Source organism: Lolium rigidum, chromosome 2 (genome assembly GCF_022539505.1).
Source record: "Lolium rigidum isolate FL_2022 chromosome 2, APGP_CSIRO_Lrig_0.1, whole genome shotgun sequence".
NCBI lineage: Eukaryota > Viridiplantae > Streptophyta > Magnoliopsida > Poales > Poaceae > Lolium > Lolium rigidum.
The window spans coordinates 79,486,650-79,558,738 of NC_061509.1; the positions used below are offsets into that span (position 1 = coordinate 79,486,650).

Here is a 72,089-nt window from a genome sequence, read left to right on the forward strand (position 1 = left end):
GGCATCCTTGACATCGTCGGGGCATGTTGTCCCATACGGTGACGCTCTCGAGACCACTGCTCACATCCTCTTCAGGTGCCCTTTCGCCAAGAGGTTGTGGGCTGCCCTTGGCGCCCCGGTTGATGGCACGCGCGGCATTGACAAAGCTGCAAGCTCCCTGATGGCGTGTAGATGACACGTCCGTTGGGAACCCCAAGAGGAAGGTGTGATGCGCACAGCAGCAAGTTTTCCCTCAGTAAGAAACCAAGGTTATCGAACCAGTAGGAGCCAAGAAACACGTTGAAGGTTGATGGCGGCGGAGTGTAGTGCGGCGCAACACCAGGGATTCCGGCGCCAACGTGGAACCTCGCACAACACAATCACGTACTTTGCCCCAACGTAACAGCTGAGGTTGTCAATCTCACCGGCTTGCTCGAAAACAAAGGATTAGATGTATAGTGTGGATGATGATGGTTGTTTGCGAAGAACAAGTAAAGAACAATTGTAGTAGATTGTATTTCAGATGTAAAGAATAGGACCGGGGTCCACGGATCACTAGTGGTGTCTCTCCCATAAGATAGCAGATGTTGGGTGAATAAATTACAGCTTGGGCAATTGACAAATAAAGAAGGCATAACAATGCACATACATATATCATGATGAGTACTATGAGATTTAATCAGTGGCATTACGACAAAGTACATAGACCGCTATCCAGCATGCATCTATGCCTAAAAAGTCCACTTTCAGGTTATCATCCAAACCCCTTCCGGTATTAAGTTGTAAACAACAGACAATTGCATTAAGTATGGTGCGTAATATAATCAACACAAATATCCTTAGACAAAGCATCGATGTTTTATCCCTAGTAGCAACAGCACATCCACAACCTTAGAACTTTCTCGTCACTGTCCCGCATTTAATGGAGGCATGAACCCACTATCGAGCATAAATACTCCCTCTTGGAGTCACAAGTATCAACTTGGTCGAGCCTCTACTAGCAACGGAGAGCATGCAAGAACATAAATAACATATATGATAGATTGATAATCAACTTGACATAGTATTCAATATTCATCGGATCCCAACAAACACAACATGAAGGATTACAAATAGATGATCTTGATCATGATAGGAAGCTCACAAGATCTAACATGATAGCACAATGAGGAGAAGACAACCATCTAGCTACCGCTATGGACCCATAGTCCAGGGGTGAACTACTCACACATCGATCCGGAGGCGATCATGGCGATGAAGAGACCTCCGGGAGATGATTCCCCTCTCCGGCAGGTGCCGGAGGCGATCTCCTGAATCCCCGAGATGGGATTGGCAGCGGCGGCGTCTCTGGAAGGTTTTCCATATCGTGGCTCTCGGTACTGGGGTTTTCGCGACGAAGGCTTTAAGTAGGCGGAAGGGCAGGTCAAGAGGCGACGCGAGGGGCCCACACAACAGGGCCGCGCGGCCAGGAGGTGGGCCGCGCCGCCCGGCGTGTCGCCGCTCGTCGCCCCACTTCGTTTCCCTTTCGGTCTCTCGGAAGCTTCGTGCAAAAATAGGACCCCGGGCGTTGATTTCATCCAATTCCGAGAATATTTCCTTACTAGAATTTCTGAAACCAAAAACAGCGAAAACAAAGAATCGGCTCTTCGGCATCTCGTCAATAGGTTAGTGCCGGAAAATGCATAATAATGACATATAATGTGTATAAAACATGTGAGTATCATCATAAAAGTAGCATGGAACATAAGAAATTATAGATACGTTTTGGACGTATCAAGCATCCCCAAAGCATATGAGATGAATGCAGCGATTCGAAGCAATGATGAAGATAATGAGTAAACAAATGAATCATATAACAAAGACTTTTCATGAATAATACTTTCAAGACAAGCATCAATAAGACTTGCATAAGAGTTACTCATAAAGCAATAAATTCGAAGTAAAGGTATTGAAGCAACACAAAGGAAGATAAAGTTTCAGCAGTTGCTTTCAACTTCAACATGTATATCTCATGGATAATTGTCAACACAAAGCAATATAACAAGTGCAATAGGTAAACATGTAAGAATCAATGCACACAGTTGACACAAGTGTTTGCTTCTGGGATAGAAAGAATAGGTAAACTGACTCAACAATAAAGTAAAAGAATGGCCCTTCGTAGAGGGAAGCATGGATTACTATATTTGTGCAAGAGCTTTTCATTTTGAAAACAAGAAACAATTTTGTCAATGGTAGTAATAAAGCATATGTGTTATGTATAAGATATCTTATAAGTTGCAAGCCTCATGCATAGTATACTAATAGTGCCCGCACCTTGTCCTAATTAGCTTGGATTAACACGGATTATCATTGCATAGCATATGTTTCAACCAAGTGTCACAAAGGGGTACCTCTATGCCGCCTCGTACAAAGGTCTAAGGAGAAAGCTCGCATTGGATTTCTCGCTTTTGATTATTCTCAACTTAGACATCCATACCGGGACAACATAGACAACAGATAATGGACTCCTCTTTAATGCATAAGCATTTAACAACCATACCGGGACAACATAGACAACAGATAATGGATTAGTTGTCCAAACTGAAACTTCCACCATGAATCATGGCTTTAGTTAGCGGCCCAATGTTCTTATCTAACATTATGCATACTCAAACCATTTGATCATGAAAATCTCCCTTACTTCAGACAAGACGAACATGCATAGCAACTCACATGATATTCAACAAAGGTAAAAGTTGATGGCGTCCCCAGAAAACATGGTTACCGCTCAACAAGCAACTTATTAAGAAATAAGACACATAAGTACATATTCTTTACCACAATAGTTTTTAAGCTATTTGTCCCATGAGCTATATATTGCAAAGGCAAATAATAGAAATTTAAAAGGTAGCACTCAAGTAATGTACTTTGAAATGGCGGAGAAATACCATGTAGTAGGTAGGTATGGTGGACACAAATGGCATGGTGGTTGGCTCAAGGATTTGGATGCACGAGAAGAATTCCTCTCAATACAAGGCTAGGCTAGCAAGGTTGTTTGAAGCAAACTCAAGTATAAAGGTGCAGCAAATCTCACATATAAACATATTGTAGCTATTATAAGACTTTACATTGTCTCCTTGTTGTTCAAACACCTTAACCAGAAAATATCTAGACTCTAGAGATCAATCATGCAAACCAAATTTTAACAAGCTCTATGTAGTTATTCATTAATGAGTACAAGGTACATGATGCAAGAGCTTAAACAAGATCTATATGAGCACAACAATTGCCAAGTATCACATTATTCAAGACATTAAACCATTTACCACATGCGGCCCTTCGCGGAGGGAAGCATGGATTACTATATTTGTGCTAGAGCTTTTCATTTTGAAAACATAGAAACAATTTTGTCAACGGTAGTAATAAATCATATGTGTTATGTATAAGATATCCTATAAGTTGCAAGCCTCATGCATAGATTACCAATAGAGCTCGCACCTTGTCCTAATTAGCTTGGATTAACATGGATTATCATTGCATAGCATATGTTTCAACCAAGTGTCACAAAGGGGTACCTCTATGCCGCCTGTACAAACGTCTAAGGAGAAAGCTCGCATTGGATTTCTCGCTTTTGATTATTCTCAACTTAGACATCCATACTCGGGACAACATAGACAACGAGATAATGGACTCCTCTTTAATGCATAAGCATTCAACAACAGATAAAATTCTCATAAGAGATTGAGGATTAATTGTCCAAACTGAAACTTCCACCATGGATCATGGCTTTAGCTAGCGGCCCAATGTTCTTCTCTAATAATATGCATACTCAAACCATTTGATTATGAAAATCGCCCTTACTTCAGACAAGACGAACATGCATAGCAACTCACATGATATTCAACAAAGGTGTAATAGTTGATGGCGTCCCCGTAAGCATGGTTACCGCTCAACAAGCAACTTATTAAGAAATAAGACACATAAGTACATATTCTTCACCACAATAGTTTTTAAGGCTATTTTTCCCATGAGCTATATATTGCAAAGACAAAGGATAGAATTTTAAAGGTAGCACTCAAGTAATTTACTTTGAAATGGCAGAGAAATACCATGTAGTAGGTAGGTATGGTGGACACAAATGACATAGTTTTTGGCTCAAGGATTTGGATGCACGAGAAGAATTCCTCTCAATACAAGGCTAGGCTAGCAAGGTTGTTTGAAGCAAACTCAAGTATAAAACGGTGCAGCAAAGCTCACATATGAACATATTGTAAGTATTATAAGACTTTACATCGTCTCCTTGTTGTTCAAACACCTTAAATAGAAAATATCTAGACTCTAGAGAAACCAATCATGCAAACCAAATTTTAACAAGCTCTATGTAGTTATTCATTAATGGGTGCAAAGTACATGATGCAAGAGCTTAAACATGATCTATATGAGCACAACAATTGCCAAGTATCAAATTATTCAAGACATTATACCAATTACCACATGCAGCATTTTCTGTTTCCAACCATATAACAATGAACGAAGTAGTTCAACCTTCGCAATGAACATTAAGAATAAAGCTAAGAACATATGTGTTCATACGAAACAGCGGAGCATGTCTCTCTCCCAAACAAAGAATGCTAGGATCCAATTTTATTCAAACAAAAACAAAAAATAAAAACAAACAGACGCTCCAAGTAAAGCATATAAGATGTGACAGAATAAAAATATAGTTTCACTAGAGGTGACCTGATAAGTTGTCGATGAAGAAGGGATGCCTTGGGCATCCCCAAGTTTAGATGCTTGAGTCATCTTAAAATATGCAGGGATGAACCACGGGGGCATCCCCAAGCTTAGACTTTTCACTCTTCTTGATCATATTGTATCATCCTCCTCTCTTGACCCTTGAAAACTTCCTCTACACCAAAGTCAAAACAAACTCATTAGAGGGTTAGCGCATAATTGAAAATTCATATATTCAGAGGTGACATAATCATTCTTAACACTTCTGGACATTGCACAAAGCTACTGAAAGTTAATGGAACAAAGAAAACCATCAAACATAGCAAAACAGGCAATGCGAAATAAAAGGCAGAATCTGTCAAAACAGAATAGTTCGTAAATACGAATTTTAAAGTGGCACCAGACTTGCTCAAATGAAACTGCCCAAATTTAATGAAAGTTGCGTACATATCTGAGGATCACGCACGTAAATTGGCAGATTTTTTGATTTTTCTACAAGACTACTGCTCAAATTCGTGACAAGCAAGAAATCTGTTCCTCGCGCAAGTAATCCAAATCTAGTATTGGCTTTACTATAAAAGACTTTACTTGGCGCAACAATGCAATAAAATAAAGATAAGGAGAGGTTGCTACAGTAGTAAACAACTTCCAAGACTCAAATATAAAATAAAGTGCAGAAGTAAAATAATGGGTTGTCTCCCATAAGCGCTTTTCTTTAACGCCTTTCGGCTAGGCGCGTAAAGTGTGTATCAAGTATTATCAAGAGACGAAGCATCAACATCATAATTTGTTCTAATAATAGAATCATAAGGTAACTTCATTCTCTTTCTAGGGAAGTGTTCCATACCTTTCTTGAGAGGAAATTGATATTTAATATTACCTTCCTTCATATCAATGGTAGCACCAACAGATTCAAGAAAAGGTCTTCCCAATATAACGGGACAAGATGCATTGCATTCAATATCCAAGACAACAAAATCAACGGGGACAAGGTTATTGTTAACCATAATACGAACATTATCAATCCTCCCCAAAGGTTTCTTTATAGCATTATCAACAAGATTAACATCCAAATAACAATTTTTCAATGGTGGCAAGTCAAGCATATCATAAATTTTCTTAGGCATAACAGAAATACTTGCACCAAGATCACATAAAGCATTACAATCAAAATCATTGACCCTCATCTTAATGATAGGCTCCCAACCATCTTCCAACTTCCTAGGAATAGAGGTTTCAAGTTTTAGTTTCTCTTCTCTAGCTTTTATGAGAGCATTTGTAATATGTTTTGTAAAGGCCAAATTTATAGCACTAGCATTGGGACTTTTAGCAAGTTTTTGTAAGAACTTTATAACTTCAGAGATGTGACAATCATCAAAGTCTAAACCATTATGATCTACAGCAATGGGATCATTATCCCCAATATTTTGAAAAATTTCAGCAGTTTTATCAATTTCAGCAGTTTTAGCAGTTTCAGGCAATTTTGCACGCTTTGCACTAGGAGTAGTAACATTGCCAACACCAATTATTTTACCATTGATAGTAAGAGGTGTAGCAACATGTGAATCATTAACATTACTAGTGGTGGTAATAGTCCAAACTTTAGCTACATTATTCTCTTTAGCTAGTTTTTCATTTTCTTCTCTTTCCCACCTAGCATGCAATTCGGCCATCAATCTAATATTCTCATTAATTCGAACTTGGATGGCATTTGCTGTAGTAACAATCTTATTATCAATATCCTTATTAGGCATAACTTTCAATTTTAAAAGATCAACATCAGAGGCAAGACTATCAACCTTAGAAGCAAGAATATCAATTTTATCGAGCTATTCCTCAACAGATTTGTTAAAAGCAGTTTGTGTACTAATAAATTCTTTAAGCATGGATTCAAGACCAGGGGTACACTCCTATTATTGTTGTAAGAATTCCCATAAGAATTACCATAACTATTACCATTAGCGAAGGATATGGTCTATAGTTGTTACTGAATTATTCCTATAAGCATTGTTGTTGAAATTATTATTTTTAATGAAGTTCACATCAACATGGTCTTCTTGGGCAACCAATGAAGCTAAAGGAACATTATTAGGATCAACATTAGATCTACCATTCACAAGCATAGACATAATAGCATCAATCTTATCACTCAAGGAAGAGGTTTCTTCAACGAATTTACCTTCTTACCTTGCGGAGCTCTTTTCGTGTGCCATTCGAGTAATTTGTCATCATATCATCAAGAAGCTTTGTTGCCGCCCCCAAAGTGATGGACATAAAGGTACCTCCAGCAGCTGAATCCAATAGGTTCCGCGAAGAAAAATTCAATCCCGCATAAAAGGTTTGGATGATCATCCAAGTAGTCGATCCATGGGTTGGGCAATTCTTTACCAAAGACTTCATTCTCTCCCATGCTTGAGCAACATGTTCATTATCTAATTGCTTAAAATTCATTATGCTACTTCTCAAAGATATAATTTTAGCGGGAGGATAATATCTACCAATAAAAGCATCCTTACATTTAGTCTATGAATCAATACTATTTCTAGGCAGAGATAACAACCAATCTTTAGCTCTTCCTCTTAAGGAGAAAGGAAACAATTTCAATTTTATAATGTCACCATCTACATCCTTATACTTTTGCATTTCACATAGTTCAACAAAACTATTAAGATGGGCAGCAGCATCATCAGAACTAACACCAGAAAATTGCTCTCTCATAACAAGATTCAGTAGTATTCATTTTAGCAGTAGTAAATAAAGCAAAGTAAATAAAGTAAATGCAAGTAACTAATTTTTTTGTGTTTTCGATATAGAGAACAAGACAGTAAATAAAATAAAACTAGCAACTATTTTTTTGTGTTTTTGATATAAGAGCAAACAAAGCAGTAAATAAAGTAAAGTAAAACAAAGCAAGACAAAAACAAAGTAAAGAGATTGGAAGTGGAAGACTCCCCTTGCAGCGTGTCTTGATCTCCCTGGCAACGGCGCCAGAAAAAATGTTGTTGCCGTGGGAGTTGGCAATTTTCGTGGTGTAGCTTTTCTTCAGTTCCCCGGCAACGGCGCCAGAAAAAATGCTTGATGGCGTGTAGAGACACGTCCGTTGGGAACCCCAAGAGGAAGGTGTGATGCGCACAGCAACAAGTTTTCCCTCAGTAAGAAACCAAGGTTATCAAACCAGTAGGAGCCAAGAAGCACGTTGAAGGTTGATGGCGGCGGAGTGTAGTGCGGCGCAACACCAGGGATCCGGCGCCAACATGGAACCTGCACAACACAATCACAGTACTTTGCCCCAACGTAACAGTGAGGTTGTCAATCTCACCGGCTTGCTGAAAACAAAGGATTAGATGTATAGTGTGGATGATGATGGTTATTTGCGAAGAACAGTAAAGAACAATTGCAGTAAATTATATTTCAGATGTAAAGAATAGGACCGGGGTACACAGATCACTAGTGGTGTCTCTCCCATAAGATAGCAGATGTTGGATGAACAAATTACAATTGGGCAATTGACAAATAAAGAAGGCATAACAATGCACATACATATATCATGATGAGTACTATGAGATTTAATCAGGGCATTACGACAAAGTACATAGACCGCTATCCAGCATGCATCTATGCCTAAAAAGTCCACTTTTAGGTTATCATCCGAACCCCTTCCGGTATTAAGTTGTAAACAACAGACAATTGCATTAAGTATGTTGCGTAATGTAATCAACACAAATATTCTTAGATAAAGCATCGATGTTTTATCCCTAGTAGCAACAGCACATCCACAACCTTAGAACTTTCTCGTCACCGTCCCGCATTTAATGGAGGCATGAACCCACTATCGAGCATAAATACTCCCTCTTGGAGTCACAAGTATCAACTTGGCCAGAGCCTCTACTAGCAACGGAGAGCATGCAAGAACATAAATAACATATATGATAGATTGATAATCAACTTGACATAGTATTCAGTATTCATCGGATCCCAACAAACACAACATGAAGGATTACAAATAGATGATCTTGATCATGATAGGCAGCTCACAAGATCTAACATGATAGCACAATGAGGAGAAGACAACCAACTAGCTACTGCTATGGACCCATAGTCCAGGGGTGAACTACTCACACATCGATCCGGAGGCGATCATGGCGATGAAGAGACCTCCGGGAGATGATTCCCCTCCCCGGCAGGGTGCCGGAGGCGATCTCCTGAATCCCCCGAGATGGGATTGGTGGCGGCGGCGTCTCTGGAAGGTTTTCCGTATCGTGGCTCTTGGTACTGGGTTTTTCGCGACGAAGGCTTTAAGTAGGCGGAAGGGCAGGTCAAGAGGCGACGCGAGGGGCCCACACAACAGGGCCGCGCGGCCAGGAGGTGGGCCGCGCCGCCCTGGTGTGTCGCCGCCTCGTCGCCCCACTTCGTTTCCCTTTCAGTCTTCTGGAAGCTTCGTGCAAAAATAGGACCCTGGGCGTTGATTTCGTCCTATTCCGAGAATATTTCCTTACTAGGATTTCTGAAACCAAAAACAGCGAAAACAAAGAATCGGCTCTTCGGCATCTCGTCAATAGGTTAGTGCCGGAAAATGCATAATAATGACATATAATATGTATAAAACATGTGAGTATCATTATAAAAGTAGCATGGAACATAAGAAATTATAGATACGTTTGGGACGTATCACTCCCCCTTGCCCCTATCCTCTACGGCGTGCTCATCTGCGACATTGCGCCTCCTCTACTTCTGGCACCTCTAGAAGCACAAGAATGGAGTTGTGTTCCAACACCTTGAGCATTCCTCGCCGTTGTCTGAAATAATTGCCAGGATGACGCCATCCTCTGGCGTGCTCGCCTCCTGATGGAGTTGCGTGTTGATGTGGACCTCTGGCTCACAAAACTTCTCCCCGTCCGACGGGGGTAGCTTGCCCTTTTGTCGCTGTTCTTGTGTGCTGGTTGCAGCCTTGAGCCCACCCCCTTGAGTTGGGTGCGGTCTCCCTCCCCCTAAGGGCATGTTTGGTTTGAGTAGGGGTTGACATGGATTAAGAGGTATTGACCAGTAATTAAATGTGATTCTCTGTCGTTCCATTAAAATCTCCCCTAGGTAGGGTGTAACTGAACGAGGCCTAAAAATGTATCTCCTCCAGGGGTTTTTACCCATTTTATAACGAAGAAATGGAAATGATTCAGGTGGGGGCCTTTCTGGCTCTCCCGGTGATCGCTCAAACTTTACTTTGCTTAATATTTCTAAAAGTTTTAGGGTGGATGCAGTATTAACTAGTACGGCTGGAAATAGCTAGTGGAACATGAGTGTAGGTGTACTTGGTTATTGAAATTTAAAAAAATGTCATTTAAAAGTTTTAAAAATTGAAATAAATTTTCGCATGTACATATTATCTTGATATTTACTCGTGCCAATGCATGCAGATCCCCTCGCCCCCTCCTGCCCCCATGCGGGCAGCAGGGGGAAACCCTAGCTGCCGCCTACCTCCCTCCGCCACCCACCCTCCCTCCCTCCGCCATCGCCAAAGGGCGCAACTGGGCAAAGCCTTACCGGCGCCGGCGGTGGCGGGGGCCCTCCTAGCTCGTCTCCTTGCACCCTCTCACGCGGATCCGCGGCCGGAGATGCCGGCGGCCGGTCGGCTACAAGGGCTTGGACGTGGTGCTTTTGGGCACCACGGCGCTACCACCTCGACTCCTCGACGACGTCATGGCGGACGGCATCGAATCCTCTTCAGGAAGATCGACGATAGATGGGGCGAAGGCTGGCCGGTGAGAACCAGGTTCCGATTTTTTCGGAGCCAACGAGATGGTGATGTCCTCGGACGTCATCACCTTGTTGAAGGCATCGTTGCCACGGATCCGCCCTCAGCCTCTTGTTCCGGGGGAAACCCAAGATCTGAATTTTTAGATCGGACGATGGCGGCACCACCGGTGTCCTCCCCTCTTGAGGGCATCTTTTTGGAACACGAGATGCTTGTAGGGGGTCATCCGGTGGAGCGGTGTTCCATCTACTGCGTCGACAGTCTCGGTGGCATGGTGCTGCGGGTTATCGACAATGGACGCGGCTAGACGGACTCACGTAGCTTGGTGGCGTTGTCTGGCGTCATGGTGGCGTCAATGGCAAGTTTGACGAAGTGTATGCAGTTTTTTGACTTGAAGATGGCTTGGTGGATCGACGGAGGCGACGATTTGTTCAGCGTGCATCACAAAGGTGTTCATTGAGAGTCTATTGTACCGGATGTGCGCTCCCGTTTCACCTAGAGGGTGGCCTGGGGTATGCGGTAGTTCCCGGTATCTAGCTGATGGGGTTTTCCGTGTTTTCAGGGCACAAGGCTGTGCTGACATGATTTTCTATCATTTCTCTCATTGTCGGGATTGCAGGTGTTGAGTGGTGGCTTCGGGTTATCTTGATGTATGCTCTTTGTACGACTAATAATTTAATAAAGAAGGCCGCATGTGTCTTTTCGATGCAGAGCCTGGGGTCATCCTCCATTTTGAAAAAACAATACTCGTGCCAATTCTCAAGAAAAAAATGTGATTGTACGTGACCTACATAAAAATAGCAAAATATGCAAATAACACTATAATAATTGGATTTGTACTGTTTAAAGAAATACAAGCTTCAATATTCTTTTTTCGTGTGGGCCACATATGGTCATATTTTTATTTGAAAATTGGCACGAGTAAGTATCAAGGTAATATGTACATGCAAAGTTTATTTCGAATTTTTCAATAACTTTTGAATGACATTTTTTGAATTTTTTTTAAATAGTTTGCGCCTACACCCATATCCACCGAATCCGTGTGGCTACTGCGACCATATATATACACGCTACTACCAGGGACAGAACACATGTGGAGTAGAGCGAGGTCTGCAATTCCACCTTCAGCTTCTGCTGCTGATATGCTGTCCTATAACTAATCAATCACCAAGCAAGAAGAACGACCGTAGTGATCGACATAAGCAGATCAATCTATCAGCAGCCCCGGTCGGCCAGCCATGATCCATCTCAAGCAACCCATAGTGCTCTCCGTGCAATGCAACAACGTTGCCTCGCCGCTCTTCGCCACGGCGGCGGCGGCGAGCAGCCAGCATAGGCAAGCCTCTAGCGCTTCACGCCGGCACAGATCGCACAGGATCAGTTGCGGGTCGACCGACGAGGCAGCCGGCGTGTCGACGTCAGTGACGGCCAAAGAGAGGCCGCTGACTGTGACGGCCATCATTAGCGCTGAGGCGCCGAACTCCGTGTACGTCTCCCGGGGCTTCGACGACATCCAGGACCTCTTCGGCAAGACGCTGCTCCTTGAGCTCGTTAGCTCCGAGCTCGACCCCAGTGAGTCTCGCTCTCTCTAAAGTCTCTCTGGATATCTAATAGTAGCATGTGCGCATTTATTTAGTTTTTGGGATTTGCTGGTTCTCTAAAAACTAAGTTTATGCTCAGTTAAGTACTAGATTCGTTCTAGTTATCAGTTGCAACATAAGTTTAATTGAGATTTGATGACAATATCATCTAACTGAGAACGAAGTTAGTTATCAGTCGATCAAAAAATAGCCGCACCTTTAACTTTTAAATTGCTTTCACATGACTGAGGGAAGTTTTTCTTTGGCTGCCTAAGGGACGGGAATGGAAAGGGAGAAAGTGAAGGGGTTCGCGCACATGACGCCGAAAGACGGGACGTACGAGGCCAAGATGTCTGTGCCCGCGTCGTTCGGACCGGTGGGAGCGGTGCTGGTGGAAAACGAGCACCACAGGGAGATATTCATCAAGGACATCAAGCTCATCACCGGCGGCGACGAGAGCAGCGCCGTCACCTTCGACGTCGGCTCGTGGGTGCACTCCAAGTTCGACGAGCCTGAACCGCGCGTCTTCTTCCCCCTCAGGGTAACTAATTAAGCTAGGTCCTAGCAAGGACATGAGTTAACACTCCGTGGATGCATGTCCGGAGAAAATTAACAATGGAAGGGCGCATATATGTTGCAGTCATACCTGCCGTCGCAGACGCCGCCCGGGATCGAGGCGCTGAGGAAGAAGGAGCTGGAGACGCTACGTGGCGACGGGCATGGCGAGCGCAAGATCCACGAGCGCGTCTACGACTACGACACCTACAACGACCTCGGCGACCCCGACAGGAACATCGCCCACAAGCGCCCCGTGCTTGGCACCAAGGAGCGCCCCTACCCTCGCCGGTGTCGCACCGGCCGGCCCATGACCCGTTCCGGTAAGTACGCAGGCGCACACATCGGCCTGCCTACCTTTATTATTCCTAAACTCTAATGGACTGCGGTGGTGGTGTAGACCCGGAGACGGAGAAGAGGAGCTCGCAGGTGTACGTACCACGTGACGAGCAGTTCTCGGACGTCAAGGGGCGGACGTTCAGCGCGACGACGCTACGGTCGGGGTTGCACGCCATCCTGCCGGCGCTGGCGCCGCTGCTCAACAACACACAACACTTCTCGCACTTTCCGGCCATCGACGCTCTCTACAGCGAAGGCATCCCGCTCCCTGTTGACAGTGGCGCCTCCCTCAACGTCATCAACAACGTCATCCCCCGTGTCGTCCAGATGATCGAGGACACCACCGAGCACGTGCTCCGCTTCGAGGTCCCCCAGATGCTTGAGAGTGAGCACCGCCGTCCATGCCTCCACCGGAGCACGTACTCCAGTAGTGTACACGAGCAGTTACACTGAGACCACTTGCATGAGAAAACCCAACTCCACACCTAAGACGTTGCAGATTCGTGCGAATTTTGTCAACTTAACCCATTTACTTCACACCTAGGACCTAGCTATATTACCCGCAAAAGAAAGAAAAAATCAGCTATATCAGACACACCGTCTTATCCATTATACAAAACACACCATTTTAACTAGGTCTCTTTGCAGTCCTTTTGCTTCTCATTTTCCCACCCCTCACACAAATCATGACATTTTAATTATCATGAACATGGGAAAAACAATTTATAGTAATACGAAATTCAAACTTCTAAAGTTTGCAAAAGGCTATGATTCTTTACTCTGTAGTGTGAAGCAAAATTTAACATCATGGAGAAGAAGGCTTTGGAAATGCCTCGGATCGGCTGGCGTTAAAGAAGAGGAAGCTTATGATGAAGATGACTGGGCCGGGAACGCCGGAGGCACGTGGAGACATCAGAGTGAAGCTGTGCGAATGATGGAAAAAAGAAAGCAAAAAGAAAAAGGGGGTTCTGGCCATCTTCGGAAGATAGCAGCTGATGGAGGCTTGATAAGAAACTGTTGTTTTGGTAGCTTTCGTTTCTTTCCTGTTGAAATGTCAAATGCCTGGACGTGTTTTTGGGTTTTGCTTGATGTTAAATGGTAGGAAGGTATCCTCTTGGGAGGTGAGAGGATCTAGTTTTGGATGCACAAACTCAGATATGGAAAAACCCTGACATCTGTAAGTTTCGTTTCAGATGAAATGGAACTGGGCATGTATGCCTGTTATCTAAAAAATTCAGAACCGAATTCCCGCGAGCATTTAAGCAAACTTCTTTACCATTCATTACAATTTAGAGAAAAAATTCATCCAATTCCAATATATTATGAATCAAAATTAGGACCAAGAATTACATCTGGCACATGTAACTACAAAACGTACTTTTTTCGAAAATGAAGATACCAAAGACTATGAATTTCATTAACCAAAGAACATGAAATCCATATCAAACATTAGGTTTGGAACCGACTATCCTAAAATTGGGAGCATGGTTAGAACATGACTTCTTCCAGCAATTCGTGAGTAGAACATGAACAAACCCAAGAACTGTAAGTCAGGAACATGAATAGAACATATTACATGGCTGTATTTCACGTCAAAAAATTGTTGTATGAAGAATAAACATACCAATTTGGGGAACAAATTTGAACAGGTGACACGAGGATTTTCGGTCCTCTTCTCTACCAACAGAGTTATTCTGATCTTTTCTTGTGCATCGTCCTAGTAGAGTATTTGTTCTATGGCAATTACAAGGACTAGTAAAATTTGCAATATATTTCAGATAATAAATTGGAAAATGCTGGGTCAGGTTGTAGTCCTATGCATTTACATCTTTTACTAAATAATATATATGGGCATGGAAAAACTGTGTTGCACTTACATGACATGGCTTTGCAGGGGACAGGTTCTCTTGGTTCAGAGACGAGGAGTTTGCGAGGCAGACACTTGCAGGGCTCAACCCTCTCTGCATCCGTCTCCTAACGGTATTTGTTTTTTGTGGAAATAGAAGCATTTATTGATACTTCGCTGTATATCTTGATTATATAAACACGCAAGAGTTTTAACTCTGCCCTCTGTATCTTACATATGCACAGCCACACACACCCACACACGCGCGTGCCCGCACGCACACACTAAATATGTCAACGTTTAGGTCGCAAAAGATGGAAAAAAAAAACACACTCCTAATGTTTCTGGAAGGTTCAAGATGCCAAAGATACAAAAGATTTCACTCTTACGAAAATTTACTTTGGAACCTCACGGTTGCTCAAATGTAAGATTTTTTTTGCTTTCCCGGTGTCATGACCCATAAGGAGAATGTCATCCGCCTATTATAGAGAATTGGTTGTCCGGTGTCCATGAGTGTGTGTCAGCGCCCCACTAATTAGATCATGTAAGTTAGCTCTCCTGATCATAATGCTAGCATGTCGACTAACTATATTAAAGAATATGGGACAATGGATACACTTGGATGAGGCCTTTCTTTGTTTAAAAATATTCCTCTAGATATTTCAACTTATGTGCCGACACTTTTGCAAGTCATAAAATATTGGACCCACTTACAGATAATAAGAGTGAGAAGCCTTTCATACTGAAGGTCTGCGGAAGAAAATGCCACTTAATGTATACCTTCTCAAAACATATTTTAAAAATTACCCATCCCATGTTTTTCCGGTGGAGCTCATGCACATTCTCATTTATGATTAGGACTCATTTGAAATGTTCCTGCCCTTGCAAAAACACCGTTTGGGTCGACCGGACCACACCCGGTTAATTATATTTGTTGCTAGTTTAGCAAAGATTTGAGACTTACATTTAGGTGAAAGATGTGTCGGTATCAACAGATGGGCATATCCTAATTACATTTTGCAAGCAAGGTAACTGCCCCGAAATTGAGACTATACAAGCTGACAAGAATGGAACAAATCCATCAAATCGTCTTCGATAATATCCCAGAACACCTCATAAAACTCTTCTAGAAAACCAACTGGTCCAGGAGAAATGTTCCATTTTAGATATTATCCCTCTTTTTTTCATAAGAAAGCAAAAAAGGACGTAGTTTTCTTTCGAAGTAGCGCGACGGATATCATCCCGAAAATATTCGTAGGGGCAAAAAAACCTTGGTGGTTTATTATGTGGTCCTCCAACTGAGGTTCACTTAGTATTGAGCCATCATCTCTATACATGGAAAATATGTTGTTTCTGAAGTTTTACATTTGCAATCTTAAAAGTCACATGTGTTGTACAGTTTAAAAAATCACATGTGTTGAACTGCCAGGTCGAATCGACTAATTAATCATTTACAGGTTTTGATCAAGTTAGTTATCCTTCTCTCATTTCTTATTGGTTCGTTAGTTACTAACGAGAGAGCATGGTGCAGGAATTCCCCATCGTGAGCAAGCTCGACCCGGAGGTGTACGGCCCTCCAGAGTCGGCGCTAACCAAGGAGCTCCTCGAGAAAATGATGAACGGTCTGATGACGGTGGAGGAGGCGCTGGAAAACAAGAGGCTGTTCATGCTGGACTACCACGACGTGTTCCTGCCATACGTGCACAAGGTGCGCGAGCTGCCGGACACGACGTTGTATGGGTCTCGCACCGTCTTCTTCCTCACCGACGAGGGCACACTGATGCCTCTGGCCATCGAGCTGGCCCGGCCACAGTCTCCAACGAAGCCGCAGTGGAAGCGCGCCTTCACGAGTGGGTTCGACGCCACAGAATCATGGCTGTGGAAGCTTGCCAAGTCGCACGTGCTCACCCACGACACCGGCTACCACCAGCTCGTCAGCCACTGGCTGCGCACGCACGCCTGCGTCGAGCCGTACATCATCGCCACCAACCGGCAGCTCAGCCGGATGCACCCCGTGTACCGCCTCCTGCACCCACACTTCCGCTACACGATGGAGATCAACGCGCTGGCCAGGGAGGCTTTGATCAACGCCGACGGCATCATCGAGGATGCGTTCTGGCCAGGGAGGTACTCCATCGAGCTCAGCTCCGTCGCCTACGACGCGACCTGGCAGTTCAACACGGAGGCGCTGCCAGAGGACCTCGTCAGCCGGGGACTTGCAGTGCGCAAGGAAGACGGTGAGCTTGAGCTCACCATCAAGGACTACCCCTACGCCAGCGACGGGCTCCTGATTTGGAGCTCTATCAAGCAGTGGGCGTCGGACTACGTAAATGTCTACTATAACTCCGACGAGGAAGTCACCGGTGATGAGGAGCTTCAGGCCTGGTGGGAGGAAGTGCGTACCAAGGGGCACGCAGACAAAAAAGACGAACCGTGGTGGCCGGTGTGCAACTCCAAGAGCAACCTCGTCGAGATCCTAAGTGTCATCATGTGGGTCACATCCGGCCACCACGCCGCCGTCAACTTTGGGCAATATCATTACGCCGGGTACTTCCCCAACCGTCCAACTGTGGTGCGAAAGAACATTCCTGTGGAGGAGAACCGGGACGACGAGATGAAGAAATTCATGGCCAGGCCGGAGGAGGTGCTGCTACAGAGTCTTCCCTCGCAAATACAGGCCATCACGGTGATGGCAACGCTGGACATTCTGTCCTCACACTCGCCCGACGAGGAATACATGGGAGAGTACGCTGAGCCTGCGTGGCTGGCCGAGCCCATGGTGAAGGCGGCATTCGAGAAGTTCAACGGCAGGCTCAAGGAGGTGGAGGGAACCATCGACGAGCGAAACAACAACCCCGATAACAAGAACAGGTGCGGCGCTGGCATTGTTCCATATGAGCTTCTCAAACCATTCTCAGAGCCAGGGGTCACTGGGAGGGGCATCCCAAACAGTATCTCCATCTGATCCCGACTTCAGGATGAGGAGATAACATTTTCTTTATGCATGTAAGATGTACGCCGAGATTATATGAAAGCACCAAATAAGTAAATGAACAATTCCAACATGTTACTCTATTAAGATAAGGAGAATTTTAGACATTGCATGTCATGTCACACCATTTTGCTGAAGTTTCACAAGGAATAATACTTGCAACCATACAAGGCCATTTATTGCAACAGAGGTATTTCAATAGATAGTTGCACAAGACGGCATGTAAACTTTTAGTGATACCCATTTTCTATGTATATAGGCCACTTGTGAACGCATAATGAAAAATCGTAATTCTATGAAAAAAAGTATGTATATATAGAACGTATACAAGCACCGGCATGTAAGTTTTGACAATTAAATACGATCACTTTTCATCTGTAAAAAGTCGTGAAATGCATACCAAGTTAGAAGTTTTAGATTGAAACACGACGATTTGTGATCTTATGAGTTTTGCATCGTTCGCAAATGCGCGTAACTTATTGGGAAAATTTGCAAGAGTAAGTTTCTACCCCACATCTACATACATGATTTTTTTCGTAGTTTTTGGAAGTAATAATTAGCTTTTGGCATACCAAAATCCCCCGTTTTTCTTCGTTACTGTTGAGAACCTGGCCCAAAGAGATCTCACACCAAAGATGAATATATACAGCCAATAATTTGCAAACAAAAAACGGAACCCAAAAGATGTGCGACAGATCATTTCTTGCTAGAGAGCAGACAACTTTTATCAGGAACATGTGCAGTTGCTTTGTTTTTTCCCGATCTCTTGTTCAAGAGAATAGAACAGTAGAATGTGTGATTTCGCAGTGCTGCTACAGGGTAGGGATTATACAGGGGGCAGTAGCCACACATGTGTTCGCTTGCGCTATCACTCACCGCAACCGTGGTGTCAGCAAGGAAACACACCGGGAGGACCGGAGGACTTTGCCTGATATTATGAGCTAACACGTGAGCTGCCGCATTAGCTTCCCAAGGACAATATTCCAAGTTAACTTACTGTCACGATCGTTCGACGAGACATATGTGTCCCCGAAGATTTCCACCGCCGCTTTCTGTCACACCCAAGTTGTAAGAAACACCAACAAACTGCCCCTTATCATCGCTTAGCTCGCAGAGCACACGACTTTCCGCATCATCATAAGCTGCATCAGATTTAATTTGATTTGACCACTGGCAGAAGTTGCGTCCGCCCATGACGCTTCACCATAGAACCGTGGCTTGGTTACAGGATATGCTTGCAAGGTTGTGTGCCTCCAGGAGATCGAAACAAAGGAACACATACTTGCACAGTTTGTGTATGCTAGGCAAGTTTGGTACAGCTGTTCCAGCAAGCTGAGGTTGACAATGGTCACCCACATATGCTTGAGGAATGGTGGTTGCAGGAACGAGCTAGGTTTCAGAAACGGCAGAGGAAAAGCTTAGACTCGCCAGTGATCTTGTTCTGCTGTGAGCCTGTGGATGCAGAGGAAGCTGTAGTATATGGGAACCTTACCCAGCAATGCAATGATGACAATCTGGCGTCTCGAATCTTGGAAGATATGAAGCTTTGGGTATAGGCAGGACTCAGGAGCAGGAGCTGGAGCTGGAGGGCATTGTTTTTTAGTAGTTTTCATTTTCTAGTTGGAGTGGGAGTGTGGGCAGCACGGCTGTGTGCAGTTTGTGTAGCCTCTTGTAACTTACAATTATATCTTCTATACAAATTTGGTTTGCAATTTGCATACTCTCGGACAAAAAATAGAACCATGGCTTGCTCCTTTTGCAAAATTTGAAACCAAAGCAAGAACGTATATATATGTAGTCGATCTCTTTAACTCACAGTTGAACTCGCTCGCCGGCCTTTCACCTCCCACCACAAGTACCCAGAAGCGGACGCTATTGTTTCCTGGATGCCTTGCTCCCGGGAGTGCGAGAACGTGTGCTCGGCCTGGGTACCTATCTGATGCGATGTGTTTTTTACCCGAATTGATCTGATGCAATGTGTGGCGCATGAGAAAGTAGAAACAAAAATGGTGTAGCCTAGAGACTTTTCTTGGGATAAATGTGCCGCAGAGACTTGTGATTCTACAAATCTTCTGCAGATCTCGATCACGTACACATCGTAAATTTGGGATGTGCCAAATGGGCAGTCACATGCGTAGGGAACTGACAAGCCTTGTGTCACCTCCTCCCTCGTAGCCTCCAAGGCTACTGATGCGTACCTCATGCGTGACCACCTGGATGTGTGGTGGAAGGCGCTCCCCGATTGAAATGTAGCCCTCGTTGATGCACAGATTTTATGTGGTTTTCTGAAGTCCTAGCTAGTCGACCAACTAGGAAACCCCTACTACATACACTGACATGGCCGGATATTATTCATAGGCTCTTAGAGTTGTGTTCAGTAAATAGATAGAGCTAGGCACAAAACCAATCACCATGTCGCAAACTTCGTACCCACAGACCCCATGACGGTGTACTACATTCGCACGTGAAACATGACACCCTGAAGCATCCACAGATTGGTTTTATAACTAGCACTATGTACTCAACGAAATACACAACCCGGACGCAGAGCACCTAGGAGTGCCGAGAGTGAGAGAGAAAGAGACCAGCACCGGCCTCTCAATTTTCATCATTAAGTTTCTGCTGCTGCTGGTATAGTTGTATGCTCTTCTGCTGATAAATCACCAAAGCAGAGAAGTACGTAGTGGTTGAAGCTCAATCTATAGCATCCCGGCCGGCCCAGCCATGATCCGTCTGAAGCAGCCTCTGCTGCTCTCGGCGCAGAGCGGCAATGTTGCCTCGCCTCTTTTCGCCGCTGCGGCGGCAGCCAGCAGCCAGCAGAGGCGAGCCTCCAGCAAAGCCGGCGGCCGGTTCAGGGCACGCAGGATTAGCTGCGCGTCGACCGATGAGGCCATGGGCGTCTCGACGTCCGTGACAACCAAGGAGAGGAACCTTACAGTGACGGCCATTGTGACCGCCCAGAAGCCAACCTCCATGTATGTCTCCCGCGGCCTCGACGACCTCCAGGACCTCTTCGGCAAGACGCTGCTCCTGGAGCTCGTCAGCTCCGAGCTCGACCCCAGTGAGTTCTCTCTGAACTGTCTCTGGTCTCAGAACTGTGCATCTGCATGGGCGCACAGGTCTTGATTTGTTTCCACATGGCTAAGGCAAGCTTGTTTTCTTTCATTTGGGGTGTGAAGGCACGGGAAGGGAGAGGGAGAAAGTGAAGGGGTTCGCTCACATGACACTCAAGGAAGGGACGTACGAGGCCAAGATGTCGGTGCCGGAGTCATTCGGGCCGGTGGGCGCGGTGATGGTGGAGAACGAGCACCACAGGGAGATGTTCATCAAGAACATCAAGCTCATCACCGGCGGCGACGAGAGCACCGCCATCACCTTCGACGTCGCCTCCTGGGTGCACTCCAAGTTCGACAACCCCGAACCACGGGTGTTCTTCACCATCAAGGTAATTAAGCAAGGCACACATGCAGCTACAATAGCACTCTCCAAAGATGCATGGACACCGTCCGGAGGAATTAATCATGTGTTGGCACATATATGTTGCAGTCATACCTGCCATCACAGACGCCGCCAGGGATCGAAGCGCTCAGGAAGAAGGAGCTAGAGACGTTGCGAGGCGACGGGCAAGGCGAGCGAAAGTTTCACGAGCGCATCTACGACTATGACACCTACAACGACCTTGGCGACCCTGACAAGAACATCGACCATAGACGCCCCGTGATTGGTGGCAAGGAGCACCCCTACCCTCGCCGATGCCGCACCGGTCGCCCCAAGACCATCATCGGTGTGCACATCATAGTCCATCATATCAATTGATTGAATCAATCAAGAATGAATTGCACTAATAGAATTAAAGTTTAAAATGCAGACTCGGAGACGGAGAAGAGAAGCTCACCGGTGTATGTGCCACGTGACGAGCAGTTCTCAGACATTAAAGGGCAGACATTCAGCGCGACGACACTACGGTCGGGGTTGCATGCCATCCTGCCAGCACTGTCGCCACTGCTCAACAACTCACGTTGCTTCCCGCACTTCCCAGCCATCGACGCCATGTACAGCGATGGCATCCCACTCCCCGTCGATGCCAGCACCTCCTTCAACATCATCAACGATGTCATTCCCCGAGTCGTCCAGATCATCGAGAACACCACCGACCACGTCCTCCGCTTCGAGGTTCCCCACATGGTCGAGAGTGAGCACTACCACCCTCGCCGCCGCCTGCTGGAGCCCGTGCACAAGCAATGACTGATCACCACATATGTGACATCGCTTTGCAGGGGACAGGTTCTCATGGTTCAGAGATGAGGAGTTCGCGAGGCAGACGCTCGCAGGGCTCAACCCTATCTGCATCCGCCTCCTCACGGTAACTAATTAGCTAGCATCAATTAACTATGGGTTTGAAAACACCCTCTAAGATGCATGAAATGCAGTAGAAAAAATGTAATAAAAACATGTGATGCAGTAAAAAAAATCATTCAAAGGTAATCCTCCTACGCTTTTAATCAGTTTGATTAACGAGAGACCATCGTGCAGGAATTCCCCATAGTGAGCAAGCTCGACCCTGAGGTGTATGGCCCTCCGGAGTCGGCGCTAACCAAGGAGCTCCTAGAGATGATGATGAACGGTCTCATGACAGTGGAGGAGGCGCTGGAGAAGAAGCGGTTGTTCATGCTGGACTACCACGACGTGTTCCTGCCGTACGTGCACAAGGTGCGCGAGCTGCCGGACAGGACGCTGTACGGGTCCCGCACCATCTTCTTCCTCGGCAAAGAGGGGACGCTGATGCCACTAGCCATCGAGTTGACGCGGCCGCAGTCGCCGACCAAGCCGCAGTGGAAGCGCGCCTTTACGCACGGGCCCGACGCCACTGAGTCGTGGCTGTGGAAGCTGGCCAAGGCGCACGTGCTCACCCACGACACTGGCTATCACCAGCTCGTCAGCCACTGGCTGCGCACGCACGCCAGCGTCGAGCCATACATCATCGCCACCAACCGGCAGCTTAGCCGGATGCACCCGGTGCACCGTCTCTTGCACCCGCACTTCCGCTACACCATGGAGATCAACGCGCTGGCCAGGGAGGCTCTAATCAACGCCGACGGCATCATAGAGGAGGCCTTCTGGCCAGGCAGGTACTCCATCGAGCTCTGCTCTGTCGCCTATGACGCAACCTGGCAGTTCAACACGGAGGCTCTGCCGGAGGACCTCATCAGCCGGGGACTTGCCGTACGCCAGGACGATGGTGAGCTTGAACTCACCATCAAGGACTACCCGTACGGCAATGACGGGCTCCTGATCTGGAACTGTATCAAGCAGTGGGCATCCGACTACATAACTTTCTACTACAAGTCTGATGAGGATGTCACCGGCGACCAGGAGCTTCAGGCTTGGTGGGAGGAGGTGCGCACCAAGGGGCACGCGGACAAGAAGGATGAGCCGTGGTGGCCGGTGTGCGACTCGAAGGACAACCTCACCCAGATTCTGAGCACCATCATGTGGGTCACGTCTGGCCACCATGCCGCCGTCAACTTTGGGCAGTACCATTTCGGCGGATACTTCCCCAACCGCCCTACTGTGGTGCGGAAGAACATCCCGGTGGAGGAGAACCAGGACGACGAGATGAAGAAATTCATGGCCAGGCCGGAGGAGGTTCTGCTGCAAAGCCTCCCCTCACAAATGCAGGCCATCAAGGTGATGGCAACTCTGGACATTCTCTCCTCACACTCGCCTGATGAGGAGTACATGGGAGAGTACGCCGAGCCAGCGTGGTTGGCCGAGCCCATTGTGAAGGCGGCATTCGAGAAGTTCAGCGGCAGGCTCAAGGAGGTGGAGGGTGCCATCGACGAGCGCAACAACAACCCAGAGAACAAGAACAGGTGCGGCGCTGGCATCGTGCCATACGAGCTGCTCAAACCATTCTCAGAGCCAGGGGTCACTGGGAGGGGCATACCTAACAGCATCTCCATCTGATCTCGGCTCCAGGATTAAGGGATAGGATTGTATTTCTGTGTGTAGGATTGGGAATAAGATGTACACAATGTACGCACCCATATTGCTCCCGACGTGACACAGGCCGGGTGAGGGTATCTACTACTAGTGTGTTTCCGCTACTAGAATGCCATGAATTAATACGTAATTAAGGTTATTTGAACTGTCAGCTAATGGAATTGGTTGCGAAGAACAAAAGACTAGATGGTTAGTTTTATCGGCTGTAACATTACTGCTCACTTAAGAAAGAGTGGGCATCGTCGTGTATTTATGTACAGACAATATCATATCGTATCACTTGGAGCATATATTCATCTAAAAAAATCACAAGACATGTGAACCGAGCAGCATTGTAAGGTCAGGACCAGGCCAGAGCAGTGCTGTGTTGGGAGGCAGTGCCAATTGGCTAACGGGCAGCTTGTCCACACAATTTCAAGACAGGAAAAAGAGCATATAGACAGGACTACAGAAGTGGGGAATGGGCATACGTGGATCCGCCAGTTGGAATCAGTATACTTACAAAAAGGGCGCTCCAAGCAACATCACATGCTTGCACCAACTTTCTAACAGCACACAAGATACTACTAGCCATGCTTGCACCAACTTTCTACCAGAGTGAGCAAGAGAGCGAGTTTATTTTGGTTACTTACTCCACATGGTCAAGCACCGCAGGGTTGTCTTCTGTGGTCAGTGCGTCTCAACTCAGCAGCTTTGGGTGTCACCAATTGGAATTGCGGAAAATTTGAGAAGAGCCGCAACGCTTCAGATACTCCAAGTTACGTTGAGAACACAAAGTAGCATGATATGTGCCATTCGAGGAGAAGAGCAGATCTTCGTCAGCGGGCGATGAAGCTCTCAGTTGCAGCCTGACTGACTGATCAGACAATCAAATTAAGACTAAAGACATGAAGAGTATAACAAGAACGAAGCAGCACTTTCAAGTGAGATACCAGTGGACGATGGCTCAAAATATGGCCGGGTTGTTATAAAAGAGGGGTCCTGAGCATCAGCCTCCAATTGATGTGCTGCATTGGTCTTTTGAAGGCCTGTTGACTGGACAAGCTTTACTAATTTGTCTGTTATAACTCTAATTGGTGGGCGTAAATCTGGTGATTCCTGAATTGAAGAAATAACATAAATAATATTCAAAACATGGATGTGTGATCACCTAATATATTATTATGTAACAAAAAAAATAGAACCATGCAGGAGAACTGCATGTGAAATATATAGAAGAAAGAAAGGCCAAAAGAAAGGCCAGAGTACATGACCAAAAATTACAAAGGGCACGGACACGAGTACCCCTGAATAACCAAACAGAGAAAAGGAAGAAAAAAGACTGAACTAAAAACAGACTGAAATAGATGTAGCCTGCAGCCCATGACTCCGACCCAAACGACCATCAGGAACAGATGTGAGTGAATTTAAGTCACTTCAGTCGCCCATAACCTAGCAGCAGTATTGATGATAAAATATTTTCAAAGGTCTTAAACTCATAACTAAACATGTACAAACCCATGTCTCTCAATGAATTCAGTCTATTCGTCTCCATATTTTGCTGTCAATCTACGTATTATGTAACAATTGAGCTGTCAGTTCTCCGCTGAATGTAAATATCTTTTTTCTTTTTGTGCCGTTTGGTTCAAGTTCGGAAACTTTGTAAACTTTTAAGGCTGTGTGCAACGATTCGATGCAGAAACCAGGAGCCAATACACTATTCCTTTAATTAAAAGAAAACGTACTGCTCGCAGAAATTTTTCCTGAAAATCCAGTTGGAGAATGCAGTGAACATTAGGATATTGCTGTGGCTCTGAACATTTTGAGCATTTCACATAGCAGCATGGGCAGTGTTTCAGTTGTTACCCAATAGCTATCAGCAAGGTTAAGAAACTACAATCTCCGTTCGGAAATAAGTGACTCAACTTTGTCTAGATACGAATGTGTCCGTATCAAGACAAAGCTGAGTCACTTATTTCTGAACACAGGGAGTACAAAACAATGTGTACCAGAAAAGAGAATAGAGAACTACCTTGATGCAAAGCAAGATGATGTTGCCTAATGCAGAAATAGCTATAGGTGGCATGTGGCCACATATTCTTGGATCAGTTATTCCCTCCAGAGAATCAAGGTTATGGAGATGAGGAGAGGCCCAATCAACTAGAAACTGCTCATTCTGCCTTCTTGAACTGAAGAAAACAGATTCCTTTAGTAAACCAGACTGCTAGTATGGCACAAGTGTGTGTGATCACATACCTGTCAAAAGCTTTTTGTCCAGTCAAAAGCACAAGCAATATCACACCAAAACTGTAAATATCAGCTTTTATGATTTCTGTTCCTGAACCATTAGCCTCAGGGGCAGCATAGCCTTTAGCACCACTGAGAGCTTCTGAATCCTGCTTTCCAAGTGGGGTATTGTCAATAGACAATGAATCTAGTTTATTTTATTAAGTGCAGTATATCATTCAAATTGGATAGCATCAGATTTTTCCACCTTATTGTTTATATTTGGAGGGAGCATGGGTAGTTTAACGATTTTCAATTGTTTGGAGGGGTGCTCTCTGATTTAAGCAAATACTGTCGCAAAACATCAGAATTACCACATTGTACATATGTGAGTGCCCGATAATCTAGCTTCACACTGAATGAGAAAAAATCTAATCTGGAAAAGAGCAGTTCTAATTATTCATTTCTAATGCATCTATCCCTGTCTCAAATTCGAATCCCAGATAGTTCAAGTGTCCTTGAATTGATAAAGTAAATGTTAACTGCATCACCATTCTTTCTTACAAAATAATCATAGAGTAGCAATACTATCCTTGGAACACTCACCATTCTTGTGGCGCTGACAAAATGGCTGAACTTTCCTAACCCACAGTGACTTAGGTAGGGCATGAGCTGAGCATCAAGCAAAATATTTGTAGCTTTAATATTTCCATGGGTAACTGGAGGAGAGCACATAAAATGCAAGTATCTGCAGGGATAAAAACATAGTTATAAAATATCTGGGAAATCCAGTTCCAGTATAGAAGTCTAAAGAAGTTGGCAGCACTCAACTAAACAATAAGAACGAAGCTATTAAGGTTACAAGATGGGTGTAATCCATTATTCTGCAGAACTTCGTATAAAACTGATTAGAGGATTGGTGTGAATCCAGTCCAGACAAACTCCACTTACTCCAAAGCATAGGCAACTCCAAGAGCAATCTTCATCCGAGCTTTCCATGACAAAGCCCTCGATCTTGTGGCTGATGAAAACAGAAGATCATCAAGGGAGCCATTTTCTGCATACTCATATAGAAGAGCACAATGTCCAAACTCCACACAATATCCCACGAGCGAAGATATATTGGGGTGCTTTAATCTGGACATATTCCATAGAATGTCCATGAGCTCATCTTGTTCTGATAATGACAAATCTATCATGTTGATCTTCTTTATAGCCAGGAGCTGTGCATACAACGAGAAACACATGAAATATAAATTGGAGATAAAAATAATGGCTCGTATAAATTTGGTACCTTCTCTACTATTTTAGAGAAGATGCCTTAGCTATTTAGGAAAATGTCAATTTAATTTTAACACTGAAAATATTCACATTTTTTGAAAGTGGCATGTGAGAACAAGAATGTCCTTCCCTGCACATTGAACTGTAAATCTTATTAAGACACATCGAGAATAAGTATTGCTACGGCCCTCAATACGGCAAGACGTTATGCCATACCGACAAGGAAAGTATTCAATCTAGTATAGTCGATAAACCAGATAAAGAACAAGTCAACTGTCAGGGTTCTAAAATAGAAGTATAGAAATTAGATTTGAGAACCTACTCCAGAATAAAACATTAGCAATATAGAAAGGTATAATGACCCACTTGTTATGATAACAGTATCATACCTGACCATCAGGAAAATCACCTCTGTAAACTCGGCCAGTAATACCTTCACCGATAAGACATTCTTCATTGAAGTTCCTGGTAGCCACCAAAATGTCGACTGCCAGAAATTGCTTTGCAGGTACAAGGGTTTTGGATGTCTTGGCCAGACTTTTCCTTTTGGAAACTCTTCCAGGGTTAATGCTATTATTATTACTAGAGGAAGTATCACGACCCATCATAAGAGAACTCCAAGAGTACAGGACCTCATTTGTTTTAGGGACTGCAAAATGGCGTAGTATAAATTTCAATGATGTGAATTAATACAAGTATCTCCCAATAAAACATTATAATGCAACATGCAAGGATTAAAGCAAAAGTAAGCAGATGAATTTGATGTATCCCTTCGTCAATGAGCGTTGATATTAAAGGGTTTAGTGTTTCTGATGACTCTCAAGTTCACAGTTACCAGTCCTAGATTCACAGTGAGTAATAACAAGAGCCAAAATAGATATAAAAAAATATGTATGTCCAATTGACCATCAACTAGCATAAATTGGTATGAAGTTGTAGTAAATTGCCCATTGCTACCTCCTTCCAAATTGGCTGGTAAAGACTTGGTATTGTCAGCAGTGCTCTTCGGGTCACATGTACAACCTTTCCAGCTTTTCAGAATCAACCCAACAATGAAGAGTATAAATATTGTACAAGTGATGGTAGCTATTGCAGCTGCTGTCACTCGAGAGTGTGACTTCGTATGGTGGCTAGAACTGTGCAGAGAAGTGTAGCCAACAGAAGGCTGTGGAGGTTTTGCTCTGTGCTTTAAATTCTGCTTGACTGCTGGTGAAGGTGGAGATGGAGGTGGAGGTGGAGGTGGAGGTGTAGATGGAGGTCGAGGCTGATGCGGGGATGGAGGTGAATGTGTTGTCCTAGTAAATGAGGACGGTGATCGTTTGAAACCTGGTTGAAAATGGTTTCCGTCAATCCTGGAATATTAACCAGAAGGTTAATCACATAATGTACTAGATATGAAGTCAACACGTGTAGATATGCACACAAGATCCTCTGGAGGAACAGAAAGGGGCAATGTAGAACATAATTCAGTACCTCAGCTCAGGAATGAATTCAAAAGTTCCAGGCACATAACCACTGAAGTGATTATTCTCAATGTTGCTGCAAGCAATAGATGAACATTAGCATTGACAGATAATATGGAAAATCAAATATGCCTGCAGTCCAGTCAAATTTTCTTACAGTGCTACCAGTGGAAGGTCTGCTAACAAAATCACAGATCCCGTGAAGTCGTTATGCTGTAAATAACTGTAAAAGCAGGCAAAGAAACTTATAATTAATAACTTCCTGCAGCTATGTGCACTGTGCATGACATAGAAGGCACATAGTTATTACAGATAGTGAAGGTTGTTCAACGAACTAAATGATCTTGGTAAGTCACCGCCGAACGAGTTGGATGATAAGTCCCTGAAAGCAGCAAGGGGACAAATATGAGGTGAAGTTACAGACAGATCAGAATATTAAAAGATCTGCGACTAACAGAAACTGGTTAGAACAATACTGGACCAGAGCAGGATAAAAATCAAAAGAAATACTTTGGTATCAAAATGTGTGCATGTTTGTGGGAGGTGGGGGTTGTATTGCAATTAAAAAAATGTGTTGTTTGTTAACATAGAAATGAGCTGAAAGATTGTTTTAGAACAAATCAGTGAACAAAATAACTGCAAGAAGTTCACACCAACTTGAAGTGCACAAAACCATTACATGTGACAATCCCATACTACATCTGATGATTCATCAAGTAATACTCCCTCCGTACTATGAAGGTTGTCTAAGATTTGCCAAAATTTGGATGTATCTAGATACATCCAAATTTTGACAAATCTTAGACAACCTTCATGGGACAGGGGGGGGGGAGTATAATAAATGCAGATGTTTCAGGGCAAAGATATGTGCACATCGTGCTGCAAACAGCGTGTTGCAGGTCAGAGTGCGATAAAATAACTCATTTCTTTCACAAGAGAGATATATGTTTGAAAAGTAATCAAGATATGGGAACCTTACATTGTTACTAAGCTTTTCATGTTAACGAATACATCACCAATTATTCCAGAGAGATTATTATAGCTGAGATTCCTGCAATCGAGATTACAGATCAATCATTGATTCAGCAACCAGATTTTGAGTAGAGGCTAGGGAATGCTCCAGTTGCGAAAAAATCAACTCACATATATTTAAGGGAGTGCAAATATGGCAATGATGGTGGTACAGTTCCCTCAAACTTGTTGGCTGCCAAATTTCTGCAAGAGACCAGACCGTACCAGTCATATCACTCATATTTCATACTTAAATATACTTAGCCAAACTTAAAGAGTATAAGCAGAAGAGGCAAGAAGAATGTACAAGTATTCCACATTTGGGGGCAAAGTGGGCGGGATTTCACCAGCGATGTTGTTGAAGCTCACATCACTATCATCATGATACATCAAAGCACCATAAACAGAAATTTGTGTCAAAAATTGCAGAATGACGAGCAGTAAGCAGATACCACAAATTTTGTAACAATAAGCTTACAGCTCTTTCAAAGAGTGGAGTTTGAGCAGTTCTGGGCCAAGCCACCCTCCGACCCCAAGGCCACTAATGTTTCTGCAAGGAAGTAACAAAACAGGAAAAATATAATAAATGCTTCTATAAATTTGCAGGCAAAACTGACCGGCAAGTTAAGAATTAAATGAGAAAATTACATAGCCACGACACATGAGTCCTTGCAAAAGACCCCCCGCCACGACCCAAATTCTCCGTCTCCGCCACAGGGGTCACCGCCCATGAATGTCCACCCAGAAAGCTGCCATGGCGATTCCAGTGTGCGATATAATTCCCACATCCCGATCGCTGTACAGTAACCAAAGAACAGTATAACAAAACAAACAGTGAACCTGTTAGAACCTACAGCTTACAAATTTGAGAGCAGGAAGAGACATACACAGACAACAGGATGGCATCAGATAGAGCCATTGCACAAAGGGAAGTACTTCACAAACACAAAAATCATGCACACTCTTATACTAGTATATTATATGGCACTACATAGGCACATTAATCGTTGTGGCAAGGGTCAGAAGTAAGACATGCTACTATTTACAGGTGATTGCACACACATGTGACAATCAAGCAACCATATCCGGTGACCACAGATCCAAATGTATAAGTGCGAGCGCGTACAGACACAAGCACAAGCACGCGCAAGGCAGAGTTGCACGCGCGCACACCAATCCATGAGCGCAGGCAAACTCCCTCACTGCGATACAAACAAGCCCAGCGTATGCGTAGTACTGAACAGAGAAAAATCGACCAGAACCACACGCGCGCTCACAAAATCCACGAAGAGGAAGTCCGCGCGTAATACGCACGCACAGAGTAGAGGAACCACGGAGTGAGAGCTCGATCACCACATGTGATGGGTGAGCAAACGTACCATCGGAGGGGTCGGTGAAACACGCGGCAGAGGAGAACGCGGCCCAGAGCACCACCGCGGCGAGAAGATGACGCGCCGCGGCCATCCCGACCCCCACGCGCGCCCCAAATCCGCGCCGGTTCCGGCGAAGCCCCTCCCGAATCGAGCGAACCGAGCACGAACCAGAGGATCCTACCGTGCCGCGGAGCAAAGGATGTTCTAGAAGCTTCGGGAGATCCGGGAGCGGGGACGCCGCGGGAGCGAATTCCTTCCCCCAAATCCGCGCCGATTCCCGCGGGGTCGCGGCCGGATCGAGCAGTGTGGGCGCGAATCGGAGACGCCGGAGATCGGGGCGAGTCGAATCGCCGGAGGTGGACTGCGAAACTGCGGGGATTAGGCTGCTTGGGTAGCGAGGGTTTAGGGTTTTGGAATGGTCCGGAAGGTTCTGTGTTTGGGAGGGAAGAGGAAAATAGAGGAGCCGGGCCCGGGGAGCGAGGAAGAAGAGAGAGGAAGAGGCTGTCACGCGAGCGGCCAGATTGGGATGGCTTTGAGGCGGTGGAGGGGATTGGGCGGGAAGGGATTTGGGGAGGAGTAAGAGCATCACCAACCAGCAACCGAATAAAGTGAGTTTAGTCTCCCGAAAAATAAATTGCTAGCGGATTTAGCGATGCCGCAGAACAGAAACCGAAAACGTGAACCGAACTCGCTGAAATTACCGGGGCGCTTAATATCGCCGGTGGAGGGTTTTTGGTCGCCGACTCTTCCTAGGCGACGACCGCCGCCACCTCGATGGTCGCCGCCTCGGAGGTGCTCCCGCGGGCTAGAGGCGGCCCGGCGGCGTCGTCGTCATCGTCGCCGCGCGGGGGCAGCGCCGGCAACGGGGGGCGCCTCCGCTTCTCCTTCCGCAGCCTCCTCCGCGCGCGCTTGCACGTACGTCATCATCTCCGGCCACTTCCAGCCGGCCCGCTTCCACGCGCCGTCGGAGCGCCTCTGCCTGGCGCGCTCCGGCGACGCCCGTACACCTGGCGGACTCCGAGTTGACCTTCCGCCGCCGGATCGGCCACCTCCCCTACCCACACGCCTTGCACGCGCCATTCCGGACGGAGGGGTGCTGGCCGAAGTGGCGGAGCAGCGTCGGAGAGGCCGGAATCTCTCTTCGGAGCGGAGGCAGGCGGCGGCGGCAGGAGAGGAGCGGTGGAGTGGGGTAGGGTTTACGAACCGAACTCCCTCCGCGAACCCTTTTAATAGGGGCCGTGCGGGGAGTTTCTCGGGCCCGTGAACTCCATATTCGGGTCGGCCCATGTATTCGGTCTCTGTTATGCGCGTGTTTCAGCCTGAACCCGTAAATCCGCCGGAAAAGTTCAGTTCCGGCGTGATTTACGGGCTCTGTTAGAGATGCTCTAAGAGCATCTCCAGTCGCGTCCCCAAACGGCGTCGGATTGAGCGTTTGGTGGACGTGTTTTGTTCGTGCCGCGTTTGGGGGACGTCGCTTCCCAGCCGCGTCCCCAAAACGCCCTCCCCAAAACTTAAAAATTAATTTTAATAGATAGAAGAAAACTCTTTACTAATATTCAAATCGGTGCAACATAAACAAATTACATATAAAAGCTTCAAAAAAACATAATTAAATTACATATAAATTTTTGTAAACTATTTCTTCTTCTTCTTTGATGGCCCCGCCTCGTCGTCCTCATCACGGTGGCGCTTCCTGCTCGTCACCTCTTCCGAAGAGGCGGTGTCGGTCGACGCGTCGGAGGAACTTGTGTCCTCCTCATCGTCGCCGGTGCTCGCCGGCTGCGCCTTGGCCTTGGCCTTCGCTTTCGCGTCCGCCTCCGCCTTCACACGGGCCGCCGCCGCCGTCGCCTCCTCAGACCCTTCCTCCTCTGCCTCCTCCTCCACGGCCTGCCATTCCTCTGCGTTGTCCAGTGGCGGCGGGGAATCATCGCCGTTGCTGGGCGTCCGTACTTTGTCCCACCAATGGCGCCATCCTGGAGGCTTGCCCTCGCTGGAGGTGTCAGATGGAAGCCCAAAGATGTAGCTCATCCTGAGGAGAAGCTTGGATGAATGGGGGTCGGTTGAAGATCCGAAAGCGCCTACGTACGGGTCTTATTGAGCGCGGATGAACGGCGGCGCAGAAGTCGAAGAGAGCGGCGGTTGCTCTTCCGAGGAGTTCGCGCTCCATTCCGGCGGTTGTCGCGTCGGTCGACGCGGTTGCCAATGCGACGGTTCCCCTTCCCGGCAACTGCACCGTCACTACGTAGGCGGTAGTTGAGCGTCCGAGCCGCTGACGCGTCGGGCCCGTGCCTCCTCGCCTCTCATTTCGTTGTGTCCGGCGTGCCCGGAGCGTCCCCTGTGTAGCGGGGACGGGCTCGGGGCGCCTGACACCGTATTGGACCGCGCCGGGCAAAAAGGGCCTTTGGGGCGCGCGGTTGGGAACATTTTTTTGTCCCGCGCGCCCCAAATACCTTTGGGGGACGGTTTGGGGGCGCGACTGGAGATGCTCTAACTTAGGTCGCGCTATCCCGGTGTCGTTCGCGCTATAATAATCGCCGACATAGAGCGCGCGGATATAAATTAGCTCCTCCAGCATGTGTCCTATCTGCGCCGGCGCTGCAAAAAAATTGGTGTATCCGGTGTTTTGCCCTATCTGAGGCGCTGTATCTGAGGCGTCGGCTGCAGCGCGCGGCATTGTTTCGCAAATGCGCGAAGCTCCAACGGCTTGGATATTTCACCTGCGCATGCACCCTCTCTCTCCCCACCCACGTCACCGTCGCTCGATATCGTCAGCGCCGGTCGATTTCGCCGCCGCCCCCGCTCGACTTCACCGCCGCGCCGTAGATCCGCCTCCCCCGCGCCTCCTCTCGCCGGTCTCGAGCGCTCCACCGTGTTGTACCGAGCCGGCGCCACCGCCACCAATGAGTACAAGGTCTGTGCCACCGACGGCATCGCGCCTCCCTCCTCTTGCTAGTGCCGCGCTCCAACGGCGACCATGTCATCCTCGAGCCTACTTTCAACATGGTGCACCCTAGATGATCGCAAGGTATGTGTCTCCAACGATCGCCAACATTTTGTGCTCCATTTTTTGATTACAACTAGTAGTAAAGTCATTTCATATGTATATTTGTAGAGTTCATCATATGATTCATCGGACGACGAGTACGATATAGAGGAAGAGGTGAATATATCCATACTATTGTCATACCGCGTCATTAAGAAGCCAAAAATAGGTGGATCGGTGTTCGATAGACATAAGTTGTGGAAAAAAGAATTGAAGGGTACGAGAAGTTGATGCGGCCGTATTTCAATGAAAATCCAACACATCCCGAAAGCTATTTTCGGCGGTGTTTTCTGATGAGCATCAGTTTGTTCAAGCACATCACAATGGAGGTGGCGAAATACGATCGGTTCTTTGAGCGATGGAGAAATGCCGCCGGAGAACTTGTGCATAGCACCTATCATAAGATGACCGCAACCTTGCGTACGTTGGCATAAGGTATACCAGCGGATCTAATTGATGACAACTTGGCCATGGGTGACGGCTATTATGTGTGTCAAGCGCTTTTGTCATAGCAATTGTGAATGTTTTCAGATCCACATACTTGAGAGCCCCCAGTGCTGAAGACACGGCAAGACTTTTGGAGTTCAACGCTGACCGAGGATTTCTAGATATGTTTGGCTCAATTGATTGTATGCATTGGAGTTGGAAGAATTCTCCAGCGTGACATGGACAATTCAAAGGTACAAAAATGATGTCGTTGTAGTCCTTGAAGTGGTCGCCGATCATGAGACTTGGATATGGCATGCATTTTTTGAATGTCCGGGTCTTGCAACGACATCAATGTTCTTCAACGGTCACCACTAATGACAATACTTGCATTGGGTGAAGGTCCATTGGTGGAGTTTGAAACAAATGGTCACAAGTACAACTATGGATACTTTCTCGCCGACGGCATCTATCCAAGGGTGGCAAACATTTGTGAAGCCGGTTAGTCAACCACGAGGTAAGAAACAAACCCAATTTCACAATGCACAAGCGGCGGCTAGGAAAGATGTAGAGAGAGCATTTAGGAATTTGCAAGCCCAATTTGCCATTGTGAGGGGGCAACTAGAATTTGGGACCCAGAGTGCTTTTGGTATATCATGACTGCTTGTGTCATCATGCATAACATGATTATAGAAGATGATCATGTGAAAATATGGATCATACCCACTATGAATTGATGGGGGTTCATGTGCAAGTGAGGAGGTCCGCACATAGAATGGACTGGTTTGTTGCCTCGTATCATTCCATTCGTTCCAACGAAACACATGATGAGCTCCAAAAAGATCTCATGTAAGAATGGAGGAATTGGCATGGACAACAATAGTGCCTACTTCTAATTTGCATATTTGTTGCATTGTTTTCAAAACTATGTTGTATTGTTGATCCATAAACTTGTTGTATTTATTGTGAACAATTTGATGTATTTATTGTATTATTTGCTTGTGTTGTAATAATAAATACTGCATTTATTCGTGAATTTTTAAAGCTTGTTTGATCTTGTTGAATGCATAGTAGTGTGCGAAAGTTATTTTGCGTCGACGATGCGCCCTGTAATTTGGAGCGCCCGGTGGAGGAGCATTTTTTGCGCCGCCGCTCGTGCTGCAATTTGGCGCCTCCAGTGGAGCAAAACCGTGCGCAGCGCGCGGTATAGCTTTCCAGCACAAACGCAGCGACGTTTCCAGCACGGAAATATGGTGCGGCTGTTGGAGATGCTCTTAGCCGCGGACCCCAAAGCGCCAAGCGTTTGGGGACGTTTTTTCTCCGTGCCGCGTTTGGGGACGTCGCTCACCAGGAGCATCCCCCAAATGCAACCCTAATTTTTTTATAAAATATTCAAAAACACCACCATTTTATTAAACATAGCATACAAATAAATATGTTTGCTAAAATTGTTTTTAAATTAAAATACAACAAACAATAAAACAACTAAACAAATATAATAAGTGGGGCTAAATCAAGGTGCCGCCGCATTTGCTGATAATCCTTTGACCCTCCACATATGCTCAACGAGATCATTTTGAAGTTTCTCGTGGATATTGTTGTCACGAATCTTTGTGTGCATGGCGAGGAAATCAGCAAAATCTCCGGGCACCTCACGATCAACCTCCGTAAGAGGGCCCTGACACTCATAGGGACCAACATGTCTCTTCACCTGATTCTTGCAGTCATCCTCGATGATCATGTTATGCATGATCACACAAGCCTGCATCACCTCCCACATTTGGTCGTGAGACCAGCTTAGAGCAGGGTACCGAACAATAGCAAATTGAGCTTGAAGCACACCAAATGCCCGCTCAACATCCTTCCTGCAAGCCTCATGTCCCGAAGCAAAGTGGCAATTCTTCTGACTTGATGGAGTCAAGATTGTTTTGGCAAAAGTCGCCCATTTTGAATATATACCATCGTCTAGATAATAGTCTTTGGTATTTTGGTGGCCATTGATCTCATAGTTGCATGGTGGAGCATGACCATCCACTAGTTTACTGAACACCGGAGACTGCTGCAACATATTGATGTCATTGTGTGATCCCGCCATGCCGAAGAAAGAATGTCAATTCCACAGGTCATAATCTGCCACAGCTTCAAGCATCACACTGCAATATCAATGACGCCATTTGTATATACCTTGCCAAGCAAACATGTGGTTCTTCCATGACCGGTGCATGCAATCGATGCTTCCAAGCATCCCAGGGAATCCTCTCGCAGCATTTTGTGCCATGATCCTTGAAGTCTCTGGCCCTCTGAAGTAGTACTTTCCAAACTTTCCCACCACAGCTCGGCAAAACTTGTACATGCACTCAATGGTAGTAGACTCACTCGTGTGAAGGTAGTCGTCATGTGTATTGGCATGTGCTCCATATGCAAGCATCATCATGATGGCGGTGCACTTCTGAATCGCCGAGAACCCAGCAATGTCAATAGATTCGTGCTTCAGCTTGAAGTAGGGGTCAAACTCTCGAACCCGTGGAGGATATTCATGAACAAACCCTTGCTCATCCTTTACTGGCACCAAAAAATGTCGGCATGTGTTGCTTCATATGCGAAGTAATCGTTGTGCAGGATGGTATGCCCCTCATCCTTTGTCGGGGCTTCGACTTCTTTCTTCCCGCCTTTGAACCTCCACGGCGCGACCTCTTTCACTTCTTCGCTTCGGTGTCAAGCATGTTCTGGAGGGATGTGATGATCGAAAAATGCTCATGAATGTCGTCTTCGAAGGCTTGCTCTTTCTCCAACAGTCGGACAATCATCTCGTCGTCACTATCCATGTCTGAAGCAAAACAAATGGTTAAAATTCAGCCGCGGCAGAGGAGGCAACGAATAGTGACCTATCGCGCCTACCAGACAAGGCGTCGAACACCTTTTGTGCACGGAGGAGGGGCGGATTTGCCGGCGCGTTTTGGGACACGTTGGCGAAGCGGCAACGGCGAAAAGGACGGGGAGGGAGCCAGCCGCCACGACGGTGCCCGACTCAGAAGAGATTTGCCGTCGAGACGGCCGACAAAATCGAGCGGTGGCGGAAGGGTGGGAGGTGCGGGAGTGGAGGCGCGGCGAGAAATAAAAGGCGGGAACCAACCGTTCTAGATGTATTCGCCGATAGGTAGGAGCCCGCCTCGCTTCTCGTTGTGTCCGGCGTGCCCGGAGCGTCCCCTGTGGAGCGGGGATGGGCTCGGGACGCCGGACAGTGTATTGGGCCGTGCTGGACGGAAGGAGGCTTTGGGGCGCGCGACTGTGTCCGAAAATATGTCTAGCGCGCCTCAAAACCTTTGGGGACGTTTTGACGGACGCGGCTGGAGATGCTCTTACATGTTTAGTTATGGAACTTGTCCGTATGCTTCGATGTGGCAATTTTATTCAGAGAATCTGGAATTATTATCATGTAATTTCCACAAGTGTACCATGTACGATCACCCGATGGCACTAGTGTTGCATATTAGATGACGTAGAGGAGGATGGCCCACCTGGTAGGCAGTGGTGGTTTCAACCGGCGCATTTTTGCATAGTAGCCGATGCTCTATTAATGTAGGGACAAACATGTGGCAAATTTTTTTTTTTTTGCAAAACGGCATCACAACATAATCCACTCTCTGCAGTGAAATCCGGAAGACAAAATCCCGTTAAAAAAAGAAACTATTATAAGTACCACTCCGACATTGATGAGCACCCTGGTGTACGCCTCCGACATTGATGAGCACCCCGGTTGGACCTTCTACAAGTGCAAGTACCGCTTTGTAAGTGCAGATCTCGAAAGTTTAGGTTTTTTTTGCTTAGTCAAGTGTGTTCTTAGTGGCTTGAATAGAATTTGTTGTGTATGCACTTTGCAGTCGACATGCAATTTCTCGCATGGGGAGCATGAGTATGTGATTTACATGATCAATAACAACGTGCTCAGAGGGGACGTAGTTGTGGATGCGTTGGAATGGGTTGAGGATAGGAGTGAAGAGCTGGAGCTTTCATTGGGAAGAAGAAGTTAGCATAGGAGTGGGAAAGAGGCAGTCAAGGCTGGAGCATGCATTGCAAGAACTAGCAAGGTACAACACAGATGCACATGATGGCAACATGAGGATTGTTTGAGAGCTGGTTGTGTTAGGAAGACAAATAGTGATCTTGCTGAAGATTGTACTGGTAATGCTCTTCTTCATTGTTCTAGTCAATGTTTTCTTTATTTTGAAGAAGTGATGTGTAAATAAATGGCTATTGTAGTATATGTACTCATGTGTGTGAGTGTAGTAGACCGTAGTGTATGTGTTGTTCTTATGGACAATGTACTGGCTTTGAACCAAATTAATGTCATGTAATGCCTTTTGAGAATCTTACGAATGGTGGACATAATATTGTTAGTCTTTGTAATTTGTGTGGCTAAATCAGTATTAGCATAAATGTACTTGTATTAAAAATTGCAAGACTTGTCAACTAGTGCGTGACTTATCAACAAGTGGACAACTAGTCGACAAGTTAGCAACATTTTCAATAACATGGATACAATTGTTAGATAAATCTAAAAAAACAAGGATATGATCTGACAAGTAGAAGTAGATGATGTTCATTGAATTTTTCAAACATGGTCACAGGTTTGCAAATCAGCAGGTAGTCTAGATAGTACAAACATTACTATTCGGTAGTCTAGATATGTATAAATAAGTTTTACATGTCCAGAAACCTTTCTGGTTGATGAATTGATCTAAACTCGACAAACATTCTAACTTTTTTCTGGGGAAACTAAGCATGAACAGGTAACCTCTTGTTCATCTTTTCTTCTGCATCAGTTTTCTTCTTTTATCCTGCTTCTTTCTTTTTCTTCTCTTCATTCTGTAATTTTTTCTCTCTTGCATCTTTCTTCTTCTCTTTAGCTTCTTTATTTTTCTTCATCTCTTTTGCCTCTAGTTTCTTCTCTTATGCATCTTTCGTTTTCTTATGTTTAGCCTTATTCTTCTCTTCCATAAGTTGAGCTTCCTTTTCAATTGTGTGTAGCTTCTTCTCTTCTAGCTCTTGCATCTTCTTCTCTTCATTTTCCTTTCGATGATGTACAGCTACCTCCTTCTTCACCTCTTATATGATCTTCCTAGATGATGAGTCCGATTTGCATCATATTTTACCTTGCATTTTGGCATTCGTAGCGATAGGGTTTTAGCATTTTACTGCGCTTGTGTGCACCTTTTGTACTTGTTTCAGCAGGAGCCCGGATACGGAAGACTCATTTGAAAAGGAGACTTGGCGCACCTTTTTCTTTGGATAAATACGCAAATTAAATACTACAAAAGTCTCCAAAATAATTATTCACACACCTGGGTGGAAGAGACTAACGAGGAGAAGGTCCAGGGAGTTTAACGAGCATTAATATGGGTAGAGCCCGCCCGACCGTATCGATGCATGTATGCATGTCGGTGGCTTCGCCGCTTCAAATAGTTCCACCCCATGAAAAAGGATTTGAGATCAAAGATCCAGAGACACCAGAATTCGCAATAACCTCACCTCCGGAAGAGATCTGGAGGGGAAACAAGCACGGGGCATCGATCCTCGAAACTACAAAGACCCTTGGAGGATTGGGCGTCACCTTCTTCATCACAATAGCATCTCCATAAATATCACCATTTTCACCTCATTCCTTCGTCCATCTTGTTGTAATCTCTAAACTTATTGTGGATTTACACAAGGATTAATTTATTAGTTGCACCTCCATTAATAACATTAAGATGATGTTCATTTCCTCTATGTGTGAGTAGTTTCCCTTGTTATTGGGGAGTTATGGGGAACCCCTAGCTACATTATGTCTTGAATAAAGATAATTTATACTTTTCATTCATGATTAATTGTATATATTAGTTAACTTCCTGATGTTATGTGATGTGCACCACATAACATTTGCCTATGGGACGGGAGAGGGAACTATTCTTGGCTAGAGGGTGATGTTGAAGGTGCTAAGTGACATGTCGCATTGGATCTTCACCTACATAGTCAAGGGGGTATGAGGGGACTCACTAAGCCTAGCCATGACCACGGGGAAACCCTTAATTACATTGGATTGAAGTGTCTAACTATCAAACATTGTGGTGGTTATGAGAAATGAGGAGTTGATGGTTGATCAACACTCATCCAGTTATGGAGCTCCACCCCAAAATATGCATGAAGGAAAGGCTAGATTATCTTGCTCATAATTAGTAAATGCTGGTGGTGAAACAACGCTCCATGTGAACTCTTTTTCCCTATTGCACTTTCATGCTTTTACATTACGAGTTCTACTCTTTGTGTATTGTTTCTATTTTACTTATTGTTTAGTTCGCAACCAAAACAACCCAACTCTCTTTTCACCACTTGTGCATCACCTAAACTTTAGAACAATCATTAAATACTCTACTTAAATAAATATCAACAAAAGGTATTAAGACCACTTGAACTCTAGCTCTTCGTGGTTCGATACTCTTGAAAGAACATCTCTCTAATTAAAGTTTTGTGTGTTTGATGACAATATGTGCGATACACTAATGTGCGTTGATGTAGTGCAGAAAGTATTTGTGGTTGAATTTGTGTTGAGAAACAAAAATAAGGAAGCAGGAAACTAGCTCCAGGCCGGATAATCCAGGGCCGGATATTTGCAGAATATCCGACCCCTGAAAATCGGCTAAGGACTTAAGCGTCGAGCTCACTCGATCCAGGCCGGATATTTGGCCGGATATTTGTCGAGTCCCGGATATTCCAGGGGGCGTATTATCCGGCTCATACTTAGGCCGGATTATCCGCCCCCAGATTTCCTGCAATGGCTCGATTTGGAGAGGGGTGTAAATGATGGGATTCGTAGCATAGAAAACAAAAAATTTCCTACCGCAAGAACGAAAACCAAGCCAAGATGCAATCTAGAAGATGGGAGAAACAAGAAGATCATGAGACTAACCCTCGAAGATTTCCAAAGCCTACGAGATTAGATCTCGTTGTTGCAGAAGATGATCACTTGCCGCTTTCAAAAGCGCGTAGAAGATCTTGACGGTGCCACAGTCGGGCAGCACCTCCGTACTCGGTCACACGTTCGGTGTTGATGACGACGTCCTTCTCCCCGTTCCAGCGGGCAGCAGAAGTAGTAGATCCTCCTCGGAATCCCGACAGCACGACGGCGTGGTGGCGGCGGTGGTGGAGAACTTCGGCAGGGCTTCGCCAAAGCGCTACTAGAGTTGTATGTTGAGGAGGGCCGGCTAGGGTTTGGGGAGAGGGGGCGCCGGCCTTGGTGCCTTGAGGGGTGCGGCCAAGGTGGTGATTGAAGTGGCCGGCCCCCTCCCCTTGTCCCTCATTATATAGGTGGAACCCCCAAGGGTTTGCCCAAAGTCTTCGAATAAGACCCCAATTCAAAACTGTCATATGGACGAATCCTACTTGGGGTGGGACTCTCCCCTTTCCCTTTGGTGGGGTGGCCGGCCCCCTATGGTGGAATCCTCCTCCCTTTGGCTGGCCGGCCAAGCTAGGTGGAGTCCCTCCGGGACTCCACCTTCCATGGTGATTTCTTCCAGACTTTTCTAGAACCTTCTAGAACCTTCCATAAATACACCGGATCATTTTCAAACTTACAAAATGACTTCCTGTATATGAATCTTATTCTCCAGACCATTCCGGACCTCCTCGTGATGTCCTGGATCCCATCCGAGACTCCGAACAAAACTTCGAACTCAATTCCATATTCCATATCTACTTAAAACGACATCAAATCTTAAGTGTGTCACCCTACGGTTCGTGAACTATGCAGACATGGTTAAGACTCTTCTCCGACCAATAACCAATAGCGGGATCTGGAGATCCATAATGGCTCCCACATATTCAACGATAACTTAGTGATCGATTGAACCATTTACATACGATACCGATTCCCTTTGTCACGCGATATTTTACTTGTCCGAGATTTGAGCATCGGTATCTCCATACCTTGTTCAACCTCGTCTCCGACAAGTACTCTTTACTCGTACCATGGTATGTCATCTCTTATGAACCATTCATATGTTTGCAAGCTAAGCAGACGACATTCCACCGAGAGGGCCCAGAGTATATCTATCCGTCATCGGGATGGACAATATCCCACTCTTGATCCATATGCCTCAACTCATACTTTCCGAATACTTAATCCCACCTTTATAACCACCCATTTACGCAGTGGCGTTTGATGTAATCAAAGTACCCTTCATGTATAAGTGATTTACATGATCTCATGGTCGAAGGACTAGGTAACTATGTATCGAAAGCTTATAGCAAATTGAACTTAATGACGTGATCTTATGCTACGCTTAATTGGGTGTGTCCATTACATCATTCATCTAATGACATAACCTTGTTATTAATAACATCCAATGTTCATGATCATGAAACTATGATCATCTATTAATCAACAAGCTAGTTATACAAGAGGCTTACTATGGACTCCTTGTTGTTTACATAACACACATTATCAATGTTTCGGTTAATACAATTATAGCATGGTATGCAAACATTTATCATAAACATAAAGATATATAATAACCACTTTATTATTGCCTCTTGGGCATATCTCCAACAGTCACCCACTTGCACTAGAGTCAATAATCTAGATTACATTGTAAGGTACCTAACACCCTTGGCATTCTGGTGTTGGTCATGCTTTGCCCTAGGGAGAGCTTTAGTCAACGGATCTTCCACATTCAGATCAGTGTATACTTTGCAAATCTTTACTTCTCCATATTCGATGTACTCGCGAATCGAATGAAAACGCAGCTTGATATGCTTCAGCTTCTTGTGTGACCTTGGTTCTTGTGCATTGGCGATGGCACCCATGTTGTCACAATAGAGGACTAGTGGGTCCAATGCACTAGGAACCACACCAAGCTCAACAATGAACCTCTTCATCCATACCGCTTCTGATGAAGCCTCCGAAGCCGCTATGTATTCCGATTCAGTTGAAGACTTCGCCACCGTGTACTGCTTGGAGCTGCACCAGCTTACTGCAGCACCATTCAATATAAACACGTACCCGGATCGAGACTTAGAGTCATTAGGATCAGTGTTCCAACTTGCATCGGTGTAACTGGTTACAACGAGCTCTTGGTCACTGCCATAACAAAGAAACATATCCTTAGTCCTTTTCAAGTACTTAGGATATTCTTGACCGCTGTCCAGTGTTCCATTCCTGGATCACTTTGATATCTGCTGGTCAAACTAACAGCATGTGTGATATCCGGTCTAGTACACAGCATGGCATACATGATAGAGCCTACTACCGAGGCATAGGGGATCTTGTTCATCCTCTCTCTTTCTTCTGCCGTAGCCGAACCTTGATTCTTACTCAAGACCTTACCTGGAAACATAGGCAAGAACCCATTCTTGCTTTCATCCATTCTAAACTTTTTTAGAATCTTGTCCAGGTATGTACTCTGTGAAAGCCCTATTAGGCGTCTTGATATATCTCTATAAATCTTGATGCCTAAAATGTACGATGCTTCACCAAGGTCTTTCATTGAAAAACATTTATTCAAATAACCTTTTACACTGCTTAATAGTTCTATATCATTCCCAATCAATAATATGTCATCTACATATAATATTAGGAATGCTACAGAGCTCCCACTCACTTTCTTGTAAATACAGGCCTCTCCATGACACTGTATAAACCCGAAGTCTTTGATCACCTTATCAAAGCGTCGGTTCCAACTCCGGGATGCTTGCTTCAGTCCATAAATGGAACGCTGAAGTTTGCATACCTTGTCAGCATTTTTAGGATCGACAAAACCTTTGGGTTGTAGCATATACAACTCTTCCTCAATGTCACCATTAAGGAACGCCGTTTTGACAACCATCTGCCAAATCTCATAATCGAAAAATGCAGCTATTGCTAACAAAATCCTCACGGACTTTAGCTTCGCTACAGGTGAAAAGGTCTCATCCTAGTCAACTCCTTGAATTACCATCAGCATCTGTTTTTCTCTTGAAGATCCATTTATTCTCGACAGCCTTGCGGCTATCAGGTAAGTCTACCAAAGTCCACACTTTGTTATCATACATGGATCCCATTTCGGATTTCATGGCTTCTTGCCATCTGTTGGAATCTCGGCTCATCATCGCTTCTTCATACGTCGCAGGGTCTTCATCATTGTTGTCCACAATCATGACATTTAGACAAGGATCATACCAATCAGGAGTGGTACGCTCCCTTGTCGATCTGCGAGGTTCAGTAGCTACCTCGTTCGAAGTTTCATGATCATTATCATTTGCTTCCTCTCTTATCGGTGTAGGCTGTACATGAACATCTTCCGGCACTGCGCTACTCTGATCTACGAGAGAAGGTTCAACAACCTCGTCGAGTTCTACTTTCCTTCCAGTCACTTCTTTAGTGAGAAACTCCTTCTCAAGAAAGGTTCCGTTCTTGGCAACAAAGATTTTGCCTTCGGATCTGTGATAGAAAGTATACCCAATAGTTTCTTTAGGGTATCCTATGAAGACGCATTTCTCCGCTTTGGGTTCTAGTGATGAGGACATCCCTACCTCACTACTACCTCCGTCATTACAAGAAGATGAACCTGCTGTGAAGCTCAAGTCCAATGAAGTTCGGATTGGACCAATTACAAGAGCTCGTGCGAAGCTACTTAAACAACATGTGAACTTGTTCCTAAACGATACTTTGATTGATCAAAACTTTATACTACCTAAGTCCTATTACTTATGTATCATCAGGTATGAAGAGGAGACAAGCATCACACGAGGAGGAGAGGAGAAGCTGGATGTGAAGATGGACGTGGAGCTGGACAAGGAGCTGGACATGAAGATATCTCATGGACACGCGAGGGAGGAGAGGGAGGCATGCGCGAGAGGAGAAGACGAAGTCCAGGCTGGCCAGCACCCGGTCAGACCGGCCGGTGCGCCCGGTCCCTGGCCCGGTCCAACCGGGCGCCAGGCCGGATCCACCCCGGCGCCGACCGGGCGCCACGCTGATGCCATCCGGGAGGGTTACTGCGCGACACTTCCCCCGCCCGGTTGGAACCTGGTCCCTGGCCCGGTTTGAACCGGCCAGCCCGGTCCCAGGCCCGGTCGACCGGCCCCCAGACCGGCCGTGTCCGAGTCTGTCTCGACCAGATCTATTCTGGGTCGGTTATTCTCGTAGTTTTTCGACCAGAAGTCGTCCTGGACGCCTATATAAGTCCATAGGACGCCCCCCTAGCTGCTTTAGACCATGTTTAAGATAAACCCTAGTTCTTAGTTGTTTGCTCTGCAAAAATATTGAATTCCCTACACTATATTGCTTGATATTTTGTAGATCTGAAAAGTCTTGTGTGATCTGCTGTTCCATTGGGAATTAGAAGGTTTAACTTACCGTTTCGTGATCGGCGGCTACGTGCGCAAGTGTGTGGAGTTGCGAATATCTTGCAGGGTTGAGAGCTGTTGCATTGGCGACAGGGACCAATTGAGAGATCTCGTTGCGTCATACAAGTTATCATCTACTACATCGTCGTGTTCCTCCGCTGCTATCACCCCGTGATCATCATCACCACCGTTGCTTACTGAGAAGATCGGGACACCCCTTATCATCTTGGTATCAGATTCTCGGGTTTCCTCGGTAATCCATCCACAATCCACCCCATAGTTGAGTTGTGAGTGTTTCCTACCCAGAAAAAGCCAAAAATATTAGGGTTAGGGTATGCCATAGCTTTAGATTGCACTAATTTCAAGTTTTAGTTGCTTTTCGTAGTTGTTTTTGCGTCTCTTTTTCTTCCATCTAGTATTATTAGGGTTTGAGTCTCCGTTATCATCTAGTTTTGTCATAGTGTGTCAGTTTTTGTTTCTCCGAGTCCACATAGCGTACAGTGTGCTTGTTCCCAACGATAGACACAGCCTATCGATATAAGTGACTAGGAACTTCCCCAGAAGAGACTAGTTTTACCGCTCGAGAGGCTGCTCATTAGGGTTTTGGTGCTTTGCATATCTTGTTGGCCGTGTTATTAAGGAGTTGAGTAAAAAAAATAGAAAAGAAGCAAAAAGAGCTACATAGCTGCGTTACAAAAGAAAAATACAAAAACAAAAGTGAAGTGCTAGTAGAATCAAGTAATGGCCTAAGTTTTCTTTAACTGCACCTGTAATTGAGCAATCTTGTGCATGTTTCGTTGAGCTTTGCTCGTGTCTCTCGAGTGCATTGCAACCTTTCATCCATATAGTTGCATTGCCACATTTATCGCCTTGTGTGAGTATCTGATGACGCGTAAAGCACACGCCCGTTGGGAACCCCAAGTGGAAGGTGTGATGCGTACAGCAGCAAATTTCCCTCAGTAAGAAACCAAGGTTTATCGAACCAGTAGGAGTCAAGAAGCACGTCGACGGTTGATGGCGGCGGGATGTAGTGCGGCGCAACACCAGGAATTCCGGCGCCAACGTGGACCCTGCACAACACAACCAAAGTACTTTGCCCCAACGAAACAGTGAGGTTGTCAATCTCACCGGCTTGCTGGAACAAAGGATTAGATGTATAGTGTGGACGATGATTGTTTGCGAGAAAACGAGTAGAACAAGTATTGCGGTAGATTGTATTCAATGTAAAAGAATGGACCGGGGTCCACGAGTTCACTAGAGGTGTCTCTCCCATAAGATAAATAGCATGTTGGGTGAACAAATTACGGTCGGGCAATTGACAAATAGAGAGGGCATGACAATGCACATACATGATATGATAAGTATTGTGAGATTTAATTGGGCATTACGACAAAGTACATAGACCGCTATCCGGCATGCATCTATGCCTAAAAAGTCCACCTTCGAGGTTATCATCCGAACCCCTTCCAGTATTAAGTTGCAAACAACAGACAATTGCATTAAGTATGGTGCGTAATGTAATCAATAACTACATCCTCGGACATAGCATCAATGTTTTATCCCTAGTGGCAACAGCACATCCACAACCTTAGAACTTTATGTCACTGTCCCAGATTTAATGGAGGCATGAACCCACTATCGAGCATAAATACTCCCTCTTGGAGTTAAGAGTAAAAACTTGGCCAGAGCCTCTACTAATAACGGAGAGCATGCAAGATCATAAACAACACATAGATAATAGATTGATAATCAACATAACATAGTATTCTCTATCCATCGGATCCCGACAAACACAACATATACAATTACAGATAGATGATCTTGATCATGTTAGGCAGCTCACAAGATCCGACAATGAAGCACATGAGGAGAAGACAACCATCTAGCTACTGCTATGGACCCATAGTCCAGGGGTGAACTACTCACTCATCACTCCGGAGGCGACCATGGCGGTGAAGAGTCCTCCGGGAGATGATTCCCCTCTCCGGCAGGGTGCCGGAGGCGATCTCCTGAATCCCCCGAGATGGGATTGGCGGAGGCGGCGTCTCTGGAAGGTTTTCCGTATCGTGGCTCTCGGTACTGGGGGTTTCGTCACGGAGGCTTTAAGTAGGCGGAAGGGCAGGTCAAGAGGCGACGCGAGGGGCCCACACAACAGGGCCGCGCGGCCAGAAGGTGGGCCGCGCCGCCCTGGCGTGTCGCCGCCTCGTCGCCTCAATTCGTTTCCCTTTCAGTCTTCTGGAACCTTCGTGCAAAAATAGGCCCCTGGGCGTTGATTTCGTCCAATTCCGAGAATATTTCCTTACTAGGATTTCTGAAACCAAAAACAGCGAGAACAACAGAATCGGCTCTTCGGCATCTCGTTAATAGGTTAGTGCCGGAAAATGCATAAATACGACATATAATGTGTATAAAACATGTAGATATCATCAATAATGTGGCATGGAACATAAGAAATTATCGATACGTCGGAGACGTATCGGCATCCCCAAGCTTAGTTCCTGCTCGTCCCGAGCAGGTAAACGATAACAAAGATAATTTCGGAGTGACATGCCATCATAACCTTGATCATACTATTGTAAGCATATGTAATGAATGCAGCGATCAAAACAATGGTAATGACATGAGTAAACAACTGAATCATAAAGCAAAGACTTTTCATGAATAGTACTTTCAAGACAAGCATCAATAAGTCTTGCATAAGAGTTAACTCATAAAGCAATAAATCAAAGTAAAGGTATTGAAGCAACACAAAGGAAGATTGAAGTTTCAGCGGTTGCTTTCAACTTATAACATGTATATCTCATGGATATTGTCAATGTAAAGTAATATAACAAGTGCAATATGCAAGTATGTAGGAATCAATGCACGAGTTCACACAAGTGTTTGCTTCTTGAGGTGGAGAGAGATAGGTGAACTGACTCAACATAAAAGTAAAAGAAAGGCCCTTCGCAAAGGGAAGCATTGATTGCTATATTTGTGCTAGAGCTTTGGTTTTGAAAACAAGAAACAATTTTGTCAACGGTAGTAATAAAGCATATGTATCATGTAAATTATATCTTACAAGTTGCAAGCCTCATGCATAGTATACTAATAGTGCCCGCACCTTGTCCTAATTAGCTCGGATTACCGGGATTATCGCAATACACATGTTTTGACCAAGTGTCACAAAGGGGTACCTCCATGCCTCCTGTACAAAGGTCTAAGGGGAAAGCTCGCATTTGGATTTCTCGCTTTTGATTATTCTCAACTTAGACATCCATACCGGGACAACATAGACAACAGATAATGGACTCCTCTTTGATGCATAAGCATGTAGCAATAATTAATGTTCTCATATGAGATTGAGGATATATGTCCAAAACTGAAACTTCCACCATGATTCATGGCTTTAGTTAGCGGCCCAATGTTCTTCTCTAACAATATGCATGCTCTAACCATTAAATGAGTGGTAAATCTCCCTTACTTCAGACAAGACGGACATGCATAGAAACTCACATGATATTCAACAAAGAGTAGTTGATGGCGTCCCCAGGAACATGGTTATCGCACAACAAGCAACTTAATAAGAGATAAAGTGCATAAGTACATATTCAATACCACAATAGTTTTTAAGCTATTTGTCCCATGAGCTATATATTGCAAAGGTAAAGAATGGAAATTTTAAAGGTAGCACTCAAGCAATTTACTTTGGAATGGCGGAGAAATACCATGTAGTAGGTAGGCATGGTGGACACAAATGGCATAGTGGTTGGCTCAAGGATTTTGGATGCATGAGAAGTATTCCCTCTCGATACAAGGTTTTTAGGCTAGCAAGGTTATTTGAAACAAACACAAGGATGGACCGGTGCAGCAAAACTCACATAAAAGACATATTGTAAACATTATAATACTCTACACCGTCTTCCTTGTTGTTCAAAACTCAATACTAGAAATTATCTAGACTTTAGAGAGACCAAATATGCAAACCAAATTTTAGTAAGCTCTAGGTGTTTCTTCATTAATGGGTGCAAAGTATATGATGCAAGAGCTTAAACATGAGCACAACAATTGCCAAGTATCAAATTATTCAAGACATTTTAGAATTACTACATGTAGCATTTCCCGATTCCAACCATATAACAATTTAACGAAGAAGATTCAACCTTCGCCATGAATACTATGAGTAAAGCCTAAGGACATATTTGTCCATATGCAACAGCGGAGCGTGTCTCTCTCCCACACAATGAATGCTAGGATCCATTTTATTCAAACAAAATAAAAACAAAAACAAACCGACGCTCCAAGCAAAGCACATAAGATGTGATGGAATAAAAATATAGTTTCAGGGGAGGAACTCGATAATGTTGTCGATGAAGAAGGGGATGCCTTGGGCATCCCCAAGCTTAGACGCTTGAGTCTTCTTAGAATATGCAGGGGTGAACCACCGGGGCATCCCCAAGCTTAGAGCTTTCACTCTCCTTGATCATATTTTATCATCTCCCTCTCTTGATCCTTGAAAACTTCCTCCACGCCAAACTCGAAACAACTCATTAGAGGGTTAGTGCACAATAAAAATTCACATGTTCAGAGGTGACACAATCATTCTTAACACTTCTGGACATTGCACAAAGATACTGGACATTAATAGAACAAAGAAATTCATCCACCATAGCAAAAGAGGCAATGCGAAATAAAAAGCAGAATCTGTCAAAACAGAACAGTCCGTAAAGACGGATTTTATTGAGGCACCAGACTTGCTCAAATGAAAATGCCCAAATTGAATGAAAGTTGCGTACATATCTTAGGATCACACGCACGTAAATTGGCATATTTTTCTGAACTACCTACAGAGAGGCAGGTCGAAATTCGTGACAGCAAAGAAATCTGTTTCTGCGCAGCAATCCAAATCTAGTATGAACCTTACTATCAACGACTTTACTTGGCACAACAATGCAAAAAACTAAGATAAGGAGAGGTTGCTACAGTAGTAAACAACTTCCAAGACTCAAATATAAAATAAAATTACTGTAGTAAAAACATGGGTTGTCTCCCATAAGCGCTTTTCTTTAACGCCTTTCAGCTAGGCGCAGAAAGTGTATATCAAGTGTTATCAAGAGATGCAGTATCAACATTACCTTGGGCTTTAACCTTACCTTTCTTGTTCTTTTTATTACTCTTTGATTTAGGGAATATATGTCTACCCCCGGGTGTAGAGGTGAATTTTAGGGTGCCTTCTCCCCCTTCAACGAATCCCCAAAGTTTCAAAGATTCATGAATACTCTTAGGCATTAGGCAAAATTCAGACATAATATCACAATTGGCATGAAGAGTTTGGTCACCGATAACAATTTTAATAGTAGGATCCCATAATGAAGGTTCAGAGTTCACTAAAACTTGATCAAGACGGTTACGAACATATCTATAATTTTCATTCAAGCGAGATGTACTTGTCTCAAGAGTGTTTAATCTATTATAAATGCTAATAAGGGCTGAATCAAAGTTATTAGCTGAATCATGTGATGCAACCAACTTCTTTATGGCATTAAAAGCTTGATCCCCATTGCAATGAAGGAAATCTCCTCCCACTACAACATCCAAGGCATATCTATAGCGAATCATAAGACCAAAATAAAAATTACTAAGGAGCAAACTTAGAGTCATTTGAGGTTCGGTTTTACGATAAGAAGTAAAAATTCTGGACCAAGCATCTTTAAAACTCTCCTCATCCCCTTGTTTAAAAGTGAAGACTAATTCCTCGGGTGAAGAAGTAACAGGTGCAGAACTAGACATGGTAACAAAAGTAAAATGCAAGTAACTAATTTTTTGTGTTTTTGATATAGAGTGCAAGACAGTAAATAAAGTAAAGCTAGCAACTAATTTTTTTGTGTTTTGATATAATGCAGCAAACAAAGTAGTAAATAAAATAAAGAAAGACAAAAACAAAGTAAAGAGATTGGATTGTGGAGACTCCCCTTGCAGCGTGTCTTGATCTCCCCGGCAACGGCGCCAGAAATTTAGCTTGATGACGCGTAAAGCACACGCCCGTTGGGAACCCCAAGCGGAAGGTGTGATGCGTACAGCAGCAAGTTTCCCTCAGTAAGAAACCAAGGTTTATCGAACCAGTAGGAGTCAAGAAGCACGTCGAAGGTTGATGGCGGCGGGATGTAGTGCGGTGCAACACCAGGGATTCCGGCGCCAACGTGGACCCTGCACAACACAACCAAAGTACTTTGCCCCAACGAAACAGTGAGGTTGTCAATCTCACCGGCTTGCTATAACAAAGGATTAGATGTATAGTGTGGATGATGATTGTTTGCGAGAAAACGAGTAGAACAAGTATTGCGGTAGATTGTATTCAATGTAAAAGAATGGACCGGGGTCCACGAGTTCACTAGAGGTGTCTCTCCCATAAGATAAATAGCATGTTGGGTGAACAAATTACGGTCGGACAATTGACAAATAGAGAGGGCATGACAATGCACATACATGATATGATAAGTATTGTGAGATTTAATTGGGCATTACGACAAAGTACATAGACCGCTATCCGAGCATGCATCTATGCCTAAAAAGTCCACCTTCGGGTTATCATCCGAACCCCTTCCGAGTATTAAGTTGCAAACAACGAGACAATTGCATTAAGTATGGTGCATAATGTAATCAATAACTACATCCTCGGACATAGCATCAATGTTTTATCCCTAGTGGCAACAGCACATCCACAACCTTAGAACTTTCGTCACTTGTCCCGGATTTAATGGAGGCATGAACCCACTATCGAGCATAAATACTCCCTCTTGGAGTTAAGAGTAAAAACTTGGCCAGAGCCTCTACTAATAACGGAGAGCATGCAAGATCATAAACAACACATAGGTAATAGATTGATAATCAACATAACATAGTATTCTCTATCCATCGGATCCCGACAAACACAACATATAGAATTACGGATAGATGATCTTGATCATGTTAGGAAGCTCACAAGATCCGACAATGAAGCACATGAGGAGAAGACAACCATCTAGCTACTGCTATGGACCCATAGTCCAGGGGTGAACTACTCACTCATCACTCCGGAGGCGACCATGGCGGTGAAGAGTCCTCCGGGAGATGATTCCCCTCTCCGGCGGGGTGCCGGAGGCGATCTCCTGAATCCCCCGAGATGGGATTGGCGGCGGCGGCGTCTCTGGAAGGTTTTCCGTATCGTGGCTCTCGGTACTGGGGGTTTCGTCACGGAGGCTTTAAGTAGGCGGAAGGTCAGGTCAAGAGGCGACGCGAGGGGCCCACACAACAGGGCCGCGTGGCCAGGAGGTGGGCCGCGCCGCCCTGGCGTGTCGCCGCCTCGTCGCCTCAATTCGTTTCCCTTTCGGTCTTCTGGAAGCTTCGTGCAAAAATAGGCCCCTAGGCGTTGATTTCGTCCAATTCCGAGAATATTTCCTTACTAGGATTTCTGAAACCAAAAACAGCAGAAAACAGCAACTGGCTCTTCGGCATCTCGTTAATAGGTTAGTGCCGGAAAATGCATAAATACGACATATAATGTGTATAAAACATGTAGATATCATCAATAATGTGGCATGGAACATAAGGAATTATCGATACGTCGGAGACGTATCAGTATCTTTGGTTGTCTACGGTCAGCGCTAGAGCTTGTTATTGGTGCAAATAGGTAGCCTACCTACAGCCCCACATATACCCTTCTTTGTCGTGTGATTGTTCTTATACCCTTGATATTCGATTCGCTACATCCGTGCACTAGTTGTTACTACACGTGGTAAGCAACACTAATTTACTTTGGAACGGTAAGATTTCCTTTTCTTATCAGTTTTGAGTGAGTTGTGAGCGTACCACCATATATTTTTGATTTAGTGCACTTTCCTACTAATCATGTTTGCTAGTGATCATAAGCTTGTTAACCAGGAAAACAAGGATTCCGCAGATATCATCACATGGAGGGAGTTTGAAGCTCTTCGGAATGAGATGCGACGTGAATTCCGCGTTTCGGACGATGTGCTTAATGGAAAGGTTGAAGCTATCAACCAAAAGCTGGATGCTACTAATGCGACCGTCACCACAATGGCTGATCAAGTGACGGATATACAGCGCAATCTTGCAGATATGCGCCTAGCTATTGAGAATTTGACTGCACAACAACAACAAGACGATGACGAAGATCCTGAGCTTCAAGATGACGCACACAATGCTCGTGGTGCGCCACGTGGTAATCGTCCTCGTGGTTGGGCTCCACTTGGCCGCAATGGTCGTGGACAAGATGAGGAAGATGGATTGGGTGAGCCTAAGTTCTCTATACCCCAGTTTGAAGGAGGAGCTGATGTTGAAGAATATCTCACTTGGGAGCTCAAGATTGAGAAGTTATGGAATTTGCATCCACATTACACTGAAGATAGGAAGATCAAGCTTGCTTCTTCCGAATTTGATGGTTATGCATTGCGTTGGTGGCATGCATTTGTTCGTAACCGAGACGAAGATGGTGAGCAACCTATCCGCACATGGCGTGCTATGAAGGAGGCAATGACTTCTCGCTGTGTGCCTACAAATTACTTGCGGAATATATTTGATAAGCTAACACTATTGAGGCAAGGTGTGAAAACTGTCGATGAATACTACATGGAGATGGAGATGCTTATGCAGCGTGGCCGTGTTCGTGAGTCTCTCGAGATGACAATGCAGCGTTTTCTCAACGGTTTGAAGTATGATATCAAAGGCATTGTTCGTCACTACAGTTACACCAATATGAATCAATTGTTACATCATGCAAGAGAAGCTGAATCACAGTTGGCTGACGAAGCAAAGGTTAAAGGTCGTGTGAAGACCCACAAGTATAGGGGATCGCAACAGTCTTCGAGGGAAGTAAAACCCAATTTATTGATTCGACACAAGGGGAGACAAAGAATATTTGTAAGCCTTAATAGCGGAGTTGTCAATTCAGCTGCACCTGGAAACAGACTTGCTCGCGAGAGTTTATCAGTAGTAACAGTTTTATAGCAGTAGCAGTAGTGAAATATCAGCAGCAGAGTAATAAAGACAGCAGTAGTGATTATAGTAAACAGCAGGATTAAAATACTGTAGGCACAGGGATGGATGAACGGGCGTCGCATGGATGAGAGAAACTCATGTAACAATCAAGATATGGCATCTGCAGATAATAATAAAACGGTATCCAAGTACTAATTAATCCATAGGCATGTGTTCCGTATATAGTCGTACGTGCTTGCAATGAGAAACTTGCACAACATCATTTGTCCTACCGGCCGGTGGCAGCCGGGCCTTGGTGCGTAGTTGACGTGGGAGTTAGAAATCTTTGTGGTGTAGCTTTTCTTCAGTTCCCCGGCAACGGCGCCAGAAAAAGAGCTTGATGGCGTGTATTTCACACGTTCGTTGGGCAACCCCAAGAGGAAGGTATGATGCGCACAGCAGCAAGTTTTCCCTCGGAAAGAAACCAAGGTTTATCGAACCGAGGAGGAGCCAAGAAGCACGTTGAAGGTTGATGGCGGCGGGATGTAGTGCGGCGCAACACCAGAGATTCCGGCGCCAACGTGGAACCTGCACAACACAACCAAAGTACTTTGCCCCAACGAAACAGTGAGGTTGTCAATCTCACCGGCTTGCTGTAACAAAGGATTAACCGTATTGTATGGAAGATGATTGTTTGCAGAGAAAACAGTAAAACAAGTATTGCAGCAGATTTGTATTTCAGTATTAAAGAATGGACCGGGGTCCACAGTTCACTAGAGGTGTCTCTCCCATAAGATAAAAGCATGTTGGGTGAACAAATTACGGTCGGGCAATTTACAAATAGAGAGGGCATAACAATGCACATACATGACATGATAAGTATAGTGAGATTTAATTGGGCATTACGACAAAGTACATAGACCGCCATCCAACTGCATCTATGCCTAAAAAGTCCACCTTCGAGGTTATCATCCGAACCCCCTCCGGTATTAAGTTGCAAAGCAACGGACAATTGCATTAAGTATGGTGCGTAATGTAATCAATAACTACATCCTCGAACATAGCATCAATGTTTTATCCCTAGTGGCAACAAGCACAACAGAACCTTAGAACTTTTCGTCACTCGTCCCGAGTGTCAATGTAGGCATGAACCCACTATCGAGCATAAGTACTCCCTCTTGGAGTTAAAAGTAAAAACTTGGCCAGAGCCTCTACTAGAAACGGAGAGCATGCAAGATCATAAACAACACATGTATAATAACTTGATAATTAACATGACATAGTATTCTCTATCCATCGGATCCCGACAAACACAACATATAGAATTATAGATAGATGATCTTGATCATGTTAGGCAGCTCACAAGATCCAACAATGAAGCACAATGAGGAGAAGACAGCCATCTAGCTACTGCTATGGACCCATAGTCCAGGGGTAGACTACTCACTCATCACTCCGGAGGCGACCATGGCGGTGTAGAGTCCTCCGGGAGATGAATCCCCTCTCCGGCAGGGTGCCGGAGGCGATTTCCTGGATCCCCCGAGATGGGATCGGCGGCGACGGCGTCTCGCGGAAGGTTTTCCGTATCGTGGCTCTCGGTACCGGGGGTTTCGTCACGGAGGCTATTTGTAGGCGGAAGGGTAGGTCAAGAGGCGGCACGGGGGCCCCACACCACGGGGCCGCGCGGCCAAGGGGGGCCGCGCCGCCTTATGGTGTGGCCCCTCCGTGGCCCCTCTTCGTCTCTCCTTCGGACTTCCGGAAGCTTCGTGAGAAAATAGGCCCCCGGGCTTTGATTTCGTCCAATTCCGAGAATATTTCGTTACTAGGATTTCCGAAACCAAAAACAGCAGAAAACGAGCAATCGGCACTTCGGCATCTTGTTAATAGGTTAGTTCCGGAAAATGCACGAATATGACATAAAGTGTGCATAAAACATGTAGGTATCATCAATAATATGGCATAGAACATAAGAAATTATCGATACGTCGGAGACGTATCAAGCATCCCCAAGCTTAGTTACGCTCGTCCCGAGCAGGTAAAACGATAACAAAGATAATTTCTGAAGTGATATGCCATCATAACCTTGATCATACTATTTGTAAACATATGTAGTGGATGCAGCGATCAAAACAATGGTGATGACATGAGTAAACAGGTGAATCATAAAGCGAAGACTTTTCATGAATAGTACTTCAAGACAAGCATTAATAAGTCTTGCATAAGAGTTAACTCATAAAGCAATAAATCAAAGTAAAGGTATTGAAGCAACACAAAGGAAGATTAAGTTTCAGCGGTTGCTTTCAACTTGTAACATGTATATCTCATGGATAATAGTCAACATAGAGTAATATAACAAGTACAATATGCAAGTATGTAGGAATCAATGCACGGTTCACACAGGTGTTTGCTTCTTGAGGTGGAGAGAGATATGTGAACTGACTCAACATAAAAGTAAAGAGAATGGTCCTTCAAAGAGGAAAGCATCGATTGCTATATTTGTGCTAGAGCTTTTATTTTGAAAACATGAAACAATTTTGTCAACGGTAGTAATAAAGCATATGAGTTATGAAAGTTATATCTTACAAGTTGCAAGTCTCATGCATAGTATGCTAATAGTGCCCGCACCTTGTCCTAATTAACTTGGACTACCGGATCTTTGCAATGCACATGTTTTGACCAAGTGTCACAATGGGGTACCTCCATGCCGCCTGTACAAAGGTCTAAGGAGAAAGCTCGCATTTTGGATTTCTCGCTTTTGATTATTCTCAACTTAGACATCCATACCGGGACAACATGGACAACAGATAATGGACTCCTCTTTTATGCATAAGCATGTGGCAACAATTATTATTCTCATATGAGATTGAGGATATGTGTCCAAAACTGAAACTTCCACCATGAATCATGGCTTTAGTTAGCGGCCCAAAGTTCTTCTCTAACAATATGCATGCTCCAACCATGAAGGTGGTAGATCTCTCTTGCTTCGGACAAGACGGACATGCATAGCAACTCACATGATATCCAACAAAGAATAGTTGATGGCGTCCCCAGAAACATGGTTACCGCTCAACAAGCAACTTAATAAGAGATAAAGTGCATAAGTACATATTCAATACTACAATAGTTTTTAAGCTATTTGTCCCATGAGCTATATATTGCAAAGGTGAATGATGAAATTTTAAAGGTAGCACTCAAGCAATTTACTTTGTAATGGCGGATAAATACCATGTAGTAGGTAGGTATGGTGGACACAAATGGCATAGTGGTTGGCTCAAGTATTTTGGATGCATGAGAAGTATTCCCTCTCGATACAAGGTTTAGGCTAGCAAGGCTATTTGAAACAAACACAAGGATGAACGGTACAGCAAAACTCACATAAAAGACATATGGTAAACATTATAAGACTCCATACTGTCTTCCTTGTTGTTCAAAACTCAATACTAGATGTTATCTAGACTCTAGAGAAACCAAATATGCAAACCAAATTAACAAGCTCTAAGTATTTCTTCATTAATGGGTGCAAAGTATATGATGCAAGAGCTTAAACATGAGCACAACAATTGCCAGGTATCAAATTATCCAAGACATTTTAGAGTTACTACATGTAGCATTTTCCAATTCCAACCATATAACAATTTAACGAAGAAGAAACTTCGCCATGAATACTATGAGTAGAACCTAAGGACATATTTGTCCATATGCAACAGCGGAGCGTGTCTCTCTCCCATAAAGTGAATGCTAGGATCCATTTTATTCAAACAAAACAAAAAACAAAAACAAACCGACGCTCCAAGCAAAGTACATAAGATGTGGCCGAATAAAAATATAGTTTCGGGGGAGGAACTCGATAATGTTGTCGATGAAGAAGGGGATGCCTTGGGCATCCCCAAGCTTAGACGCTTGAGTCTTCTTAATATATGCAGGGGTGAACCACCGGGGCATCCCCAAGCTTAGAGCTTTCACTCTCCTTGATCATATTGCATCATACTCCTCTCTTGACCCTTGAAAACTTCCTCCACACCAAACTCGAAACAACTCATTAGAGGGTTAGTGCATAATAAAAATTCACATGTTCAGAGGTGACACAATCATTCTTAACACTTCTGGACATTGCATAAAGCTACTGGACATTAATGGATCAAAGAAATTCATCCAACATAGCAAAAGAGGCAATGCGAAATAAAAGACAGAATCTGTCAAAACAGAACAGTCCGTAAAGATGGATTTTATTAGGCCACCAGACTTGCTCAAACGAAAATGCTCAAATTGAATGAAAGTTGCGTACATATCTGAGGATCACTCACGTAAATTGGCATAATTTTCTGAGTTACCTACAGAGAATTAGACCCAGATTCGTGACAGCAAAGAAATCTGTTTCTGCGCAGTAATCCAAATCTAGTACTTACTTTTCTATCAAAGACTTTACTTGGCACAACAAAACATAAAACTAAGATAAGGAGAGGTTGCTACAGTAGTAAAAAACTTCCAAGACACAAAATAAAAACAAAGTACTGTAGGTAAAAACATGGGTTGTCTCCCATAAGCGCTTTTCTTTAACGCCTTTCGGCTAGGCGCGAAAGTGTGTATCAAGTAACATCGAGAGACGAAGCATCAACATCATTACCAGCGGTGTTGGGAGTTTTATCAATTTTAGGCCTATAGTAATTCTTTGGTTTAGGCACCTTAGAGACATACATGAATTTTTGCTCCTTACCCACATAAGCTTTCTCATTAAATTTAAAAGAAGAAAAAGTGGAACCCAATTTTCCCATAGCTTCTTCAAGTTTACCAATTCTATGGGTTTGATTATCATGGATAGCACAAGTTTCTAGAGTAGCAATTCTTTCATTAATTCCTCCTAGGATTTTATCAAGTTTATCGGTATTATCAAGTAATATTTCCAATTTAGTTTCAACGCTACAATTTTTCTCTATGGTTTCCAATTTTTTCATAACATCCTCAAGGGAGGTTTCACTTTTAGTTTCATTAACAGGTGGTGTTCCAAATAAACTCTCAATAATGCAACTAGCTTCTAAAGCGGGAGCACCTAGGAAGTTACCTCCGCGAGACAATCAAGAACATATCTATTCCAGCTAGAGATACCAACATAAAAATTCCCGAGTAGGATAGTGGTGGAGTGTTTCTTAGTGCACCTATTATGGGCATCACTAATTCTATACCAAGCATCTTTTAAACATTCTCCCCCTTGTTGTTTAAATGAACGAACTTCAACTTCGGGATTACTCATTTTAACGATAGCAGATAAGGCAAACTAGATAAAGTAAATGCAAGTAACTAATTTTTTTTTGTGTTTTTGATATAGCAAACAAGACAGTAAATAAAGTAAAGCTAGCAACTAATTTTTTTTTGTGTTTTGATATAAGTGCAGCAAACAAAGTAGTAAATAAAATAAAGCAAGACAAAAACAAAGTAAAGAGATTGAGAAGTGGAGACTCCCCTTGCAGGCGTGTCTTGATCTCCCCGGCAACGGCGCCAGAAAAAGAGCTGGTGCGTAGTTGACGTGGGAGTTAGAAATCTTTGTGGTGTAGCTTTTCTTCGGTCCCCGGCAACGGCGCCAGAAAAAGAGCTTGATGGCGTGTATTTCACACGTTCGTTGGGCAACCCCAAGAGGAAGGTATGATGCGCACAGCAGCAAGTTTTCCCTCGAAAGAAACCAAGGTTTATCGAACCAGGAGGAGCCAAGAAGCACGTTGAAGGTTGATGGCGGCGGGATGTAGTGCGGCGCAACACCGGAGATTCCGGCGCCAACGTGGAACCTGCACAACACAACCAAAGTACTTTGCCCCAACGAAACAAGTGAGGTTGTCAATCTCACCGGCTTGCTGTAACAAAGGATTAACCGTATTGTATGGAAGATGATTGTTTGCAGAGAAAACAAGTAAAACAAGTATTGCAACAGATTTGTATTTCGAGTATTAAAGAATGGACCGGGGTCCACAGTTCACTAGAGGTGTCTCTCCCATAAGATAAAAGCATGTTGGGTGAACAAATTACAGTCGGGCAATTTACAAATAGAGAGGGCATAACAATGCACATACATGACATGATAAGTATAGTGAGATTTAATTGGGCATTACGACAAAGTACATAGACCGCCATCCAACCGCATCTATGCCTAAAAAGTCCACCTTCGGGTTATCATCCGAACCCCCTCCAGTATTAAGTTGCAAAGCAACGGACAATTGCATTAAGTATGGTGCGTAATGTAATCAATAACTACATCCTCGAACATAGCATCAATGTTTTATCCCTAGTGGCAACAAGACAACACAACCTTAGAACTTTTCGTCACTCGTCCTGTGTGTCAATGCGGGCATGAACCCACTATCGAGCATAAGTACTCCCTCTTGGAGTTAAAAGTAAAAACTTGGCTAGAGCCTCTACTAGAAACGGAGAGCATGCAAGATCATAAACAACACATGTATAATAACTTGATAATTAACATGACATAGTATTCTCTATCCATCGGATCCCGACAAACACAACATATAGAATTATAGATAGATGATCTTGATCATGTTAGGCAGCTCACAAGATCCAACAATGAAGCACAATGAGGAGAAGACAACCATCTAGCTACTGCTATGGACCCATAGTCCAGGGGTAGACTACTCACTCATCACTCCGGAGGCGACCATGGCGGTGTAGAGTCCTCCAGGAGATGAATCCCCTCTCCGGCAGGGTGCCGGAGGCGATTTCCTGGATCCCCCGAGATGGGATCGGCGGCGACGGCGTCTCTGGAAGGTTTTCCATATCGTGGCTCTCGGTACTGGGGGTTTCGTCACGGAGGCTATTTGTAGGCGGAAGGGTAGGTCAAGAGGCGGCACGGGGGCCCCACACCACAGGGCCGCGCGGCCAAGGGGGGGGCCGCGCCGCCTTATGGTGTGGCCCCTCCGTGGCCCCTCTTCGTCTCTCCTTCGGACTTCTGGAAGCTTCGTGAGAAAATAGGCCCCTGGGCTTTGATTTCGTCCAATTCCGAGAATATTTCGTTACTAGGATTTCTGAAACCAAAAACAGCAGAAAACAAGCAAGCGGCACTTCGGCATCTTGTTAATAGGTTAGTTCCAGAAAATGCACGAATATGACATAAAGTGTGCATAAAACATGTAGGTATCATCAATAATATGGCATAGAACATAAGAAATTATCGATACGTCGGAGACGTATCAGGCCTCTAGGGAATCTACTGGAAATTAAGGTACTCCTTTTAATAGAGCACCGGAGCAAAGCATTAGCACTCCGTGAACACATGTGATCCTCATATCACCGCCTTCCCCTCCGGTTGTCCCAATTTCTGTCACTTTGGGGCCTCAGGTTCCGGACAACAACATGTGTATACAACTTGCAGGTAAGATCATAAAGCAATGAATATCATCATGAATTGATAACATGTTCAGATCTGAGATCATGGCACTCGGGCCCTAGCGACAAGCATTAAGCATAACAAGTTGCAACAATATCATAAAAGTACCAACTACGGATACTAGGCACTAAGCCCTAACAATCTTATGCTATTACATGACCAATCTCATCCAATCCCTACCATCCCCTTCAGCCTACAGCGGGAGAATTACTCACACATGGATGGGGGAAACATGGCTGGTCGATGGAGAGGCGTCGGTGGTGATGATGGCGATGATCTCCTCCAATTCCCCGTCCCGGCGAGGTGCCGTAACGAGTTTCTGGTCCCGAGACGGAGTTTCGCGATGGCGGCGGTGTTCTGGATGTCTTCTGGCGATTTCGTCTAACCCCCCGTGCGTTTTTAGGTCGAAGACGTTAAGTAGTCCAGAGGGGGGCGTCGGAGGCCAGCCGAGGGGGCCTCACCATAGGGCGGCGCACCCCCCTCCTAGGCCGCGCCGGCCCATGGTGTGGGGGCCGTGGGCCCCCCTGGCCTGCCCTTCTGGCTCCGTGAATCTGGAAAAATAAGCCCTTTGACATTAATTCCGGAGATTTTCCTGAAAGTTGAGTTTCTGCACAAAAACAAGACACCAGAGCAATTCTGCTGAAAACAGCGTTAGTTCGTGTTAGTTGTATCCAAAATACACAAATTAGAGGCAAAACAATAGCAAAAGTGTTCGGGGAAGTAGATACGTTTTGGACGTATCAACTCCCCCCAAGCTTAGCTTATTGCTTGTCCTCAAGCAATTCAGTTAACAACTGAGTGCGATAAAAGAACTTTCATGAACACATTTGTTCATATGATGTAAATATTCTCATGATATGGACAAGTACTTAGGCAATTCATAATAAGATACATGCAAATAAAGTCATCTAATAGCTATGTCAATCATGGAAAAGGTACCAACAAATTAATAATAAGCATCATGAATCATGTCTATCAGCAGGATTGCAATGTTCATAAAAGGATATGATAAAGTGGTATCTCGCTTGCCCGTATTTGTACAGCAAAACATAAATGCTCGGGCACCTTTGAAGTTTATGGGAAGACTGTAAGTAGAGATTATCAAAGATAAAAGCATCAAAGTTATAGCACAGCTAATCATATTTTGGGACAAGCATATTAAACTAAGAATGACAGTTGTGCTCTTAAGAAGGTACTCAAAGAAAGGATGGTGACTCAACATAAAAGTAAAAGATTAGCCCTTCGCAGAGGGAAGCAGGGATTAACATGTGCTAGAGCTTTTTATTTTTCTAAAGACAGAAGTAAAATTATTTTGAGAGGTGTTTGTTGTTGTCAACGAATGATAGTGGGTACTCTAACTACCTCGTCAACCAGACTTCCAAGAGCGGCTCCCATGAAGGACGTTATCTCTACGAGCAAGGTAGATCATCCCTCTTCTATTTTGTTTACACATGTATTTTAGTTTCATTATGGATGACACTCCCCCAACCTTTGCTTACACAAGCCATGGCTAACCGAATCCTCGGGTGCCTTCCAACATTCCCATACCATGGAGGAGTATCTATTTGCAAATTAAGTTGCTTACTGATGAATCGAGGCAAAGCATGTGAAGAGAATTATTGATGAAAGTTAATTAATTGGGGCTGGGAACCCCGTTGCCAGCTCTTTTTGCAAAATTATTGGATAAGCGGATGTGCCACTAGTCCATTGGTGAAAGTCTGTCCGGAGTAAATGACAAGATTGAAAGATAAACACCACATACTTCCTCATGAGCTATAAAACATTAACACAAATTGAGAAGCATTTTGAAGGCTTAAAGGTAGCACATGAGAATTTACTTGGAATGGTTTGAAATGCCATGCATAGGTGTTTATGGTGGACACTTTGGAATAACTTGGTTTTCAGGGGTTTGGAAGCACGTGCAGCGTTCCCGCTCAGTACAAGTGAAGGCTAGCAATAGACTGGGAAGCGACAATCAAGAGAGCAATGACTCGTCATAATCATGCTTGCGAAAAAATAAATTAACGGAGGCATAAAAGTGATACAAGAACTCTGAGGTGAAGTAAATCATCGAGGCTTAATTGACTTTTGTTCAGTCATATGCATGCGTGAGCATGTGCCAAGTTGATTCAAGTGAATTATTCAGAGGAGGATACCACAATGTCATGTCTATCTATGAATAAAGCAATGCAAGCAAATATTTATGACATGCTACTCATATTAATAAATTGGAGCTAAACATGAGAGATCATGAACTACTAGACTTTATTAAATGACATATACCTCACATGAACCAACTAAGCATGCTCACATGGATGAGTATATGTACAAAAATGAAAACAAATAGAGTTCATACCAGCCTCTCACCACAATCGGATTGTCGTAGATCGTCATTATTGCCTTTCACTTGTGTAGCTTGAATAATATGAAATGAAAACCAAGCTCCAACCACCGAAGACCGCTGAATTCCATAATGAACTTTACAAAACAAAATAAGAACAACAAATATTTTTGGTGTTTTCGAATTGGAAACAAGAACAAAAGGAAACAAGCAAACAAAGCAAAATCTTTTTGGGTTTTCTCATAGCAAACCAACGATAGCAAATAAAGCAAAATGAGAACAAGAAACCAAAATAAATAAATGATAAAGAGAAACAACAGAAATATTTTTGGTCTTTTTGCGTTTTAGGAAAGAAACAAAGCAAAAACAAGAAAATAAAAACTAAAAGAGTCGCATAAACACAAAGTAGCAGAAATTCGTCAAACTTGACAGCAGTACAGTAATCGATTTTTAAGAAATTCTTACGCTGCCCAGCTCGAAAAGTATTAAACTAATGAAAGTTAGATAACAACCTGGGGAACATGCACAAAAATTGGCTTCATAAAATAACGTTCTGGCTGTTTTTGAGATTTTTTTTGGTATCAGTCCAGAATCTGTTTTCAATCAGCACCTCCCCAAATAGCATCTCCCTCTTATTAGAAAACCACTCTAAGAAGCTAAACAAATATGTACAAGTATCCAGCAATTGTAATATGCAATGAATGAGTGATGCCGGTATACCTCCCCCCAAGCTTAGGGTTTTGGCCTAAGTGGAGATCAATCCCATGGTGCCCATGCACATTTTTGGGTGTTAAAATTATTATTACAGGGCAGAAAAAGATTTTCAAACTCCTAAACAACTAAGCATCTTGCAAAACAAGTAGTGCTACAGCGAGTAAAACAAGTGGAGAAGGAAAGAAATGTTGTTTAGCTCTTCTATGCATATAAAATGTACTTGTTAACAAGGTTGATCAAGTCTTGCTACCAAATAAATCTTACATGTCATAAGAAGAAATAAACCTCAAATCAATCGTGTTAACTTATATTGCATTGATATGGATCCAATCACAAGAGTTTGATATTCTTCTTTAGGCTCATATATTGGACAATCAACATCTCCCACTTTGATAGATCTCAAATTAGAAATTGTATTAACTGCATATACTTTCTCAATCCTCTTGGGAAAATAAACAGTATGTTCCTTGTCATCGACATTGAAAGTAATTTTTCCTTTATTGCAATCAATAACAGCCCCTGCGGTGTGATACGTCCCAAACGTATCTATAATTTCTTATGTTCCATGCTACTTTTATGATGATACTCACATGTTTTATACACATTATATGTCATTATTATGCGTTTTCCGGAACTAACCTATTGACAAGATGCCGAAGGGCCAGTTCTGAGTTTCTGCTGTTTTTGGTTTCAGAAATCCTAGTAAGGAAATATTCTCGAAATTAGAAGAAATCAACGCCCAACATCTTAGAATCCCCGGGAGCTTCCAGAACACCCGAGAGCCGCCAGAGAGGGGCCACATGGGGCCCACACATGGTGGCGGCGCGGCCTAGGAGGGGGGCGCGCCGCCCTAGTGTCTGGTGGCCCCTGGACCCCCTCCGAGGCTGCCCTTCCGCCTACTTAAGGTCTCCGTCGCGAAAACCCTATTACGTTCGACGAAACCAGAGAAAACCTTCCAGAGCCGCCGCCATCGCGAAGCCATGATCTGGGGGACAGGAGTCTCTGTTCCGGCACGCCGCCGGGACGGGGAAGTGCCCCCGGAAGGCTCCTCCATCGACACCACCGCCATCTTCGTCAACGCTGCTGTCTCCCATGAGGAGGGAGTAGTTCTCCATCGAGGCTCGGGGCTGTACCGGTAGCTATGTGGTTAATCTCTCTCCTATGTGCTTCAATACAATAATCTCATGAGCTGCCTTACATGATTGAGATTCATATGATGATGCTTGTAATCTAGATGTCATTGTGCTAGTCAAGTGGATTTTACTTATGTGATCTCCGGAGACTCCTTGTCCCACGTGTGTAAAGGTGACAGTGTGTGCACCGTGTGGGTCTCTTAGGCTATATTTCACAGAATACTTATTCAATGTTATGAATGGCATAGTGAAGTGCTTATTTATATCCCTTTATGATTGCAATGTGTTTTGTATCACAATTTATCTATGTGCTACTCTAGTGATGTTATTAAAGTAGTTTATTCCTCCTGCACGTGTGTAATGGTGACAGTGTGTGCATCGTGTTAGTACTTAGCGTAGGCTATGATTGTGATCTCTTGTAGATTATGAAGTTAACTATTGCTATGATGGTATTGATGTGATCAATGCCGCCTTTACATATGCGTGAAGGTGACAGTGTGCATGCTATGTTAGTACTTGGTTTGGTTATGTTGATCTGTCATGCACTCTAAGGTTATGTAAACATGAACATCGAATATTGTGGAGCTTGTTAACTCCGGCATTGAGGGTTCGTGTAATCCTACACAGTTAGTGGTGTTCATCATCCAACAAGAGAGTGTAGAGTCTAGCATTTATCTATTTAGTTATGTGATCAATGTTGAGAGTGTCCACTAGTGAAAGTATGATCCCTAGGCCTTGTTCCTAAATACGCTATCGTCTGCTTGTTTCTTGTTTTACTGCATCTTTATTTCCTGCAATATTACTACCATCAATGCTTACGCCGGGCAAGCACTTTTCTGGCGTCGTTACTACTGCTCATATTCATTCATACCACCTGTATTTCACTATCTCTTCGCCGAACTAGTGCATCTATTAGGTGTGTTGGGGACACAAGAGACTTCTTGCTTTGTGGTTGCAGGGTTGCATGAGAGGGATATCTTTGACCTCTTCCTCCCCGAGTTCGATAAACCTTGGGTGATCCACTTAAGGGAAACTTGCTACTGTTCTACAAACCTCTCGCTCTTGGAGGCCCAACACTGTCTACAAGAATAGAAGCACCCGTAGACATCAAGCACTTTTCTCGGCGCCGTTGCCGGGGAGGAAAGGTAAAAGGCACTCATACTACGGTCTCGGGTAAAGTATTTTTCACGGAGCCGTCGTGTGTGTGCTCGAAGCTATTTCCTTTAGATCCTGCAATTGCATCTTGTTGTTTCTTGTTTACACTAGTTTGGCATAATGTACAAGAGCGAGCTTCTTATTCTATTTCCTGATTTAAAACATGGATTGTTTGATGCGAAAATTAAAAAACCTATGAAATCTTCTTTGCATGCTTTGGTAGTAATATTAGTATGAACGTTTCGAACACCATTGTTGATAATGATATAGAAAGTTCTAAGCTTGGGGAAGTTGGTTTTCATGATATTTTTAGTCCCCCAAGCATTGAGGAGAAAATTTTCTTTGATGATACTTTGCCTCCTATTTCTGATGATTATAATGATAGTGGTCTTTTGGTGCCATTTACTGCTGAGAGTAAATTTTGTTGTGATTATACTATGCCTCCTACACTTGATGAGAATAATAATGATAGCTACTTTGTTGAATTTGCTCCCACTACAACTAATAAAATTGATTATGCTTATGTGGAGAGTAATAATTTTATGCATGAGACTCATGATAAGAATGCTTTATGTGATAGTTATATTGTTGAGTTTGCTCATGATGCTACTGAAAGTTATTATGAGAGAGGAAAATATGGTTGTAGAAATTTTCATGTTACTAAAATGCCTCTCTATGTGCTGAAATTTTTGAAGCTATACTTGTTTTATCTTCCTATGCTTGTTACTTTGCTCTTCATGAACTTGTTTATTTACAAGATTCCTATGCATAGGAAGCATGTTAGACTTAAATGTGTTTTGAATTTGCCTCTTGATGCTCTCTTTTGCTTCAAATACTATTTCTTGCGAGTGCATCATTAAAGCTGCTGAGCCCATCTTAATGGCTAAAAGAAAGAACTTCTTGGGAGATAACCCATGTGTTATTTTGCTACAGTACTTTGTTTTATATTTGTGTCTTGGAAGTTGTTTACTACTGTAGCAACCTCTCCTTATCTTAGTTTTGTGTTTTGTTGTGCCAAGTAAAGTCTTTGATAGTAAAGTAAGTACTAGATTTGGATTACTGCGCAGAAACAGATTTCTTTGCTGTCACGAATCTGGGTCTAATTCTCTGTAGGTAACTCAGAAAATTATGCCAATTTACGTGAGTGATCCTCAGATATGTACTCAACTTTCATTCAATTTGAGCATTTTCATTTGAGCAAGTCTGGTGGCCTAATAAAATCCATCTTTACGGACTGTTCTGTTTTGACAGATTCTGCCTTTTATTTCGCATTGCCTCTTTTGCTATGTTGGATGAATTTCTTTGATCCATTAATGTCCAGTAGCTTTATGCAATGTCCAGAAGTGTTAAGAATGATTGTGTCACCTCTGAACATGTTAATTTTTATTGTCCACTAACCCTCTAATGAGTTGTTTCGAGTTTGGTGTGGAGGAAGTTTTCAAGGGTCAAGAGAGGAGGATGATATACTACGATCAAGAAGAGTGAAAAGTCTAAGCTTGGGGATGCCCCGGTGGTTCATCCCTGCATATATCAAGAAGACTCAAGCGTCTAAGCTTGGGGATGCCCAAGGCATCCCCTTCTTCATCGATAAATTATCAGGTTCCTTCTCTTGAAACTACATTTTTATTCGGCCACATCTTATGTACTTTACTTGGAGCGTCTGTGTGCTTTTGTTTTTGTTTTTGTTTGAATAAATTGGATTACATCATGCTTGTGTGGGAGAGAGACACGCTCCGCTGGTTCATATGAACGCATGTGTTCTTAGCTCATAATATTCATGGCGAAGTTTCCTCTTCGTTAAATTGTTATATGGTTGGAATTGGAAAATGATACATGTAGTAATTGCTATAATGTCTTGGGTAATGTGATACTTGGCAATTGTTGTGCTCATGTTTAAGCTCTTGCATCATATACTTTGCACCTATTAGTGAAGAATACATAGAGCATGCTAAAATTTGGTTTGCATAATTGGTCTCTCTAAGGTCTAGATAATTTCTAGTAAGGTGTTTGAACAACAAGGAAGACAATGTATAGTTTTATAATGCTTGTAATATGTCTTTTATGTGAGTTTTGCTGTACTAGTTCATACTTGTGTTTGTTTCAAATAAGCCTTGCTAGCCTAAACCTTGTATCGAGAGGGAATACTTCTCATGCATCCAAAATACTTGAGCCAACTACTATGCCATTTGTGTCCACCATACCTACCTACTACATGGTATTTCTCTGCCATTCCAAAGTAAATTGTTTGAGTGCTACCTTTAAACAATTCAAAATTTATCACCTCTGATTTGTGTCAATGTTTTATAGCTCATGAGGAAGTATGTGGTGTTTATCTTTCAATCTTGTTGGGCAACTTTCACCAATGGACTAGTGGCTTCATCCGCTTATCCAATAATTTTGCAAAAAGAGCCGGCAATGGGATTCCCAGTCCCAAATTAATTAACAAAAATAGACACTCCTCCATGGTATGTGATTGTTGGACGGCACCCGAAGGATTCGGTTAGCCATGGCTTGTGTAAGCAAAGGTTGGGAGGAGTGTCATCATAATAAAACTAAAATAAAAAGGCACTCCTTCATGGTATGAGATTGTTGGCGGGCACCCGAGGATTCGGTTAGCCATGGTTTGTGAAAGAAAGGTTGGAAGGAGTGCCATCCAAAAATAAAATAAAATGGGAGCCGCTCTTTGAAGGTTTGCTCTGGCAAGGGGGTTAGAGTACCCGCTACCATTCGTTGACAACAACATACACCTCTCAAAACTTTACTTTTATGCTCTCTTTATGTTTTCAAAATAAAAGCTCTAGCACAAATATAGCAATCGATGCTTTTCCTCTATGGAGGACCATTCTTTTACTTTCATTGTTGAGTCCGTTCACCTATTTCTCTCCACCTCAAGAAGCAAACACTTGTGTGAACTTTGCATTGATTCTTACATATTTGCATATTGCATTTGTTATATTGCTTTGCATTGACAATTATCCATGAGATATACATGTTATAAGTTGAAAGCAACCGCTGAAACTTCATCTTCCTTTGTGTTGCTTCAATGCCTCTACTTTGAATTATTGCTTTATGAGTTAACTCTTATGCAAGACTTATTGATGCTTGTCTTGAAGTGCTATTCATGAAAAGTCTTTGTTTTATGATTCGATTGTTTACCCATGTCATATACATTGTTTTGATCGCTGCATTCACTACATATGCTTTACAAATAGCATGATCAAGTTTATGATGGCATGTCACTCCGAAATTATCTTTGTTATCGTTTTACCTGCTCGGGACGAGCGAGAACTAAGCTTGGGGATGCGATACGTCTCCAACGTATCGATAATTTCTTGTGTTCCATGCCACATTATTGATGTTATCTACATGTTATATGCACACTTTATGTCATATTCGTGCATTTTACTGGAACTAACCTATTAACGAGATGCCGAAGTGCCGGTTCACGTTTTACTGCTGTTTTTGGTTTCGAAATCCTAGTAACGAAATATTCTCGGAATCGGACGAAATCAACGCCAAAGTTCCTATTTTACCCGGAAGCATCCGGAACACACGAGAACCGCCGGAGAAGGGCCACGGGGCCACCAAACCCTACCCCGGCGCGGCCAAGGGGGCGCGCCCCCTAGGGTGTGGGCCCCCTTCGACCTTCCTGCGCCGCCTCTCGCCTATAAAAAGCCCCTGGATCAGAAAACCCGAGACGAATCGACGAAACCCACGAAACCTGCCGGAGCCGCCGCCATCGCGAAGCCAAGATGCGGGGGACGGGATCTCTGTTCCGGCACGCTGCCGGAGCGGGGAAGTGCCCCGGAAGGCTTCTCCATCGACACCGCTGCCATCTCCACCGCCATCTTCATCACCGCTGCTGCTCCCATGAGGGGGAGTAGTTCTCCATCGAGGCTCGGGGCTGCTACGGTAGCTATGTGGTTCATCTATCTCCTATGTGTTTCAATACAATAATCTCATGAGCTGCCCTACATGATTGAGATTCATATGATGATGCTTGTAATCTAGATGTCATTATGCTAGTCAAGTGAGTTTTACCTATGTGATCTCCGGAGACTCCTAGTCCCACGTGTGTAAAGGTGACAGTGTGTGCACCGTGTGGGTCTCTTAGGCCATATTTCACAGAATACTTACTCAATGTTGAATGGCATAGTGAGGTGCTTATTTATATCTCTTTATGATTGCGGCATGTTGTATCACAATTTATCTATGTGCTACTCTAGTGATTTGTTATTAAAGTAGTTTATTCCTCCTGCATGTGTGCAAAGGTGACGGTGCGTGCACCGTGTTAGTACTTGGTTTATGCTATGATCATGATCTCTTGTAGATTGCGAAGTTAACTATTGCTATGATAATATTGATGTGATCTATTCCTCCTACATATGCATGAAGGTGACGAGTGTGCATGCTATGCTAGTACTTGGTTTAGTACGTTGATCTATCTTACACTAAAGGTTACTAAAACATGAGCATTATTGTGGAGCT

General features: G+C 44.1%; 3 protein-coding genes across 3 annotated transcripts; 2 read left to right on the top strand and 1 right to left on the bottom strand.

The window, feature by feature from the left end:
- Window positions 1–11,548: 11,548 nt before the first annotated feature.
- LOC124692005 (lipoxygenase 2.3, chloroplastic-like) lies at window positions 11,549–17,796 on the top strand. The gene is made up of 6 exons (XM_047225305.1): window positions 11,549–12,013; window positions 12,297–12,562; window positions 12,662–12,899; window positions 12,977–13,300; window positions 14,810–14,895; window positions 16,293–17,796. The coding sequence occupies exons 1-6, from the start codon at window positions 11,680–11,682 to the stop codon at window positions 17,724–17,726; spliced, it is 2,682 nt and encodes an 893-aa protein (XP_047081261.1). The 5' UTR covers window positions 11,549–11,679; the 3' UTR covers window positions 17,727–17,796.
- A 2,325-nt stretch (window positions 17,797–20,121) lies between these two features.
- LOC124692006 (lipoxygenase 2.3, chloroplastic) lies at window positions 20,122–23,907 on the top strand. The gene is made up of 6 exons (XM_047225306.1): window positions 20,122–20,814; window positions 20,933–21,198; window positions 21,300–21,537; window positions 21,622–21,945; window positions 22,031–22,116; window positions 22,287–23,907. The coding sequence occupies exons 1-6, from the start codon at window positions 20,478–20,480 to the stop codon at window positions 23,718–23,720; spliced, it is 2,685 nt and encodes an 894-aa protein (XP_047081262.1). The 5' UTR covers window positions 20,122–20,477; the 3' UTR covers window positions 23,721–23,907.
- LOC124692007 (protein STRUBBELIG-RECEPTOR FAMILY 8-like) lies at window positions 23,054–31,215 on the bottom strand. Its single transcript, XM_047225307.1, has 17 exons — window positions 31,096–31,215; window positions 30,365–30,512; window positions 30,195–30,266; window positions 30,024–30,089; window positions 29,849–29,920; window positions 29,685–29,756; window positions 29,016–29,087; window positions 28,863–28,928; window positions 28,716–28,781; window positions 28,200–28,594; window positions 27,632–27,891; window positions 26,913–27,184; window positions 26,568–26,709; window positions 25,992–26,131; window positions 25,768–25,924; window positions 24,689–24,854; window positions 23,054–24,612 (listed from the first exon to the last, which is right to left on the bottom strand). The coding sequence occupies exons 1-17, from the start codon at window positions 31,178–31,180 to the stop codon at window positions 24,575–24,577; spliced, it is 2,289 nt and encodes a 762-aa protein (XP_047081263.1). The 5' UTR covers window positions 31,181–31,215; the 3' UTR covers window positions 23,054–24,574.
- Window positions 31,216–72,089: the final 40,874 nt, after the last annotated feature.

What these genes read in the sequence shown, in the direction of transcription:
- LOC124692005 (XM_047225305.1), top strand. Translation starts at nt 11,680, where the DNA reads ATGATCCATCTCAAGCAACCCATAGTGCTCTCCGTGCAATGCAACAAC. An exon ending in GCGTCTTCTTCCCCCTCAGG is followed by an intron (nt 12,563 to 12,661) that starts GTAACTAATTAA and finishes TATATGTTGCAG; the next exon opens with TCATACCTGCCGTCGCAGAC. An exon ending in TCTGCATCCGTCTCCTAACG is followed by an intron (nt 14,896 to 16,292) that starts GTATTTGTTTTT and finishes AGCATGGTGCAG; the next exon opens with GAATTCCCCATCGTGAGCAA.
- LOC124692006 (XM_047225306.1), top strand. Translation starts at nt 20,478, where the DNA reads ATGATCCGTCTGAAGCAGCCTCTGCTGCTCTCGGCGCAGAGCGGCAAT. An exon ending in TCGCCCCAAGACCATCATCG is followed by an intron (nt 21,538 to 21,621) that starts GTGTGCACATCA and finishes TTTAAAATGCAG; the next exon opens with ACTCGGAGACGGAGAAGAGA. An exon ending in GGTTCCCCACATGGTCGAGA is followed by an intron (nt 21,946 to 22,030) that starts GTGAGCACTACC and finishes ATCGCTTTGCAG; the next exon opens with GGGACAGGTTCTCATGGTTC.
- LOC124692007 (XM_047225307.1), bottom strand. Translation starts at nt 31,180, where the DNA reads ATGGCCGCGGCGCGTCATCTTCTCGCCGCGGTGGTGCTCTGGGCCGCG. An exon ending in CCCCCAAATGTGGAATACTT is followed by an intron (nt 29,921 to 30,023) that starts GTACATTCTTCT and finishes GGTCTCTTGCAG; the next exon opens with AAATTTGGCAGCCAACAAGT. An exon ending in TTGAACAACCTTCACTATCT is followed by an intron (nt 28,929 to 29,015) that starts GTAATAACTATG and finishes CTGCTTTTACAG; the next exon opens with TTATTTACAGCATAACGACT.